This window comes from Convolutriloba macropyga, chromosome 7, assembly GCF_964194025.1.
Source record: "Convolutriloba macropyga chromosome 7, txConMacr16.3, whole genome shotgun sequence".
In the NCBI taxonomy this organism is placed as follows: domain Eukaryota; kingdom Metazoa; phylum Xenacoelomorpha; order Acoela; family Convolutidae; genus Convolutriloba; species Convolutriloba macropyga.
The window spans coordinates 38,745,610-38,817,698 of NC_134474.1; the positions used below are offsets into that span (position 1 = coordinate 38,745,610).

Below are 72,089 nucleotides of genomic sequence, written 5' to 3' on the forward strand. Positions count from 1 at the left end.
AAAGTTTACAGCAACTGACTAACGTGAGATGAATTGCTCTCGAACGACTGGCGGATGAATTGCTCTCGAACGACTGGCGGATGAATTGGGCTCGACCGAAAGGCGGGGTGGGGGGAAAAATTAATTTGTTGCCTCGAAAATTTTTCAATGGGTGCAAACACTCCGACATCATAAGGGTTTTAAAGCGGGCCTCAATGATAGCATTCTGACATTTCTACCACTCAGCTTCAACTTCTTTGCTCAACCGCTTTTATATTAGCAACAAAAAATGAGAGCTATTGAACTCAATCAAAAATGAAGTGAAGAGTGAAAAAGTCATATGAAAAAGTCAGAATGTATAAGCGCAAAAATGGTCAAGCATGATGGTCAAAGAAAAAAATCGCCACATGAAAGACCCCAGGATAAAATAACTGCTACAAACTTTGTTTGAGAGCAATTTATAAGTTTTTTGGTACGAAATGAGCTCAAATTTTTTTCTTAAAGAAGTTGTCGCTTCATTCAACACTTCAACAAACCTTCTGAAAGGGGCAGCAATAATCCCATTTTAAAGCAAAACGAAAAGTGGATCGAACACGCTTACGCTTTGCGCCATGACTATAAAAACAAAATAATCAAAACTAGGGCTTACAAGAATAGGGATAAGCACAGGCTTTACTTAAATCGCCATTTAAACTAAATTATTTGTCCACTCAATTTTCCCGTAGTTGACTGAAAAAGAGGCGAGATCCTAAGAAAAAATTTAGAGTGGCAATTTTTTCAATCTACTTGAGCATGTGACAGTAGATCTTGCATTCTGGGCTCACTTTTGATCAGAGGTTCCCAAAAAAGTTATGACAAACGCAAAATCTCCTTGGATTCAAAACCAGTTTTAGAAATCTGTACGTGTTGTTTTTTTGTACTTTTCTTGCAATTAAATACTGTTGAGAAAACCATCATCTAAAAAATTTATATTTTCCATGCCAAATTTTGAAGTCTAATGTTATTGACAAAGTACCACGGAACAAAGCATCGGGTCCTGGATTCCTACCTTCATGGTCTTTCAAATGCTGTAAAATATCTAGTGGAACACTTACAGTTTGCATTAAACTAATGCATTTTTAACACTGTTTAAACATAAAAACAGATACCCATAAAAAAGCATATGCAACTCTAATTTACCAAAAAGGTTATCCGCTGGAATCAGAGAGCTACAGAACAATTTCACTGACACCGATATTTGAAAAGAATTGAAAGCCTACTACTCCAACAAATGCTAGAACACGTAGAACACGAGATAATAAACAGAAATCGATTAGGTTTTCTGAAAAACAACTCGTTGACTGACTGTCATTTCATTAAGATTTCAATAAACCAAAATTGAAGACAAAATGAAACTGTTATTGGTATTTGTAAGATCTAGAATAAGCTCTCATCTCAATTTCTCATGAAAATTTTTTCAAAACATTTCAAAACATAGCTAAGTACGGTTTCGTATGGAATAGTTTCTTTCTAGGTTCTTTTCTATCTAGTAGAAAACATAAAAATTAAAAACGGATTCATATACTCAGATTGGATGACAATTAACCATGGAGTCCTCAAGGAACAGTCCCCGATTTATATTATGCATCTTAACGATTTCTCGGAGATGTATCATGTCTCACTCTAGAACTTCTAAGGGAAATCGACAGTATTTTTAAATTTTTAATTACCTGAAACAGAATATGCTAACAATGATCAGCGATAAAACCGAAGTTATTGTGTCTTCCCAAAACGATCAGCATTACATCCAAAAAAACCAGAGCAATTTCATTGTTATGGTATCATCATAAAACCGAATGTCAGTTATCTGGTTTAATGAATGACAAAAATTGCAATTTGACGCCGAGCTAAACAAAATGTTGACAAGACTTGCGACTGCTATTAGATCAAATTACTTAGCAAGACACCAAAACCCGTTAACAGTAAGAATTGTACATTTTAAATCAGTAGTCCAGACACAATTTTAATGCAATTCTTCTCGAATCCTTGCGAGCTTCATCACTCCAGAAAAAAAGCAAATAAATTGGGGTATTAAGGATTGTCATATGTTAGAATAATTTGATAGCGCAAGGGATCTGCTGATAAGAGATGAAACTTTACCTGCAGAACTCTTCTTTTAAACTTTTCAATTTTTCGATTTAATAGAGCATTACAAAACAAACAGTCAAGTATCCTGAAAAACGTCGTTAAATATTTTGGGAGAATATGAGAGAAATTTATCGAGAAATTTGAACAACCTACCAATATAAATCCGGAAAAATTGGAAGCAAATTTAAGAAATGATCAAATTACATGAGCGTTTTCCAATAGATAAACAAGTACAAGGTTTTGGTTATTTCTACTAGTAATTTAAGGACCAAACTATTCATATGTTTATATGGTGACTCTTAAAAAGCAAATGTTTAACCGAACTTTGTGTTATAGTTTTAAAAATTCGAAATTATATTTTAGATTTTTTTTTAAAAAGTTATTGCTAATTACATGCATTGTATTGATGATGTGTAAACTTTTGGAATAGAGCAGCACATTGAACAATAAATACATATCCGTTGATCTTTTTCAACATCCAACATCTGTGTTTCAAAAACGAGATATTTTATAGTAACCACACTTAAATCACTAAATGTTTTGCGAAGCGGAAGACTTAAAGTGGTTACAACTTCAATTTTAATGATTTTTATTGTAGAATTTTCAATTTTTGCAATTTAAATATTCATATTTTCAGTTCGAAAATGACAGCTGGTCAACAGCCTGTAGTTCATTTTTGTTGTAGCTGCTTCTTTTTCCAAAAAGAATCGAAGATTTCTCTATCTAAAAAACATTGAAACATGACTTAAAGAGGGACACGCTTATACAATTTATTTTTATATAACCGCTATTCCTTAGAATGAATGACTTCGTAACAAAAACAAAGTGTTCTGAACAACATGAAAGTTTTTGCTGTACAGTATAAAGAGAATTCGTTCATGGCCATATTTCGAAGTTGTTTCTTATAATGAGTAAAAAATTTCATTTCGAAAAGTCGACCAACTTCAATGTAAACGTTTTTGAAAAAGATTGTGCTAGTGGTCGAAAAATTGTGTGCAAACTTAATCAACGAGCCTCCTTGTATAACAAAAAACACTTAGTCGTGTTTTAGAGCTCATCTAGTTTGTTATCACAATTTTCCACTGATGGCTTACAAAACCAATTTTTTGGATAGAAATCATTTTTTCCAGACTGTAAGCAACTGATCTACAAGCGCTTGGATTGCAATTGCTTTTTCTGTCACTAAGTTTTGCCTTTTGTACGGATCAATTCCTTGGGAAATTCTTCACGTTTGGCTGTTTTCCGTTGATAATTTGTTCGTCTGGTCAGAACAGAACATGATATAAATCACTAGGCTCTCTTTTAATACCTGTTCTTAGAGTTGCTAAATAGTGCCGACAGCGTTAAAAGCTTGCAAAATTAGCTATTTAGTAATCAAGTTATCTATGAACAATCAGTTATACAGCTAAACTTAAGTGTTGCATCATGTTCAAATGCGTTTGAAACTAAAACGTGTGGCTGAGCTGCCAAATGTGGTAGACCTTCGCCTATAGTCTAACAGTTTGTATTGTCCAGTTTATCAACTAGTCTCAATTATAATATTATACCTTTTGTATTTAATAAGATCATTACGAGAGAAGTTTGAAGTAACATTAAACGTACCTTCAAACGTTGAATCAATTACAAAAATAATTTACTGCGTACCAAACTTTTTGAGCTAACGAGTAATTAATTAAGTTGAAAATGCAATTGAAGTATGTTTGAGTAGCTGATTAAAAACAAACTAATATTTCATTTACAATTTTCACTCCTCGGAGTTGTGTGAAAATTGATTAGAAACAGCTATTATGAAGTCAAGAAAACATATTCAAGTCAGTTGATGATAATCAAACAGCAATTAAAAGTAAAAATTTCCGAACCAATTAGAAGTCCTTTGTCGCAGTTTTAAAAGTAAACAGTTAGTATGAGCATTTATCTAGCGTGCCCCCCCCCCCCCCCCCCCCCCCACGTCGATTTGCACCCCCACTTATACATATAATAGCACAAACGGCATTTACAAATGATGCAGCGAAGTTTTGAAAATCACGCTTATGTAAGAAATACAATTTTTATATTGTATGCGGCAGTTGAATAATGCGTGTTTTTATCAATTCGATATTTTTCCAAGAACAGCTTTTATCAATCTATTTTTTAAGTGATTGAGAGCAAAAATCCCTTCAATTTAGCTCTGATGAAGATATACTGTTATCAAAGCAAGTATCGATAAGTAAACATTGAATTTCTGGGGGTGCAAACAGATTGGCTATATAAGGCTGGGTGGGGGGGGGGGGCTATAACAGAAAAGAACCATAATTTTTAGATGCTGGTCAAATTTCCATGTCATTTACAAAACAATTTAAATTTAAAAAGCAAATTAAATTTACAATGTTTGAACAGCAGTCCAATCTTAACCAGCTAAAATTTGTTCCAAAATTTCCTCAAAAGGCAGTTTCTTGGATAAACTTAATCGTAAAAACCTATTGTAATAACAGAAATCATAGCTAAAAAAAAGCCGTATCTCATCTACGCACAGTTAATTTTGAGACATCACGCGCTATCTAATTATCTGAAATCCTTCCGAGTTGGGCTTTGTTGAGCATTGTTATCAATGAGCAAAAGATATTGTAGCTCAAAATTACTTCGGGCAAAGATTTGCGCTGAAAATACAGCGTTAATCTCGCCTCCAGCTTTTGGACTGCAACAATTTGTTAGGAAGTAACTATATACTCAATTGGACTTTTTTAGTTCAATCAATTTTGGCCGACCGATATTTTCATCGTAGAGACTGTTATCAAAAACGATTCAAATGCGACCCAATACTAAAAAGGCTAGTTGTACTTTCATTTCCTATAGGAGTCTTCTGGAAATAAATTTATTGCGCTTTTTTTCAAAAATTTATCTCAATAATTTCTACAAAATGCATTTTTTGTTTATTAAAATAAGTTGCTAATTGATCTATTTTGCAAGCACAGGGAATAATTAATTGTTTTTGATGGACGCTGAGACAAATCAGGGCTGGGTTTTGACTCATCTCGGATTCTTACAGTCAATAATAATTCGGATTAAATTGGGGCGCGGTCTTTCTGAAAATATTTTTGCAATTTTTTTGTTTTCATGTAGATTACTGACAAGAATGATTTGAAATTGAGGCACAATTAATGACAGATTCTATTTACAACAAAAAGAGGTTAAATGAAGATATATGTCTTCAGAGAAAAGCTCATAGATTTTATGAATTTGACCATGTGTTTTCCTAAACTTTAATTGATTTCTATTGTCTTGCATTCATATGCCATTCTTTTTTCAGCCACATGATTTCGTCTCATTAATCCATGATCTATCTGACGTCTTTGAGAGATATAGATGAACCTATACAATGCTTTCAGTTGGTTTCGATAAATGGTTTGTGAAATTTCCGTCCCTCTTTGATGTTTTGTGTCTTCTTATGAATCGATCTCACTGAAAACAACCACAAAGGGCTTCCTGAGCAGTTGCAGGCTAATCTTTTTTAAAGATGAAAGTAGATTTTGGGTTTGTTTGAATTTTTAAAAAGTTTTTTAAAAATTAGTGAATTTTTTTAGCTTTGTCAGCTTCATTTGTCAACTTTGTAGCTTGGTCTCTGTAATGACAGAATGCATCCTTTTTCTAATGATCCAAGATCCATTCTTCATAATGGCTTTAATTTGAACTAATGATTTTTTGGCTTTGGTCCTACGCATTTTTATAAGAAAGTGATTTTTCAATATTTGCGCATTTCTGAGTTTTTTATGTTTTTTTGTTTCCTTTCCACATTATCACACTTAAGGGGTGGCCCAAATGGCGTTGAAAAACGTGCAGTTGAAGACACTTAATGTTTTCCATGAATAGCCTATGGTTATGACGGTTGCCACACCGCTTTCTTGTTAAATTTATTTGATTTGTTCCGTTTTGTCCGTTCTTTTTGTAGTCGACTGACATATTATGGATAATGATAGGTCTCAATTGTCTCCTATGAGCAAAACTTAACCGTCTTAAAGAGCGGAGTTGATAGGCATCGGTTTTAATCAATTTGAAATTGTTTTCTTTTCAAAACTAGAAACGTAGTTTCGAACTTTGCCCTTTTTGCTCTTCTTTGTCGACCTGTTACCGAGTCTTATTATTGACAGGTCTCATATATTAACTAAAAAGTACAATTCAACTTGTTTAGTTCAGATTTTATCGGAGTCCACTTTCTTCGTTTATATATAGACATCGTGTTTTAGTCGTATTACTTTATTTTTATGTTTGTCTTGTCCAATACTCTCATAAATGGCGAGTCACATCAGCCGTCTAATCCAGCATTATTTTTTCACTAAGTTGAACAAAATGTGAATTTTTGAAAGTTTTCTATTTCCTCATTTGGTAAACGATCGAATCGAAACGTGGAGCAGGGTTCTAACATTATGTGCGAACTCACATTACCGAGCCGAGCCTTCTTGTTGAATTAACAACTCAAACATTTTTTGCAAAGAAACAGAAGAAGGAATTAGATAAAAAACTATCTGATGAAAATGAGAGGTGACAGTTCTGGCATCTTAAAAAGAAAACTAAAATTTCTTTATTAGCTAGTACTATTGGCGCAACCAATTCAGCTACCAAAATTCAAATTTCACCGCAAATCATCAGGTTCGGCTGCCATAGAATTTTCAGTGTCCGTGCATTTTGAGATTACAAAGGCCAAGAGATCTAAATAGACTTAATGCTCTTGGAGTTTACAAGTTTATCCTTTTATCAGGATGAAAACGTAAATGGCTTTCGGAGCGAAAGAACATTCTAGAACAAATTATCAAAACGGTCAAGCACAAATTTTGCATAAAAAGACACGACTACAATAATTGCTTCACACTTCAGTCGATAGGAATTAAAAACGTTATTCTCTATAACTCAGCCCTTTTCAAGGGGTATAAAAAACACAAATAAAAGATGCACTTACTAATAGAGAAGAGCTAGCATAAAACATTTTTTTAATTGATTCTTCATCCGATAATTTAGAATACCGCAAAACATTAATGTTTTGATCAAATTGAGTTGATTGTCAAGTTCAGAAGTAGAAACATAACCCGCTAACGTCGGCCGAGTTGCTCTCGTGGAATTGTGCTGCGGTAGTAGCCAGCTGGGGTTAAGGGATGCTAAACATTAGGGGGGTACAGGGAGAGCGGAGTAGGAGGGAGGGTACAGGGGGAGCGGAGTGGGGGGTACTGGGGGAGCGGAGTGGGGGGAGGGTTTTGGGGCAAATGATGGGGGTTGGGGGTAAGCGAGAGAGGGGGGGTAGGATTGGATGAGAGGGGTCCAAATCTCCAGGTGAAGGAGGTGGACGCGGGAGTGTTAGGGAGAGGGATGAAGATTGGGGGGGGGGAATGAGGTGAGGAGAGGGGTGGGGGGGGGGGGGGGGTGAGTGGGGGAAAAACTTTTAAGATCAAGAACCGCTTGAGGACAAATGCTTTTTTTGAGGTCAAAAAGTCAAAAGGGTCAGACGAAAAATTGGTTCAGCGAAAAAATAGCATAAAAAAGACCGCAGGACTAATATAATTGCTCCAAACTTCGTTTGAGTGCAATTAAACTTTTAGGCGCATTAACAAACTTCCTGTAAACAATTGCATTAAAAATATGGACAAATTACGACTAACAATATTTTCAAGAGTTGCAATTTTTTATAGTTCCATTGCTGTCACCTTGGCTGCAACCAAATATCAACATTGCTTGACGCCACATCGAAATTTATAGAGCTATCTCACCAGATCTTCATAATGCGACGTATTTTGCATATTTTAACTTGATAAGGGAATTCTAAGCGTGAAAAACCGTGAACAAAAATAATTTTCAGTCTCAATTTTTCCTCGCGCAATCAGAGGACTGAAAGCGTCTCTCCAATAATTGATTCAGTTTTTCTGGAATCTTTTAATCATATCATTTCCGTTTCCGCAAAAAAAACATCGAGCTTATAAAATTAACTTTAAAGCCCTCGGTTGCTCGGATTCTAAGGGACTCCATTTAAAAGTTGTTTTAAATTGAAAGCTTTAAAAACAAGTAAATGAAGTCAGAAGAATTGTCCTGAAAAGACCATATTCAAAACCTACTATTGACGAGCAATTTTTTTTCGAAACAATCAAAGATGCGCCCAGATAATAGCGAACAAAATCAACATGCTGGATTTTCTCATATTCGTCAACAACAATCCTCAATTAGAAAACGGCGCCTTCGTTTAAAAAAGATTTCTAATTCAAAAATGGAAGACGAGAGCTTTTATATGCTCGAATATTTCGAAATTCATAAATGCAAAATATATCTCGACAGAATTCCAATTAAAAATACAAATCTCCACTTTGTTGAACTATAACTTTCAAAAATTAGTCTTCAAAAATATATTGTTTAACTATGAGACACTTTTAATTAACTATTTACATGAAGTTATTTACAAAATCTTTACACTATGCACAACTATTTATCAATTAGATCATTTAACATCGGTTAATTTTATTGAGTTGGGAGAAATTATGAGTGAGGCCGGAGCAGAAGAAAACAGTTAACAAAAGGGCGTTCAAAAGTCTCTGGAAGAGACGAGGAAATGAACTAGGTGCTGGCAAGAGCAGACTTGTCCAGCTCATGACGTCGTTTCAGCTCTTCCAGCCTTTGCATGTCCTGAGACATCGGAGGTGATTCCTGATTACCATCATAATCGTTTTCAAAATTTGGTTGCTTTGGTTTCGGTACGCTTTTTGAGTACTCTAAGCCTACCTTCCGTCTTGACAATTTGTTCTGTTTGGTGTCAATTGGTTTATCAAATTTATTCACAGTTTTGATATGTTGCATATTTTGTTCATGAACTGCTTTCGCGTATGAAGCTTGTTTATCTCTGCCTTTCCGTTTTGCTTCGATTTTGTCTATGTCGGGTCCTAAATGGTTCGGTAGCTTGATGTCTAGATTCAAGTTTTTGTAATCTTCAAGAGTGTATGGTTTATAGAATATTGGTCTGGGTGGTTCCTGTGGCGGTGCTGGCTGCATCTGCTGATTTTTCCTCATTCTATGCGGTGACACATCAACCTGTCGGTTCGGGTTACCAACCACCTGTTGATGTTGTTTCTGCGTCTTGGGATTCGATGGGATAGGGGGAATTTTAGAGTAGGGGTTTGGTTCTTTCTGCTTGAGAGGCCCACGCTTCTCGTCTGTGTAATTATTTATCAATGGCTCGTGACTTGTTAGAGCGCCAATGCGCTTTTTAGGAGCTGACAAACCATTTTCGTGAGATGCTCGATTCGAAAGCTGAGGCTCAGGCATATCATGTACGGATTTCGAATGTTGATTACGTTTCCTTTCAGGCGACTTGTCAGCAGAATGACTAACTGTGACATGTCGACGAGGAGAAATTGAACTCGGATCGATTCCCAGCATGGCAGCCAATTGCTCAGGAGGTATGTTTAAGTTGATATCAACTTTCACATGATGGTTATCACTTGCGGTGGTTCGAGCCTCGATCAAACCAGTTTCTTTGGAGCGCCTCAAATTTTGAACCTGCTTTTTCTCATAAACTTTTGGCGCCTCAGTCGGCATTTCTGGTTCACTTTTCACCTTTTTACTCCTGAGCGCAATGTTTTTATAGCTTCCCTTCTCGGGTTCCTTCTGAACTGCTTTGGTTTTATTCTTTTCCACAAAATCTTTTCCAGGTGGGGGCGCCGCAGGCGCTGTTTTTCTGGAGGCCATGCCGCTTTTTCCGGGTCCTTGATTTCTTCCCTCAATCGGAGGATGGGGAGGGTGGTGTTGGTTCGGATACGGACCCTGTGGCGGTTGCGGTTGTGGCATACCTCCAGGCCCCATTTGAGCTGCATACAGCGTTTGCTCCAAAGGATGCATTTTACCCCAAGGAACCGGTACAAAGGCGACATGCGGATGTCCTCCAGGAGGCATTCCATTCATTGGCGGATAAGGGGCGTAATTTGGCATTGAGTTACCGTAGTAGTACCCATTGTCATAAAGTCCATAATCTTCTTCATAATCCTCGTCAGAAGACAACTCATCATCGTCTTCGTCTTCATTTGTCTCTTCCTCCGAGTACTGAGGATGTTTGACCCATTTCTTCTTTTTGTGGTAGCCACTCAATTTGTGGTCTTGAACTCTTCTGACCTCGGGGTCGAACTCATACAAGCTTTCATCATCTTCAATGTTGCTTTCCAGGGTCTCTTCTGAGTAGTCGCGAACAATTTGTTTACGGGAGTATTTCTGCCTGACATTCTTCTGATGTCCTCCTCTTGGTTTTGGTTCTTTTTCATTGTACTCACGATAACTATCACCTCCCAGAATCTCAGCACGAAGCTCGTCCTTGTTAGGAATATCGCCAGCGTCTGTCCGCCTGGGAGTTTTCTCATTCTTCAGCAACTTATGACGTAGCTTCTGACGTTCACGTTGCTGCTTTACACTTTCGTCTTCAGAATATACTGAAGTAATCTCTGAGAGTTCTCGAGTGTTTGGCGGAATTGGACTTTTGGGGTAACTTCTCGAATCCGGGTTGTCCTGGTAGGGTTCTGAAAAGGAAACATTCGAGTTTTTACTGGGTGTCATCGTCGCCTGTTTATTATTCCCGTTGATTTCACCCGAATTCAGCATGGTCGGCAGCCTCGATACCGGTTCACCTGTCTTTTTCTTTTCCTGTCGCTTGGTCCAATTGCTATGATCAAGATAATCAGTGTACTTGCGAGATCCAACACGCGGAGGTGGTTGACGTGGCTTCTTGTTAGCAAATTGTTCCTTCTTTTCCTGCTGAAGTCTTCTGTTTCGATCCCAGGCAGCTTCCATGTTTTTCTCTTCATTAGATTTTTTCCTTGCTTGATATCCTCTGACACTCGCCTGAACCTGGTCGGTGCTCTCCTTTTCGTCATTTCCACCTCGCCCGTTGGCTTGTTTACGTGCCTGGTAACCTCTAGCATGTCCCTGGATAATCGCTGCTTCATTGCGTTCAGACCGCTTCTTTCTACTCTGATAACCTCTGTACGATGACTGGATAACTGTAGCTTGCTCATTCAAATCTCTTTCGTTCTTCATCTGTTTCCGTCTTTGATATCCACTCACATTGGCTTGGACAACATCAGCTGCTTCGTCGTCGTCACCATCATTCGAGTACTCATCAATAGTTTCTGGCTTTCGCTGATTTTTCATGTCTTTTCTCGTCTTGTAGCCTCGGTAATGAGCTTGAATAACAGAGGCATCTTCCGCAGAAGCTTGTTCTATCATATCTTTTCTATGTTTATAGCCTCTGTAATGTGCCTGAATAACGGATGCATCCTCAGCAGTCGAGGCATGGTCACGTCTCATTTGGTACCCTCGAGTCGCAGCTTGGACTACCTGAGCATGCTGTTCACTCTCCAGCTCCGTTTCATCACGACTCGGAGGCGAGGACCTTTTGAGTGGTTGCATACTCTTCCGGGTTATATAGCCCCTGTAGTTTGATTGAATCACGACCGCCTTTCTGTGCATTTCCAGATCTTCCGCGTGACCTTTCCTTATTCTGTATCCATTGGCCGCAGCTTGGATAACAGCTGCGTCGTTTTCCTCGATTTTGCTATTGTCTCTGGTGGATTTTGAGCTACTTCTCTTATGTTCAACGTGCTCTTTCCTCATCTGATATGCATTTGCTGCAGCTTGTATTGTCTCTGCATCAACTTCATCAATATCCTCTCTTCTTCCATACTTTCCGTTCCGCATGTCTTTTCTAGTCTTGTATCCTCTGTAGTTTGATTGAATAACAGTGGCTTTTTCATTACGTAACCGCTCATCTGCAAACTCTTTTCTACTTTTGTAGCCTTGCGCACTCGCTTGTACAATTGCGTAATCGTCGTCGTCAACTTCAGCCTTCGTCCGTTTCATTTTCTTTCTAGCTCTATAACCTCGGTAATTTGACTGAATCTTCACTGCGGCTTTGTCTTTATCGACGCTCTCCTTATGGTAATGCTTTACAGTACTAGGCTCAATTTTCCTCTCATTAACAAACTTTTTCCGAGTTCTGTAACCACGGTAGCTAGACTGTATTAACTTTGCTTTCTCCGCCTTTTCCCTGCGTAACTTGTACTCCTTGCGAGACCTGTAACCTCTGTAATTGCTCTGAATCACTGTAGCTTTGTGATCGTAATCAACAACATCAATTGAGTTCTGGAGCTCTTCAGGTCTTTCAGTGGGAGGATCGTAAACTTCGTATCTGGAATCTTCTCTTGGATACTGTTTATCTTGTCCGCCATACATCTGCCTTGTGTTATAACCTCTCCAGCTTGACTGAATGTTTATTGCGTGTTGATGTGCGTTTACATCCGGGTTGTAATAGTTCGGTTGCCCCGTCAAAATCAGTGCTCCGGGGTCGTGGCTTCCAAACGATAACGTAGCCTCGTCGATGGTTACTGAGTTATCATGTTGCTGAATTTGTCGATAAGATCCCCCAGCTGAACCATGCATTAAAGCAGCATTAACATCTTCGTACCGACTTGCTTCGTTGTTATTTGCTATTTCTAAACTATCTTGCAGAACTGAACTATGATGCCTGATGTCGTGCTGAGGAGTTCTAGGAGCCAGATTTGAAGTCTGTTTCAAAGGTGGAAAACTTGGACGGAGACCATGATGCTGTGTGTATGGCATGCCTTCATTCTGTTCAATAAAATGATGTGAGCCAGGTTTCTGAGCACCGTAGCCTAAAGCGGACGCATCAACCGAGTCGTAATAAAATGAAGGGTCTTCCGGCTCTGTCGGCAAAGTATCGTCTTGTGCTAAGTACTGCTGATCATTCTGATAGGCACCCGCGTACATGTCTTCATTTGAGTACCCTCCCTCGACAATCACAGCTGGCATTGGGTAAGTTTCCGAAGGATCCAAGTCATGCATCCCCATGTCACCGTTGACGTCCACATAGTGGTAATCGAAAGAATCCGAGACACCAGGATGTCCTCCGTAATTTGGGTCTGCAGCCCTCAATCTGGGGTTATGACTAGGTGGATAAGGATTGGCTGCTACTTGTCGGGGTTCAAACGACGAAGCTTCAATGCTGTCGTATAAAAAATTCTCTTCAGCCATGCGGATCGATCATTGAGAACTGAAACTGCGATAACATTAATTGTTTCGCCTTACGTTCATTTAGTTTTTCACGGTATTCAAATCCGTTCAAAATCAGCATTAACCATCATTGGTTGAACTTCTCAATACATCAAAACATTAAGATATATTAGTTTTTGATTTCTTTATGTAATCGACGAATAACAAATCTCAAAGAGAAAAATGAGAGAAAACAAAAACTGCAGTAGCAACAGAATTGTCGAGCCGACAGTAATTAACCATTGAGCAGCAAATATTGAAGCTAATCAAATTTACGTTTCATACAGCTACGAAAGTAATGAAAGCTGCTACAGCAGTGTGCGCCTACTGAACAGCCACTAATGCTGATCAAATGAACGCCATCGAGTTTACCTCTAAGATCGACCACAACAATAGGTTAGATTCTGTTCTGGTCTTTATACGCGCACATTAGAAAATTAGAACACTTAATCCGTTACCAAGCAATTTAATCGAAGTAGAATAAAAATTCGCAAAACGTGGGGCTCACTTAAAATGCTGATGTGAATAAAAACTCAGTTAATACTAAAAATGGCCTAACAAGAAATTTTGCATCAAAATCTTTTTGAGGCAATGCCTTTTCATACAAAATGGGGACGCGTGTAAATAAATGAAAGGAGGTTTCTAAGAGCTGGTTAAATAATAACTACTCCAGATGTGATGTATATACTTTAGAGCATTTAGAGCAACTGCTTCCTCCTGGGTGACACACTATGGTACCAAAAAGCTACTTAAAGCATAATTTCGTCTTGATCCGTGCTTCATAAGCATGATCCGTGCTTCATAAGCATGATTTACGCCAAGGCGGTAGAAAAGAAAAAGTTCATTCTCAATTTCTCTGCTGAAACAGAAAAGCTGGTTGAACCGCTTGGTTCCTTCAGTGTTTGCTAAGTTCTTACGTACTGAGTTGTCGGATTTTCATGAACAAGTATTCAAGATGCAGTGCACTGTATGCATACAAACGTTACCAAAATAACAGATTCGAGGCCAAAAAACCGATCGGAAGACACCAAATTTGTCAAAAATTCCAAAATAAACTTAGTTAACGAAGTTAGATCTAAAAGACACCAAAACCTCACAGGAGCACATCAAAGTGACTCAGAACACTTTTGTTTACTACGGTACAATTTCAGAGGTACAGTAACATGAATTCTCAAAAAAATGTAGCTATTTCAAAAAACGCTGCAAAAAAGTTCGTTTGAAAAAAAGCAAGCTTTCGTTGGAAATGGTGTATCAATATGCTCAAAAAGCCTTTCTCTTTTAAGTAAGGGTTGTTTTTACTGATGAAAATAGAGTTCGCATCTCCAGCCACCGAATTGTTCGAGTTTTCCAAAGAAATGGAACACGATATCTGAAAAAAACCAAGAAATTGAAAAACAAGAGTTCGACCAAGCAATCACTTATGTTTTGTGGGACAAAATAATCAGATGGACAAAAAAAAGCTTGTTAGGTAACTAAACAACCGAAATGCCATCGGTTAATTGAAAATTTTGAATAATTACAAAAAATGCATCTTCAGGATATTAACAACAAGATAATGAAGCTGTGTATCAATCGACGATTATCGGCCATTTTTCCAAGAAGGTACAAGAATAGCCGGCATATAGTTCAGAAATGAATCCAATTGAAAATTAAGGAGATTACGCCGCGAAAAACGCAGCGAAAAGAGTTTTTTGTGAAAACTAAGAAAGTGTCCGAAATGTGGAAAGAAATCGACGCAGATGTCGTTAGAAACCTGTAGGAAAACTTACACCAACCGTGTGTTAGACATCAAAAAAGATAAACTGTAACGACGCTAGACTGAATTTCAACTCAAAATGTTGTATTTGATGTTCACATGATGGTTAAAAATCTTCGGGTGTTTTGAAAAATCTTTCATACAGCAAACTGAACACTTAAACTTCAGAGGTCGATTTGAAAATTTAAAGTTTAGTTGATCTAAGGCATGCCAAAAACACAATGTAAATACACAATGACCTTCACGAATCTCAATGGAAAGCTTCATTTTTGCTAACAACCAGAAATACATTTCCTAATCTTAACAGATTACTATCTTCATGCTGAACAGCACTCCTGCTATGCATACGAGTACACCCAAAGGAATTTCAACCATGAGTGCAACTCTCCTCTTAGTTTGGAAGAATGGAAAAAACTAACAAAGAGGTCTCAAGTTCTCGAAAATTATAGAGAAATTTAACGAAAAATAAATTACCTCGATTAAATTACGGCTTGATAAAGAGCCACCCCTTAGCCAGAGTGGATCCCAAGCATCACCGACTGTAACAGCTACTTCATCAGATGGGCTTGGTTTGTGCCCAACAACAGTTGGAAAATTCAATCAAATATTTTCTAAAGAAGCCCACCAAAACTTGGTTCTAGGCAGCAAAAATGAGAAGTTGACTGTGGATAAAACTATTCCTATCGATGTTCCTGTGCATGTGTATAGAGGCTCTCTTACAACGGAAAAACTAAATTTTTTACAAAACTATGAGCCCCGGAAAAAAATTTTTATAAGGAAACATTATTTCTAAATCGGATATGAATGCAAAGAAACAAAACACGACTTTTTCAAACTTATAGACCTCTGTGGGGAGAAATTTAACCCAGGTGCCTTTATTGTATGAAAGATTCCGCCCTGTAGAGAAACCGAACAAAACAAACAAAAAATCCAGCTATTGATGATTTCAATTTGAAACTTTGGGAATTACCTGAAAAATAGGGTGCACTGAATTTGCTGAAAATCAACGAAACTATCAAATCCGTTCTTTCACTGAATAAAAAAAGAGCACTGCGAGATTGTCCAAGACAAATTGCACCTGAACTACAGAATGGTCTTGCTGGTTTTGAGTAATATGTTAATGCTCCACCTGTTTCAAACATCCAAGTGGCTGTGTAGATAAAAAGCAATTGGAGAAAAAAATCTCGAAAAGCATTTGAAACAAGTGACCTATCAAAGAGGCCTTCAATCATGCAATGTGTCAAGCAATGCATAGTTCTTGTTTTTCGTATGAGGCTTCGCCGCCTTTCAGCAATTTGATCAACTAGAGACAACTTGATAGATAGTCCCTATTATTATATGCAAAAATTCAATCAACTTCACTTCGATCGAAAAACGTCTCATACAAACCTAGTATGTCTTTTTTTAGTCTCTTAGAGAATTACCTCAAAGTATGACAGAGCATTCACTGAAGAAGATTAGTTCTGATGGTTGAATACAACATTGATTTTCAGACAAAAAAGAATGATAATGTCTTGAGACAATTCTGAACCCGTACGACTTGACCAGCTTGAAAAAGTGTTAACCTAGAGACAATAAAAAAGAGGTGCTCTGACATATTGCATCATAACGTATGATTCAGTGAGGAACATTTACAGTGAAATTTTTGACTCACCCATAAGTGATCATTTTGCACATAGAGCCATCTGAGACTAGAAATTGGAAAAAACTAATAAACTAACGAAGAAAACAATCCATGATAAAAACTCCACAGCATACATAAACAAAATCAATAAATAGCATGAGACATTTTTCTCGTCCATTATTGGAAACAGGGTAATCAACTTCTACCAATTCCCTCCAACGAATCTCATTGATAAATCGACAGATTATAAATCAAGCCGGCTCTTAGCTCGCCCATTTTTTGTGGACGAGAGTCTTCAGTGAAAGAACCGATTCTACAACGCTTTCTGAATTTTCATTCCTAAAAAACGACTTAATGGAACCGTAGGTGCTTTATCAAATTCGATGTAGCACAGGTAGCATAAAAAATTCACAAACCGATAGACACCCCTCGCGTTTCCTGATCTGCATTGAGAGCTTGTAGGGTTTCTGATACCATTTGGATTTATTATAAGATATGGAGGTAAATTAATTGCAAATAGTACTGATTGATGATGGGCCGTGAACAATCCTTTTTAAAATCTTTTTTAGCTTCGAACCGTGCCGACGAAAGGACAGAACATTTGTGTGAAGGTAACTAACAATGACGGTTGAGTTCGTTGCAAAATTTGACTGAACATGATTGGAACACTTCCACATTTTCTGTAAGATCCTCTGGTTATCTGCTTGATTTCATATTCAGCTTAAAGGTAATTTCAGTTATTGTTTTCTCATCATTGAAAATATGACTCAAAATGTTGTTTTGATGTTCACATGATGGTTAAAAATCTTCGGGCCTTTTGAAAAATCTTTCATACAGCAAACTGAACACTTAAACTTCAGAGGTCGATTTGAAAATTTAAAGTTTAGTTGATCTAAGGCATGCCAAAAACACAATGTAAATACACAATGACCTTCACGAATCTCAATGGAAAGCTTCATTTTTGCTAACAACCAGAAATACATTTCCTAATCTTAACAGATGACTATCTTCATGCTGAACAGCACTCCTGCTATGCATACGAGTACACCCAAAGGAATTTCAACCATGAGTGCAACTCTCCTCTTAGTTTGGAAGAATGGAAAAAACTAACAAAGAGGTCTCAAGTTCTCGAAAATTATAGAGAAATTTAACGAAAAATAAATTACCTCGATTAAATTACGGCTTGATAAAGAGCCACCCCTTAGCCAGAGTGGATCCCAAGCATCACCGACTGTAACAGCTACTTCATCAGATGGGCTTGGTTTGTGCCCAACAACAGTTGGAAAATTCAATCAAATATTTTCTAAAGAAGCCCACCAAAACTTGGTTCTAGGCAGCAAAAATGAGAAGTTGACTGTGGATGAAACTATTCCTATCGATGTTCCTGTGCATGTGTGTAGAGGCTCTCTTACAACGGAAAAACTAATTTTTTACAAAACTATGAGCCCCGGAAAAAATTTTTATAAGGAAACATTTCTAAATCGGATATGAATGCAAAGAAACAAAACACGACTTTTTCAAACTTATTGACCTCTGTGGGGAGAAATTTAACCCAGGTGCCTTTATTGTATGCAAGATTCCGCCCTGTAGAGAAACCGAACAAAACAAACAAAAAATCCAGCTATTGATGATTTCAATTTGAAACTTTGGGAATTACCTGAAAAATAGGGTGCACTGAATTTGCTGAAAATCAACGAAACTATCAAATCCGTTCCTTCACTGAATAAAAAAAGAGCACTGCGAGATTGTCCATGACAATTTGCACCTGAACTACAGAATGGTCTTGCTGGTTTTGAGTAATATGTTAATGCTCCACCTGTTTCAAACATCCAAGTGGCTGTGTAGATAAAAAGCAATTAGAGAAAAAAATTTCGAAAAGCATTTGAAACAAGTGACCTATCAAAGAGGCCTTCAATCATGCAATGTGTCAAGCAATGCATAGTTCTTGTTTTTCGTATGAGGCTTCGCCGCCTTTTAGCAATTTGATCAACTAGAGACAACTTGATAGATAGTCCCTATTAGTATATGCAAAAACTCAATCAACTTCACTTCGATCGAAAAACGTCTCATACAATCCTAGTATGTCTTTTTTTAGTCTCTTAGAGAATTACCTCAAAGTATGACAGAGCATTCACTGAAGAAGATTAGTTCTGATGGTTGAATACAACATTGATTTTCAGACAAAAAAGAATGATAATGTCTTGAGACAATTCTGAACCCGTACGACTTGACCAGCTTGAAAAAGTGTTAACCTAGAGACAATAAAAAAGAGGTGCTCTGACATATTGCATCATAACGTATGATTCAGTGAGGATCATTTACAGTGAAATTTTTGACTCACCCATAAGTGATCATTTTGCACATAGAGCCATCTGAGACTAGAAATTGGAAAAAACTAATAAACTAACGAAGAAAACAATCCATGATAAAAACTCCACAGCATACATAAACTAATTCAATAAATAGCATGAGACACTTTTCTCGTCCATTATTGGAAACAGGTTAATCAACTTCTACCAATTCCCTCCAACGAATCTCATTGATAAATCGACAGATTATAAATCAAGCCGGCTCTTAGCTCGCCGATTTTTTGTGGACGAGAATCTTCAGTGAAGAACCGATTCTACAACGCTTTCTGAATTTTCATTCCTTAAAAACGACTTAATGGAACCGTAGGTGCTTTATCAAATTCGATGTAGCACAGGTAGCATAAAAAATTCACAAACCGATAGACACCCCTCGCGTTTCCTGATCTGCATTGAGAGCTTGTAGGGTTTCTGATACCATTTGGATTTATTATAAGATATGGAGGTAAATTAATTGCAAATAGTACTGATTGATGATGGGCCGTGAACAATCCTTTTTAAAATCTTTTTTAGCTTCGAACTGTGCCGACGAAAGGACAGAACATTTGTGTGAAGGTAACTAACAATGACGGTTGAGTTCGTTGCAGAATTTGACTGAATATGATTGGAACACTTCCACATTTTCTGTAAGATCCTCTGGTTATCTGCTTGATTTCATATTCAGCTTAAAGGTAATTTCAGTTATTGTTTTCTCATCATTGAAAATATGACTCAAAATGTTGTTTTGATGTTCACATGATGGTTAAAAATCTTCGGGTGTTTTGAAAAATCTTTCATACAGCAAACTGAACACTTAAACTTCAGAGGTCGATTTGAAAATTTAAAATTTAGTTGATATCAAACAATTTTAATGTCACGTCACAATCACGCTTTCGAACTGTCCCAGTAAGCTTTACTCGATAGTAGTCCGCTTAAACTGAAAAGCTGCAACCAACGTATTACGGAGAACAATTAGTTCAGAACCGATTCTGGTTAACCCTCAAATAAAAAATGAACGCGATTGGCAAAGTCTATACATCTAAGACTAAATTTCCATCAAGCGATGGTAGTGTAAAGGGCTAAGAGAAATAATGAAAAAATATCATTTAAGCACACAAATCTCAGCATAATAGATTTTGTTATCAGAAACAATCTTAATCTAATTCTCGCATCACTTTAATTGAAACAACAAGCATTGCGACTAAGATTGGATGCTGACAAACATCACGAACGAAAGGAGCAGCCGGAAACAAACTGAACCATGAACTAAAAATAACTACAGCAAATTTCTCACGCCATATAAAGGACAAAGCAAAAGACAAAAACAGGCACGATCAGTAGCAGCAGTCAACACAGCTTTGGAGCAGTAGAAATCTCAAACAACAGTTCCGAAAGATGCCGAATAGGACGATTGTTAGCAAATTGCCAAAACTGCAGACGCTGAAAGCATTGAAAGACGCAACGAATATGCAAGATTTCTCTTAGATTAAGTGCATGAGCTTCCTCCGACTAGCAATCAATAAAGTTTGTAGTCAAATCAAATTAAATTGCTTAAGTCCCGAAAATTCAACAGGATACACAAGATATTCACAATAAACATTGCATAGTAGTACAGAATTGCTAGTCCACGAGATTTTCAAAAAATCTCATCTCAAGTCAGGAACCCAACTAAAAATTTGATGAACAAGCTTAATTTTTGCTAATTTCTCACCCAGAAAATTAGAATTAACGATAAGTTATATATAAGCAATTTATATTTAAGCATTCAATTTATATTTAAGGCATGTATATATTTTTAAGAAAAAATATTTGATGAAACCAATTTATCGCTATTTCAATAATCAGCATCAGCAATAAAAAGAACTGCGAATTGAATTCATTACATTCACACCTTTTGTTACGGTTAAGAGAACTTCCGATATCAAAAACCATCTACGAGTTGTATTGAGAAAAAGCATCTACATGATTAACGAGAGCAGCTGCTCGGTACAGCATATTACCAGGAGCGACTATCGCCCGAAAGTAAACACCGTTGATCTTTCTGCGTTTGTGAGATTTGAAATGCATCCGCTACTGACTAACAGCAACAGCAAAAGCTTCAATATGCGTTTCCTTATCGGTTCTAATCAACATTTCAGCACAATACATTTGCGGCGTGTGCATTATTTTGGATCTCCGCCGTTTCAAACGCTAAGCTATTTTAACTCACAAAACAAGCTCTTGAGACTAGAGGCAACTTTCCTAGCAGGCCGTGTTGTGCCAGGATTTTTTGCGGTCTCGCCTTAGAAATCACATTCGCTTCCAGTCTCGCTTTAGATATCACATTAACACGACGTTATTGTTCTTCCTGTTCACCATGTAAATGCCTCCATTGGGACTTCTCTTCCAAGTGTCCCCGCAGACCTTGAAAGTCGGCTTCTCGTTGTTTACTTTGAGCAACACAGGAGGAAGCTTCACTTGCAGAACAAACAAATCGCCAAGTGATTCTCCTTCGTTTTCGACTCGCGAGAAAACAACATCTCCGTACGGTCTAAACATAAATGAATAATGAGAAAGATGCAAAAATTCAATATATCTAATATGAAATCAACATGTAATGTCAACTGTCCGTCAGAACCTCTTTTCATACAATTATCAAACTCCATTATCCCATAAACTTCTCAACTTACAATGCAAGAACACACAATGAGGCTCGCGAGATAAAGCCAATTAAGATCTTACTAACGCTAACGCATTGTGTTCACGAGGCGAACTTCGAGGTTTTCTCTGTAGCAAAATTTATGCGTCTCAAATTTCAGTTAAACTATTATTGCCTGGGCTGTAAAAACTCAAGGAACACTTACATCATATAGCCGGACTCAAAAGTCAAACGAGCAAATGCACGCCTTATTGTGTCTCGAAACTTCCTGTTCATCTCAATTCCTTGGCATCTTCCATCCTTATCAAGACCCAGCCAAATGTTACCCCCGGATAGAGAATTCATAAAGGCACAGATAAGTCTCCCAAAGACGTCAACATCAAAATTTTCCATTGAGTCAATGAAAAACATGTTTTCATTCTGTTCGGGGTTGTTTCGAAATTCCTCCATAACAAGGCCTCGATGTACTCTAGAAAAGCAATTCGTCATTTCAATCTGAAGGAGCGAAAATCTGTGCTAACATTGAGTTAATTGACTTAGGCTATCAATTTTCGTGAAAATCACCGTCAAGTCAAATGCAAGAACACATGGTGATTAAACATGTTACGGAAACACACACAAAAAAAATAGCTAAGATCGGTCTTGGTAAGAAAAATTGCTTTTGACAACAGTGGGGGTCAACGGTTGGGGGGGGGGGGTCCTTAGGCTGCTGGCTGTGCGGGGCCCTTACGGCCCGAAAGATATGCAGGGGTAGGGATTGGGGAGGGGGGGGGGGGGGTTAACTTCTAAGAACCACCCTTCACACCATAAGTATAAGTCTCCAACAAAACAGTTTGTCAATCACATACTTGGAGACTAGTGAGCTGAAAGGCTCTAAGAGAACTGAATGCCCGCTGGGCGCTTCCTGTTTATCCCGTTTTTGAGGTAGGAAAGTCAAATTGGTCAAAACGACCAACAGGACTAATATAATTGCTAAACTTCGTTTGAGCGCAATTAAAAAGAGTTTTGCACATATCATAGGGGTGACATTTGAAGTGCAAAACATAACTCAATAAAGATACAAAAATTCTATCGATAACGTAAGAACTATTTGGCCAGTATATGATTACATCCGATTCTTGATTTGCTAATTGTAATGGTGAAAAACTAAAACTGACTGAGAAACAACGCAATTATCGACTTTCAGCATCGGTAGAAAATATTAATTCCATTCAGCTGATCGCAAAATTGGTCCAAGCCGATAATCACTTTAAAAACAACCGATCTCGGAAGAGATGCACCCAGACTGGCGATGAGATAAGTTCGCTTGTTTCTAAATTAATTTAATGACCTTATCATCAATGGGGAGAATACGCAAAATTTTTGGCCCGTAGGAAGTGAGGAAGGTGGTGTGGGGTAGTCGCCCTCGCTCAATTTCCCAGTTAGCTAAGATTTCCTCGCTCAATTAGCTAAGATCGGTCTTGGTAAGAGAAAAATTGCTTTTGAAAACAGTGGGGGTCAACGGTTGGGGGGGGGGGTCCTTAGGCTGCTGGCTGTGCGGGGCCCTTACGGCCCCGAAGATATGCAGGGGTAGGGATTGGAGGGGGGGTTAACTTCTACGAACCACCCTTCACACCATGAGTATAAGTCTCCAACAAAACAGTTTGTCAATCACATTCTCTGTAAAGTTCGGTTCTTTGTAAAGTTAGTCTGAGTTGAGTCAAAGCACGTGCATTGAGTTAATCTCTTTTACCCAAGGAGAACAAAATTGGCAGAAAATATATCTTGACTACATCTTTTGGACCAGAACATAACCCCCCTTTTTACGATTTATGTTGAGACTGGACAGTAGCAAGAGACTTTGTGATGATGGAGTGTTTCTTTTGGAATCGAGGAATAGAAGTTTCATTGGGCGTACCGACGGAAGAAATAAACTGGTGAGATCAAACCAATTCCTCCCCCTCTCCTTTTTTTTCGGTGGTCGACCGAATTTTTTTTTCTGGCTTTATCAATTTCACAGCAGTTTCATGATCTCAGGCAAAAACGAAATTAACGGAAACAAAATGCGTTTTTGGTAAGAAGCTTCTTCTTATCTTTAACATAACAGAAGAAAAACAGAGAAAAAAGAACCCAATTGCGATTTCTATAAGAATTTTCTCTTATCGGTAACAACATTGAAAAACGAACACATTGGAAAAAATAAACCAGTTAGGAAACACATAAGCATTAAGAAAAAAGCACATGGTTTTTCATAAACATGACAAGAAAGAAAAATACGGTTAAAAGCAACGAAAACTCCCTGATTTCGAATATTGTTGACATGCCTTCAATCTCCGGGAAAAAGAAAGCTACAGAACCTAGACAGGGAAAACAAAATTCAATCATTTTGAATGAGACCAATACTTCGTCAGGTCTGACACAACAAAAGCAAAATTTAACGATTGATGATCTTGATTTGCGTTTTCGAGTTTCGGCACATACAACCTCTTCTACCCTGATAAAAAAGACAACTTATATAAAGTAGTTGTACTCGACCATCGATCAAACAAAACACAAATACGATACGTAGACTGGGGCCCAAACTTTGACGAATGGGTATGCTGTAGATCAATTTGGGCTTACTCTCAATTTAGTATTCAATTGTCAACAAGTAAGAAAATTCCCCATGATATTGCAGCCCGCATTGACGAGCTAGTCTCTGCCACAAACAGCGAAGAAATGGCCGAAAGTAACAACTCCCAAACACAGCAAATTTTGACCTAAGCGCCCTCCCAGACCTTGGAACGATTTGCAAGAAAAAACTACCTAAACTCCGCTTTATTCCTGTAAAGTTCCGGCTACGATGGTCTGAATTGTTAACACCTATCATTGAGGGCTGTGTTTCTCAACCAAATTCCCCAGAAAATTAGAAGAGACTTTGCAATTAGCAAGTGCGTTCAGCGCGCTAGCAACAGAGGGGGGAAGAAACAAAAACAGCAGCAGGAACGGCTCATGTTAACTAGATTTGAGCGTTGGAAGAATGGCGACTATGCTGGGCTATGGTTCGAAGCAGCCTCAATGAGACTAGCCAAGAAAATAAATCATGACTCAATGGAAACGCTTGCAGCACGTGCAAAATCTCTGCCTTCAAGGCCAATTTGGACGTGCAGCAAAAATCTTGTCTTCGGATGGAGTGGCCCCTGATAATAAAGAAACATTAAAAGAGTTAATCAACTTGCATCCAGCAGAAGAAGTGCCACCGAGGGAAACTGATGATTATATTAGTTATGCTTATCAGTTTGACGAAGCGTCTGTGTTTAAACAATTGCAATCTTTCTCAAACTTCACAGCAGCCGGTCCATCCAAAATGTACCCTGAGCACCTTCTACGTGCCGTAACGTGCGCAGTCCCCGATCAGTCCAAAAAATCGATTAAAGCATCACACAATTGGTGCATTTGGCTAGCACAGGGCAGCTCCCCAGTTTTGTTGCACCAAATTTTTGCTCTGCTTCGCTTACAGCGCTGAAAAAAACAAAAGGAGGTGTACGGCCAATCGCTGTGGGAGAAGTTTTTCGACGTCTCATAGCCAAATGTATTGCGCAAGAGGCCAGTTCTGAGGCTGTTGAACTTTTTTCATCCGGACAACTTGGTGTGGCAGTTACATGCGGTGCTGAAAGCATTGTACATGCAACAAAACAAACCTTTCAAAAGTTATTGAACAACGAAAAAGCAGGCCTACTTCAAATTGACTGCAAAAATGCTTTCAATTCCATTACGAGAAGCAGTGTGTTAGATGCAGCTCAAAAATTCATTCCCTCTTTAGCCCCTTTTGCTTCTTTTTGGTATTCTCAGCATAGCAAGCTCTTTTTTAATGCAACTCATATTCAAAGTGAATCAGGAGTCCAACAAGTAGACCCGCTGGGGTCCTTATTATTTTCTTTAGGACTTTGGCCGATTATCAAAGAACTTCACGATAAGTTACCAAATCTTATGCAGAATTCTTGGTACCTTGATGATGGAATTATAGCAGGTACGGAAGAGGAGTTATGTGAATCATTCGAAATTTTAGCAACTCATGGCAACAAGTGTGGCCTTGAACTCAGAACAGACAAGTGTGAGTTGTGGTCCACCTCCTGTTTTAATGCTGCTGATAGCAGGATAAAGAGAGACAGCCAATCAGGAATCGAAATCTTGGGCGCAGCAATCGGAACACCCACCTTTGTTGCGTCTTGTTTAGAAAAACGGGTTAAAAAACTCGAAAAGGTGTTAGACAAAATAGGCTACATAGAGGACCCTCGGTGCGCCCTTGGAATTTTGCGTAGCTGTCTGGGTGCACCTAAATTGGTGTATTCGTTGAGATGCAACACACAGTCCACAGAGTAAAATAATACTTGAAAAATTTGATCATCTCCAACGAAATACTTTTGAAAATATATTGGGTTCTGTCATCAGCGATAATGCATGGGAGCAAGCATGCCTGCCAATAAGCAAAACAGGAGCTGGAGTTCGACGTTCTCTGAACCAATTCAAAGCAGCTTATGTTGGTTCCTTATCCCAGTCAGCAAACATAGTAGAACAAATTACTGGTGTGAACCCAACTCACGAACCCAATTAGTTTCACAGACCTAGTGGAGGAGTTCAGCGCTTTGGGGATTCCTCATTTAACGCAACGGAAAATTCAAGAACAATTTGACAATACGGCTCTAAGCAACCTTCTTGAATGTCAAACCTCCACCAGTGAAAAAGCTAGACTGTTATCTCTTTCCCTACCTCAATCAGGAGCTTGGTTGACGGCAGCACCTATCCCTGCTCTTGGCCTACACCTTCAATCTAACGAGTTCCGAGCTGCTCTGAAATACCGTTTAGGAGTTCTTCTCTATGATTCGGATAGGAGACGTCCATATTGTAAGTCAGCTATTTTGGACATATTAGGAGATCATGCCGTTTCATGTCACGGGCGTGGCGATATAATCTCTCATGACAGAGTACGAGACACAATAACTACAGCTTGTTCGTCGGCTAATTTTTCACCTGCATGTGAGCAAAAACATCTTCTGCAGGAAAATACTTCAAGACCAAGCGACGTGTATTTGCCCAGTTTTATAGCAGGACAACCCGCAGCCTTAGACGTCACCATTACGTCCCCACTGCAAGCCAGTCTTATCTCAGATGCGGCGAGGACATGTGGTTTTGCTATAACCCTAGCAGAAGACAGAAAGATTGGGCATTATTACCAAAGTGCAGCGATATGGGCATCCACTTCATACCTTTGGCGTTAGAAACTTTTGGCGGACTATCCGAAACAACAAGGAAAACATTGAAAAGAATAGCTCATTTATCTGATAACAGAGGTTTCCAGCCTTCAGGCCTATCAGGAGCCTTCAGTCTCCTCGCTCAAACGGTATCATTAAGTGCTATGCGTGGCTCAGCTACAATGCTGATTGCAAGAGATTCGCGATTATGAGCCAGAATTGATGCGGACTGTCGCATCTAATTGTGCCGCTATGCCCAATCAGAGGGTCAAGAAAATCCGGTTCAGGATCTCACTAACCTCAAGTGATATTGGACTCACTTTATGAGAGGGGAGCCCCTCTGTGTTTAAATGTCACCCAACGAGTGGGGACTTCAGATAATTTTACCAGTTTTTGTCCTCATACATCAGAAACTTCGAAATCACCGAAGGAAACGAATTTTCTCAGACACATCTAATTGAAAGTACAACTGAATTCACAATTTGTTAAATCCTTCAATCACGAGTTTTTATTCTTACCTGACCAAAGTGGGGAGAATATAAACGAATATTTCACGCGTGCAAATTTTGAAATGGACAGTTGAATTTAGAATTATTGAACTGCTGATCTGTTGAATTAATTACCATAGTTATGATAACCAAGTTAATTATAATTAAATTTTTTTTTATTTAAATTTCCCAGTTGTCAAGACGAAATGTCACGGAAACTCGAAGACCAACAGGACTAAATTCATTAATGTATAATGTGTTTGAGAGCAATCAAACAAAGGTTTCCTACAATAGACCATTTGAAGCCTTACGCTTTTGTAAAAAAAAATAGACAATTCTTTGAGCTCAATTCACAACAAAAAAGATCCCTTAATCCCTAACAATGGTAATTTATATAACAAATTTGTAGTTCAATGCAATTCTTTCTCACGAAGAAGATCGCGCTGGAAATTACAAAACAGCCGAAGTCAATCCTGATTAGTACAAGAACAAGAAAATAGTCCTAATACTCTTTTCTCTGGGTGCTCAATCTACATTAGAATTATACTCAATCAAAAATTCCTTGTTACCACAGAAAAGTTTTCACAAGCACTGTCATTTCTTATATTCTCACGAGTAATTTTGTTCTCATGACCTACAGAAAATCCGAATTGCAAGACTTGAGTTAGGCTTTGCTGACACATTCACGCTACCACATTATTAAACCTTAATTAAAACAAGGAGGCTCGGTAATGTGCGTACCCACATAAGGTTCCGACCCCCTCATCCACATTCTTGACTTAATTCGCTACCAAATGATGAATTGATAGAAAATTTTCAAAAACACATATCGCTGTATAAACAGCCGATGGAAAACAATAATGCCACCCTAGAGGGCCGATGAGCGTTGTTGATAATATGAATACTAGAAAGGACAATAATAAATATCAAACAACAAACATTATTTACGACCAAAACTCGATTTCTATAATAAATTAAATCATAACAAAATCAAACCCGCATCAGATAACATCTAAACAGAGCAATTTAACCTATACATCATTAGAAAAACCATGGAACCTGTCCTCAATGCGACTGGTTAACAAGGCGACAAAAAAGAGCAAAGAGGTGCGAATTTCAAACACACGTTTCTATTTTTGAAACGAATGAATTTCACTGCTATCCCTAAAATGTTCATTTATAACTCCATAGGAAGCAATTGAGACATGTTATTATCCAATGCTTAATTGCGCAAAGTTTCAAAGCCAATGGGACCTACGATTTTTGATATAAATTGAAAAGAAAACAAAAACCTATAAAATGGGCAAATACAAAAAAACTCAAATATTTTACAAAAGTTCCCAGTAACAAAGCCAAGAAACAAATGCTAGAAGCTACAACCGTTAGAGATCAAATTATAATTCACTGGAAAACAGTGTTGTGGCCTGTGTTTACAGAGAGTGAGCTACAAATCGACTGAAAAATTAGTTAAAATTGACGAAGCTCAAAACCCCAATTATATTTTTGAAAACAAATATTTTCAAAAGTCATAAGAGACTTGAAAACGTGTGATGGTTTCAAAGAAACATCAAGAAACTTGGAAGTTTTCTTTATTAAAGTTTCAAAGAACGAAAGAAGAACTTACCTGACAAACTTTACTGCTGTGTCGATAAGTAATGGCCACAAAATTAAACTCAATTCTAATTTTGTTTTGGCGCTATCATTATCTTATTGACCTATCAATCATATGTCAAGCAAATTCTCCCACCAACAGAAACCTGGTTTTAACATCCACCGACCTCCAACTAATGAACTCGATTGTACCCAAGCCATATATGATTCTCATGAAATGTTGATGAAAATAGAAAATCACCTCCGGGATTCGGAGTTAAGATCTATTCACATACCAATCATGTAAAATTTTTTTTAGCTAATCTAAATTTTCTCTGAATATTTTCGCATAGATAACTACTATAAATACAAGCTAATTTTTGTATATTTTCAGTTCAAAATTTAATATAAAATTCAACTTATTGAATTCTTTGACCCGTGTTATCGACCACGACAATGGTGTCGAGACCAGCTACAGACAAACAAATTTTGGATCTACCGAAGGCAGAATCAGCTACTGCGTGGATTATGTCTTTTGTGGCGAAATGTCGCGCAGAAAAGAAAGAGGACAAGGTCAACAACGATGGTACTGTACAGGACCTACAGGTAACCAATCTCTTCCTTAGTATTTGCGGGCAAGATGCAATTATTAAACTTAGGAGCCTAATGAGTCCTAGGAATTTGATAAACACTCCGTATAAAGACATCAGATTGGCGATTCAAAATTAAATTTCTCCTAAAGAGAGAGTAGTAACGGCAGAAAGGGCTAAATTTCTGTCCGTAACACAAGGTGTAGGGGAGTCAGACTACGACCTCCTAGCACGTCTTAGAGAAGAAGCACGCTATTGTGACTTCGAAAAACTGAAAACAGCGGCCAACCCCGAAGAGGAGTTGGTAAAAAAAAGTTCATCTCAGATTTGAGGGACCCTGAAGCAAAAGTTAGACTACTAGACGGTATTAAAGCAAAACCAGCAATGTCGGTTACTGAAATGACCGAGAGCTTACAGTTCAGAAGTCAAGCAATGGCTTTTGCAAGTTCTTCAGCAGGTAATAAGCCCTTTAATGTGAAAGAGGAAATTGGGTTTCGAAAACCAAACGAAAAAATTACGGCTAATAAAAACAACATGTCCACTAGGTGTGGAGGTAAGCCACACTCTAGTAGACCCTGTCCAGCGCTAAGTAAAAAATGCAACACCTGTGAAAAGGTGGGACACTTCTCAAAAATGTGTACAAGCAAGCCCCAACCAAATTCAGGTAAGTACAATAAACAGAATAACTTTTGCGAAGAAGAAAATGTTTCTTCAGAGCAAGCATCTCCAGCATCGGAGATGGGAATCTTTTATACTAAAGAATAAATCTTTAGCATGTCTGTGACATGGGAATATATCTCAATAAATAACTGCAAAGTAAAAATGCAGGTAGACACAGGTGCAGATAGCACAGTGATATCATCAAAAATATGGACTGAGCTTGGTAAACCTCAGTTGACGGTAAGATAAGACATCTTGAAGCTTATGATGGTCATCAATTAACGCTTCTGGGATCACTTACTTGTGACGTTAAGTGGAACGGAAGCAGGCTCACGCAAAAACAACTTACTTGCAGTTGTGCAGTCTGATAAAGAATTTGGACTACTTGGTAGAGACCTTCTACCCAAGCACGGTGTGAACAACATCACAGCCGAGCACCTACCTGCTGTGAAGGGTTACAAAGCTCATATGAAGCTGATACCAGGAACACAGCCAATGTTCTGCAAAGCCAGAAAAAAACCTCTACCTCTTCAAGACAAGGTCACAGAGAAGCTGGAACAAATGGTCAGACAAGGCATCCTTGAACCGGTACAGCCAGGAGGAGTCACTAATGCATCTCCAGTGGTGTGGCAGAGAAAGAAGAGTGGAGAACTGAGACTTTGCATGCACTTGAAAGTGCACATCAATGGTAAGGTCATGGATGAGGACTACCCAATACCAGACATGGAGACTATCTTCCACAAACTACATGGGGCCTCATACTTTGGCAAAATTGACCTCTCAGATGCCTACTATCAAATTGAACTTGACCAAGAAGCTAAAGATATATGCACAATCAACATATCTCAGGGACTGTTCAATATGAGCCGACTACCTCAGGGATTGAAAAACTCTTCTTCAATCTTCCAGAATTGCATAGAATCAACACTCAAAGGAATTAAAGGTGTTGTGATATTTCAAGACGATGTATTGGTGTATGGAACTACCAAGGAGCAGTTCGACAGGAGAATGATTGCAGTCAAAAGTCGACTACGTGAGAAAAACTTTACTATTAATGAGAAAAAATCTAACTCAAAACCAGTCGATAGCGTTAGCTTTCTGGGATACTCCATTTCAAAGGAGGGAATAGCACCAGATCCCAAACATGTTGAAAAAATAAAAAATGCAAAAGCACCAATTAACAATAAACAACTCGAATAGTTTGTTGGGCTAGCTAATTTTTACAGAAGAATGATTCCTGATTTTGCAACAAAATTGCTACCCTTAAATAACATGAGAAATAGCGATTTCTCATGGGGCAAAATGCAACAAAAAGCCTTTGAAGACATAAAAAACGAATTATGTGCTAACCCACAAGTACAGCCATATAGTCTACAAAAAGAAGCAACCGTTACTACTGACGCCTCTGAAAAAGCCATTGGCGGGGTTCTTTCGCAAGAATGACATCCAGTCATATATGTATCGAGAAAATTGACTACAGCGGAGCAAAACTACTCGAACATAGAGCGGGAAGCACTTGCAATTGTGTTTGTGGTCACAAGACTAAAACAATTCCTTCTTGGAAGACGATTTACCCTACAGACTGACCACAAACCACTCAAATATCTCTTTGCACCGGACGAGGAGATCCCGAAGACAGCATCAGCGAGGATCACAAGATGGGCAATCGCTCTAATGCGTTTTGACTGAGTTGAAGTACACGCCAGGAGAGCAGATACCCATGCAGATGCTTTGAGCAGAATGGATTTTGACGAAGACGAATCGGACAACGATCGAGTGTGCTTCGCAATCAATAGCATCTACTTCGTCCACAGTGATTTGGTGACCCAAGCAGAAATCAAAACTGAACTTGGAACAAACAGACTCTTCCAGGACATAATGAAACGAATCAAAGGCGGCAATTGGAAACAATGTTCAGAAGCGGAAAAAGGATTCGAACAACAGAAAGATGCACTTACTTTACATAATGGAATCGTCTTTGGGTGGAATTCTTTCATTCCACCCAAACTACGACACTTGGTTTTGGTAAAAGCGCATGAGACACATCCCGGGAAGAATGCAACTGAGGCATCAGTCAGAATGATAGCATGGTGGCCTGGCATTACCCGAGACGTTCAACATTTTGTTAGTAAATGTAAGAATTGTCAATTGAACAGGCCTAGCCTGGGAAAAACATCTCTACGTGGCCAGAATCCGATGTTTGGGAACGGCTCCACATGGACTGGGGCTAAGGACCAAGGCAATATTTTAGTAATTGTTGACGCGGGTTCTGGTTGGATAGAAGAGTTCCCCGCGGGAAATAGAACATCAGAAACAGTTAAAATATATCTTAGTCAAATCTTTGCAAGATTCAGAATACCAAAAACTTTAGTATCTGATAATGGTCCTGAATTTGTAAGTGGTGACCTTAAACAGTGGTGTGAATCACTGGGAATTAAGAAAATGGAATCACCCGTCTATCATCCAAGAGCTAATGGACTAGCTGAAAGAGCAGTTCAGACAGTGAAGCGGGCACTTCAAGCGTGGAGTCCAAACCTTAATGTGCCATTTGGAGCATTCCTGCAACGGGCATTGATGACACATCGCAACACTTCAAAGACGAGGAGCAAAACTCCAGTTGAACTCTTGTTGGGACGCAGAGTGAGACTACCAGCAATAGCAGATTTCGACTTAAGCGAACCCATTCTATTCAAGGCCAACGAAAACACAAAGACAGTTCCTGCTACCTTCATCATCAGGAAGGGCTTGAACAAATCTTTCATACAGCCCGAAAACTCAGCACGGACTATTCTAGTGAGCGACAACCAAATTGCAAGACTAGACGAGGACAATGTGAAAACTGAACCAGCAGTGGAGGAGACCATATCTCAATCAGAACAACAACTTCAGAGCACAGATGTGGGACCTTCACTTCAAGATGAAGCTTCTGCAGCCACATCATCTGCAGAGCACCAACAACCCGAAAACTAAGAGCCTTCACGAACATCAACATAAAACAGAAAACAACCCGACAGATTTGGAGAACCTATACCCACAAACTTGCTTTAAAAAGGAGGAAGGATGTGATGGTTTCAAAGAAACATCAAAAAACTTAGAAGTTTTCTTTATTAAAGTTTCAAAGAACGAAAGAAGAACTTACCTGACGAACGTTATTGCTGTGTCGATAAGTAATGGCCACAAAACTAAACTCAATTCTAATTTTGTTTTGGCACTATCATTATCTCATTGACCTATCAATCATATGTCAGAAGCAAATTCTCCCACCAACAGAAACCTGATTTTAACATCCAGCGACCTCCAACTAATGAACTCGATTGTACCCAAGCCATATATGATTCTCATGAAATGTTGATGAAAATAGAAAATCACCTCCGGGATTCGGAGTTAAGATCTATTCACATACCAATCATGTAAAATTTTTTTTAGCTAATCTAAATTTTCTCTGAATATTTTCGCATAGATAACTACTATAAATACAAGCTAATTTTTGTATAATTTCAGTTCAAAATTTAATTTAAAATTCAACTTATTGAATTCTTTGACCCGCGTTATCGACCGCGACAAAACGATTTCATAAAACAGCGGTGGATTAAATTGCAATACCTCAGAAAGCCAATTGGCCTTGTTAATAATGAGACTAAGTCACGACCCCTCAAAATAATAACAAATATATAAAGAAGACAAAACATCAAATAGTTTCACGAGATCACTCTGTTCAAGGCACTATAATTATCAAACGTTACCTGCAGGAACTGCATATCGTCTTTTCTCCTCATTTTAACATCAAATAGTCTTCCTTCTAAAAGCATTACGCAAACATGGCAACAAAATGATAACCAGAAATTGAACACTAAAATCTCGAAAATTTTTTATGCAATTAATGGTCGGAGCAATCAGTTACAACGCATAACCAAGCGCGATACGTATAACAAAATGCTTGACTCAACAAAAATATTTAAAATTTCTACTTGGTGAGATTGAGTAACATGGTTACGAAAACGAAAGGAAAAATGATAACTTAAAATTTTTTTTTAATTTCAATTTGAAAGTCATTAAAACAAACAGCTGTCAATTGAAATCTTAAACTAGGTTCAGTTATACGTCCTGGGTAAAGCATTGAGAGCTATCTTTATTAGGCGTATTGTGTATAACAACAACAAGAAAGACAAAAATAAGCAAAAACAAAAAAAAATCCAAAAAAATTTGCGAGATCAACTGTGTCTCGGCCCAAAAAGCATGAACAGTATAACAAAAACAAGTAAATAATCAGATACGCGTTTTCTCATCGCTGCTGATTTTTCCTACTATGCTTTCCTTCAATTTCACTTGTCAATTGTGCGATAATACGACAAGAAAACAAACTGAACTCATAGAGTATGCAGTTATGCTCAAAAAATTGATAAGACGTAGTATCAAAACAAAGAGATCATTAGTCGAAAAAAAACCGGTAAGGACATTAATGAAAACCCACCACACAAAACTGACTTCTGCCTGTCTTGACTGAGACTGCGCCCGAAGTTGAGAGATATAAGATAAAATAGTGGCAAAGTTCAAAAATTAACCGATGTTTTCTTAGAACAAATATATTCAAAGTAATAACAGACATTAGATAACAACTGAAAGAAGTGTCCAGGTTCATTTATCCTGAAAAACGACTGGATTTTTGACTGGGGACAGCAAGTTATTGGGCTTAAAAATTGAGCAAAAAAGATAGCAAATGAAAGCAAAATTCAAGAAGTACGTAAAAAATTTTGTACAAAAACAATTGGTCAGAGCCATAGAAACCACGCATTTATTCTGAAACCGTGACCGTATAATCTCGTCGGGCCTCGTTTCTTGTAAATAGTATCTGTAATCAATTGAGTCCTGATTTGCAATTCTTGTAAAAAGTATGCAAAAAATTATTTACACAGCCGAAATATTTTGAACACAAAGACAGTTCCTGCTACCTTCATCATCAGGAAGGGCTTGAACAAATCTTTCATACAGCCCGAAAACTCAGCACGGACTATTCTAGTGAGCGACAACCAAATTGCAAGACTAGACGAGGACAATGTGAAAACTGAACCAGCAGTGGAGGAGACCATATCTCAATCAGAACAACAACTTCAGAGCACAGATGTGGGACCTTCACTTCAAGATGAAGCTTCTGCAGCCACATCATCTGCAGAGCACCAACAACCCGAAAACTAAGAGCCTTCACGAACATCAACATAAAACAGAAAACAACCCGACAGATTTGGAGAACCTATACCCACAAACTTGCTTTAAAAAGGAGGAAGGATGTGATGGTTTCAAAGAAACATAAAAAAACTTAGAAGTTTTCTTTATTAAAGTTTCAAAGAACGAAAGAAGAACTTACCTGACGAACGTTATTGCTGTGTCGATAAGTAATGGCCACAAAACTAAACTCAATTCTAATTTTGTTTTGGCACTATCATTATCTCATTGACCTATCAATCATATGTCAGAAGCAAATTCTCCCACCAACAGAAACCTGATTTTAACATCCAGCGACCTCCAACTAATGAACTCGATTGTACCCAAGCCATATATGATTCTCATGAAATGTTGATGAAAATAGAAAATCACCTCCGGGATTCGGAGTTAAGATCTATTCACATGCCAATCATGTAAAATATTATTAGCTAATCTAAATTTTTTCTGTATATTTTCGCATAGATAACTACTATAAATACAAGCTAATTTTTGTATATTTTCAGTTCAAAATTTAATTTAAAATTCAACTTATTGAATTCTTTGACCCGCGTTATCGACCGCGACAAAACGATTTCAAAAAACAGCGGTGGATTAAATTGCAATACCTCAGAAAGCCAATTGGCCTTGTTAATAATGAGACTAAGTCACGACCCCTCAAAATAATAACAAATATATAAAGAAGACAAAACATCAAATAGTTTCACGAGATCACTCTGTTCAAGGCACTATAATTATCAAACGTTACCTGCAGGAACTGCATATCGTCTTTTCTCCTCATTTTAACATCAAATAGTCTTCCTTCTAAAAGCATTACGCAAACATGGCAACAAAATGATAACCAGAAATTGAACACTAAAATCTCGAAAATTTTTTATGCAATTAATGGTCGGAGCAATCAGTCACAACGCATAACCAAGCGCGATACGTATAACAAAATGCTTGACTCAACAAAAATATTTAAAATTTCTACTTGGTGAGATTGAGTAACATGGTTACGAAAACGAAAGGAAAAATGATAACTTAAAATTTTTTTTTAATTTCAATTTGAAAGTCATTAAAACAAACAGCTGTCAATTGAAATCTTAAACTAGGTTCAGTTATACGTCCTGGGTAAAGCATTGAGAGCTATCTTTATTAGGCGTATTGTGTATAACAACAACAAGAAAGACAAAAATAAGCAAAAACAAAAAAAAATCCAAAAAAATTTGCGAGATCAACTGTGTCTCGGCCCAAAAAGCATGAACTGTATAACAAAAACAAGTAAATAATCAGATACGCGTTTTCTCATCGCTGCTGATTTTTCCTACTATGCTTTCCTTCAATTTCACTTGTCAATTGTGCGATAATACGACAAGAAAACAAACTGAACTCATAGAGTATGCAGTTATGCTCAAAAAATTGATAAGACGTAGTATCAAAACAAAGAGATCATTAGTCGAAAAAAAACCGGTAAGGACATTAATGAAAACCCACCACACAAAACTGACTTCTGCCTGTCTTGACTGAGACTGCGCCCGAAGTTGAGAGATATAAGATAAAATAGTGGCAAAGTTCAAAAATTAACCGATGTTTTCTTAGAACAAATATATTCAAAGTAATAACAGACATTAGATAACAACTGAAAGAAGTGTCCAGGTTCATTTATCCTGAAAAACGACTGGATTTTTGACTGGGGACAGCAAGTTATTGGGCTTAAAAATTGAGCAAAAAAGATAGCAAATGAAAGCAAAATTCAAGAAGTACGTAAAAAATTTTGTACAAAAACAATTGGTCAGAGCCATAGAAACCACGCATTTATTCTGAAACCGTGACCGTATAATCTCGTCGGGCCTCGTTTCTTGTAAATAGTATCTGTAATCAATTGAGTCCTGATTTGCAATTCTTGTAAAAAAAGTATGCAAAAAATTATTTACACAGCCGAAATATTTTAAAAAGTCGCGCCCCAGTAAAATCCGAAAAAAATTTTACCGTATCGATGGCGAGATCATGATCAGTTCAGATGTTGTTGCCCGTATAACAAAATACTCGTTTGTTCAAATGGTTGGAAAATAGATCAATTTTTAAAAATCTTTGTTTGTCTAAATTAAAAATGCATTTTGTATATTTAATGAGTTAAAATTCGCAAAAAACTGGAAAAAATATAATTCCAGAAGACTCTCTAGTGTACAACTACTTCGATTGTCAGCTTAAAAAGAAAATGGCCGCAGTTTTAAGGTATTTACTTCCACCAAATTAAAAGCAAGTCCGCTGAAAAAGCAAATTTGGTCCCAATTTTGGTCCAAAAAGTAAATTTTTGAAAAGTTTAGCACATATTCTAGCTAACAAACTCGGACAGAACAATTCAGCAACCCTCCTCTATCTTTAGAGATAAATTTATTAAAACTACAGTTAACAATTTGAACAAGTTTTAGCAAAATTGATGAAAATTAGGTCAAAAATACCGAAAAACTGAATAAAAACGGCTAAAATACGTCTAATATTCACGAAACTTTAAACCTCGAAAACTCCCTATAAAATGTAAAAATTGAGAAAAATCTTTTTAATTCCATATTCTACGCTGGACTGGCTTTTTAATGATACCACTCACAACTCTCTACGATGATTATATCGATCGGCCAAAATTGTCTGAACAAAAAAAAAACCCATTTGATTATATAGTTCCTCCCCCACTAAAGTGGGTCGGAACAATTTTTCTCAAAAAACTATATATCTTAACTATTGCAAAAATGGATTGTTGTTCTTGCGTAGATTATTGCGTTTTTGTGACCAAAGATTATAGCCATACTAAATCCTCAAAATGCTTCTCAACTTGAAAAAGTTTTGATTGGATTTGATTCTGAAAGAACTTCAGAATTGTTCGACAAAAAATTTCAAACTTGAGGAAATTTAGATTACCAGAGACGTTCGCTAGTTCAAGCCAGACATTAAAATTAGAAACAATTCGAAAAATTCAGGTCATTAATGTTCGCTGAAAATAAAAAGTCAAGCAAGAAGAAATCGCTCGAAAAGCGAAATCAAAAGAATGTTCAAGAAAACAGTCAAGCAAAAATTTTGCATAATAAACACACACATTTACAATATTTGCCTCAAACTTCGTTCGAGAGCAACTTAAGACCAAGTCCTAACATTTCTGACCAAAGTCGATTCCTATACATCTTTCCAACTCTGCTCGAGGTTAAATGAAACTTTCCATTAGCCTTCGAAAGAAATGACTTAAACAGAGAAATAAAATTATTAAATTATCTAAGAAATGTATAATTCACTAGTGCATTCATATAGCTCTTCTACAAAATGGAGAATATTAGCGGCATACAGCCGATAGTCAGAACCGATCCATGTGTCACAAATGCCGGTCCTTCCCATCCAACTGTCTCATGTCTAGTCGAGACACAACTGCAATCATCACTAAACGTTCGCGTTGTTTCCACTGACGATGTGCTATTAATTCTGGAAAGATACCTTGATTGATCTGCCTTCACTAAACATCGTTGCATAAAGGATCGTATTGAGTCTATTGTTGATAGAGGACCATGGTCAGACACAACATTACTGGTAGGATTTGACTTATAAGTTGACCGAATGACGTCACAGCCCAGATGTATGCCGTCAATAGTTAAACCATGTTGACTAAAAAATAAATATTCAACGTCAAGAGAACATCTGAATTTCAACACCAACATAGCTTAAAAGTTTTTAAAAATTCAAATTATATTACGATGTTACGTCATAATAGCATTACTAGTTTGATTACTTACTGCCTATTGAAACCTGAGCAGCAAATGATTTCTCCAGAAAAAATCTCGTGTTTAAAATAGCATAAAATTGCAGGTCGCGTCGTGTCAGGTCTACTTAAAGCCAGCTTAACTTCTGTGATGACGATGCGTTTGTACCAGGAGAGGCACGTGCTAAAAACTGTAAACTGTGCGGTGTTCCGCCTTCAGTTAATTTTGAATGTGTAGTGTTGGCGGTGTTGTGGCCGGACGTCAGAGAAGCAAACTGTGCGGTGTTCCGCCTTCAGTTAATTTTGAATGTGTAGTGTTGGCGGTGTTGTGGCCGGACGTCAGAGAAGCAAACTAATCAGCTTGCTTCACTGACGCCAGTGTTGGTGGTGTTTCAAAAAAGACCCTTGAGTTATAGTTACTTTGGCACGATATGCCTGGGCTACCCTTTGCCCACTGTTGTTCCTTGTCAACAGTTAAAACTTTCGTGAGATTTGCTTCACAAATCTTCTTTTGCTACCGTGAAAAAGTCATCCATTTCCTAACCATTGAATTACATCTATAAAATCAACATTGTGACTTGGTGTTCAAAGTTACAGTTTTTAGCACGTGCCTCTCCTGGTACAGCGTTAGAGGTACGATGGACCCAGACAAAAGACAATTAATTTACCTGTAGTTTAGGACCTCAAATTGGTCACATTTGACATCGTAAAACAATACTGCGTGTTTCGGAGACACTTTTCTGCACGCCTCCGGTAGCACAACATCACATATTTCTTCATCTGATCCTAAGCAAATCCATGGCTTCTTCATTATCGAAAGAGTTTTATTTTGCATGTTGAACAGAACCGCATAAGATGAAGACAAATCTGCTAAATCAATCTCAGATAGCGACCTCACAGCGGCATCCAACTCAGATTCAAAACGCTTTGAAATTTCTTCGTTTGATTCACATCTAAGATCTTGTGGAGCTAGGAGCCTATCATGCATTGAACTGCTTGTGCTGGTGCTTGCAGTTAGTTCTAGCAACCCCTTTGCAATAATCTTATTCGTATCATCGTTTAATAGCTTCTCGAAATCATCAACTTGAATCTTCTTTTTGTCAAATCGGCCATCATTTACATTTCCGTTGTCTTTTGCACGCGGAACATTTCTGTACATATCTTTGATTGATAACGGAACATCAACCGGTGGCTTCTGTTTCGTTTCTCCGCTGCAAACCCAGGGTGGATAACTCTTGTGAAGATTTGCGTAAAACTGCCTTTTTTCAATTTCGATATCAATGGGCTGATCAAACTGCTCGTGAAAGTTCACCCTGGTAGACCAACTGGTGCTTCTAGCCAGATTAGGGTTACTATGGTTAGGGTGAAGAGGACACATCCAACGACCTTGTGGCCAGGCAGTTAAAGGCGGATCAGTGCACTCTAGATGGAAAGCTGAAACAAGTTGAATTGTAACTTACCAATTCTTCAAGACCAACGAATTGAGTCAAACGGCATCTCATTGATTAATCAGTGCATAACTACCAATTAATATGAGGCCACTGATTCTATTTATATAATAACATCAACAAAAATACATAAAACAATCAACAGGAGGGTAACAATCAAAGCGAAATAGGTCACCTAGTCTTCAACTTAATGGTCAAATATTTGATCAAACCTGCTGGACAATAGTCACATGTGATAAGCGGCCATTCCATGCAGCTTTTTCCACATTCGTAACACAGTCTCAAGGGATTGGTAGGCACACAACTCTCAAGATCTACACAGACTGGCTGTTTCGTCTCCGATCGAGGCAATTTGAAAAAGTCAATCTGAAATATTTCGTAATGGGCAGCAATAACATTATGCAAATACAGTTGACAAAATGTCTTGTTTCAACTAACCTCTCGCTTGCGCTGGTTGTAGGAACTGGACCCAACAATTGGCTCCTGGGTTGAGAACGATTCCGGCAAGACAAATTCGGTCGGATTTGAGCGCAAGCATTGAACTTTCAACATCTTAAGAGCACACATCATTTCTTCACTGATAAACTTTGGTATAGTGGCCGGTTGTTTAATCTCCATCTTCGGTTTCTTCGACTGGGGTAAAGGCAGTGATAGCGGCGGACTATACGCTGGCCGCTTCCGCCTAAAATATCATAATCGACTAAACAACTTGAGAAAAACATTAAAATTTTGGAAAAAAAATACTGTTTTGAAATCATCGCGTTCAAAGGAAACAGCATAAAAGTGCAATTTTAGAGAGACTTGAATAAGACCGTGAATCAACACCATTTCCAGTTTTTGCTCTGAACTACTGTATTCATTTTTCTCTAATACCATCCGATATTCTTTGCTTTGACTGATCAGAGTGAAAAAGAGGGCGATACACGAAACTTCGGGGGCAAAACTTGACGAAAAATTGCAAATAAAACTTGACAAACCTGTTTCGCCCAAACTTTACAGCATCGTACATTGAGAAAACAGGCGATACACCTGGAGACACTTCGGAACCAGGAGACTCTAATTCGTCTCTATGCGTTTGAATCTCTTCTTCTATGGAAGGAGGAGTATCTAATGACTCTTCGACAGTCTTTGTGGTCACTTCATATGGGAAGTCAATATGGACAGTTTCAACAGTAATGTCAGCAGAACTGCACTCTCTGCATTGCCACACCTGTTACACACACCAATTATGATAACGACCCGAACTAACGAATATAGAGTTAAAGTTAAAGCTCTTTGGTAAACTGTCTTGAGAACCGCTGTCTTTAAAAAAATCGTTATTTTCTATTATTAGCCTCACAAGACGTGTCATTTTGCAAAAGAAACCGACTATTTTCAATGTGTGAAAAGTATAAGGATTAGAAAAACATGCATATAAATAGCCGAAATAGCGGCCAAATAGACTTCCGTTCAGTAGAATACAGATGGCTAAATGTATTGGTATGAATTGAGGGAGTAATTGATCCAATCCATAAAAACTGTTAAAAAACTCGTTTTTTTTTTTCATATTACGACCCCACATTAGTGGTAGGGGGGACAATATGCTCAACTGGGTTTTCACTTGTTCAGTCAATCCTGACTGATCGATATACTTATTTTCAGAGAGTTGGGAGTGGTATCTAGAAAGCCCTTCAGGCGTAGAATTTTAAATTAAAATTGTTTTTTCTCAATCCATTGTCTTTCGAGGAGTCATCGAGGTTTAAAATTGTTGACGTTTGAAAATTGAAGGAACTTTGTTCACTTTCGATTCACTTCAAAAACTTTTGGAACAAATTGTTTCAGAGGATGTATTACGCTAAGATTTAGAACGATTATTTGTTTTTAATAGACTCACATTAATCGATAGGCTAGTTTTGGTCCCATCATGGATTTTTACAATCTCACTACTGCCAGGTCCCATCTTCTTTCCGCCGACTCGTAAACTAACCTGTTGAGTTCTCCGTTTAAATTAATGGTTTTATTACTACGAAACTACGAGTTTTGATTGAAAAAAAAAAAAACAAGAAATTATTGCAAATTTGTTTATTTATCTTGCTCGTTTCAAAATTCGTTTCGTAAATTCGTTGTTCTTGTTACATAATCAAAAACATACCCGGCAGATTGCCGGAAAATAGCCGCCGTTGATTCCAATAAGCATGATGGGGATTGAAATAATAGAAGATATTGAAAAAAAAAGATTTTTGTACAAAAACATTTTTTAAGTCCGATTTATTTTGATGGCATTTCGTAGTTGAACATACTTCTGTTTCTTAGAGAGAGGCTACAGGATTAATATCAATACCAATAAGCATTAGAGATGGTAATTAAGACTTATAGGAACGACGTTCAAATAACGGGCATCTAAAGTTGGGCTTTATGGGTTTATCCCGTTTATATTTCTGACTTCCATTTTTGTACTAACTCTGTTCATTTTGATTTGCTTTGCTGAGCAACTGATGTTCAAAATCACTTTTAGCAGAATGAGAGAAGAGAGAAAATAGCCTAGAGAAGTCAAAAAGATTTCACGCAAAATGTTGAAAAGGAGGCAAAATGAGGTAAAGCGAAACATTTTTTTATTCGACGAAGTAAAAAAAAATAGGAGCGCTATAATAGCCGGCTGAGAAGATGAGGGCGGCTATTAACTAATACTTATAGGAACGACGTTCAAATAGCTGGCATCTAAAATTGGGCTTTATGGGTTTATCCCGTTTCTATTTCTGACTTCAATTTTTATACTGACTCTGTTCATTTTGAATTGCTTTGCTGAACAACTGATGTTCAAAATCACTTTTAGCAGAATGAGAGAAGAGAGAAACTAGCCTAGAGAAGTCAAAAAGATTTCACGCAAAATGTTGAAAAAGCGGCAAAATTAGGTAAAGCGAAACATTTTTTTGTTCGACGAATTAAAAAAAAACATAGCCGCAAGAATTCCGGAAACGACTCAAAGGAGAAAATTGCCCATCCTTATGACTAAACAGCTGTACAACTATTGTGAACCTTGAACCTCTACAAATGCCATAAAAAAAGGAAAAATAGAAACGGCATTCAAAAACAAATTGAACAAAAAAAAACTATAAAAACTTAAGTTTTTTTTGACTTGAGTTTTTTTTATAGTACAAGGAATTATAAAGCCGAATACAGTTCCTTTGCAATTAGAGCAATGAAAAGCTCGCAAAACAATGGTCAAGTCATAATAGGCTAAGAAACTTTTCTAAGATTAAAAAAAGAAAAACTTCAAAAAAAAATGGTTTTAAAATTTCTCAATTTTTCTGTCAATTTTCCTAAGAAAAAAAAAGATTTATACCAAGAAAACTTTGGTCAATTGGTAACTGATTGTTCCTTAATTGAAATCTTCTATTCAAATCCCACTAAAAGCATTAAAACAAAAAAAAAACAGGCACAAAATCATTAAATTTCTTCTAAAAATCAGCAAAAATGATCAAAAATCTCCAAATTAGCATTTAACTCAAATTTACAACTTGAAACCTTCAATTCCTACCAGAACAAGCCTATAACTAATACGATATCATAATCAAACCTCATAACCACCAAAAGTTTCAAAAAACTGCTTTTAAAAGCCGCACGTGAACAAAAAAATTCGCTCGCTTAGAGAAAATTTTTTCACGCATCAATTTTTCGCTCTCTCAAAAACAGCGGTATGAACAAAAACCATTCTCTTTTCGCTCTGCTCTTCATATTTGTTCACCACCAAAATCACTCCAATTTTTTTCACGCGTTTCATTTCCCGCTTCAAAAATCACTCCAATAAAATTGATTAAAAAAAGGACTTCTCCAATACTCCTCTCCGAGTCGTAAAAAATAGGAGCGCTATAATAGCCGGCTGAGAAGATGAGGGCGGCTATAACGAGAGGTCACTTTGGGGTTGTAAAGAGTCACACCAACATATAAGAAGATTAGTGTTAGTGCAGAGCTTACGGTTTTGACAGCTTCAAAATTTTTCTGAGACACTTTTTCATCGAAAATATCGTTAATTCTAGTATTTGTTGCTCTTTGCAGTCGCAGGACTGATCAATGGGTTTCCAGTTGAGGTATTGGTGGACGTATATAATGCAATCAATAGAATTCTCTTGGTATTAATGTCTTTCAAACTAAAATTATCATAAAAATTTTGTCATTTTTGCTACTTTTTTAATTTCTGGTTCTCCGTTGAAGTCCTCTCACCTTGATTAAGGAATTTTTTAATTAATGACGTTAGTCTTTCTGCTACAACGTTCCCTCTTCTAACTCTAAAATTCATAATCCTTACTTCATTCGTATTCAGCTCCCAGGTCCCATTCACTTTCTTGTAAAACAATACATTAACCTCTATATGAGTTACATGTTTTAACTGATGTTAAATAACATCGACACTGTTATTTTCACTACTTTATTTATTTTGATGGTCAATATTGGTGTTTATTTCTCTTTTGATAGCATTTCCCATTGACGTTCAAACGAGACCCATAAGAACATAGATAAACTTTTCAGTTAATAGCTAATGATTTAACTGGCTTCAATACTGTTATTGTAAACCTTTAAATTCTGAGCTTTGACTGTTTAATCTTATTTAGTCTGACCAATGCCAGGTCCCATTGATCTTCTAAGCTATATGTTAATTTTTCTAGTATTTTTATTTGAAGCTAGTGATTGTAATGACATTTGAAACTGATAGGCAACAGATTTTTGAACTTGCCCCCTTTTTATCAAATTATTACACAGTCCCATTAAGAAGAAGTCTAATCTGCATACTAAAAACAAAATCGAATTATTGTACTTTAAGTTGTGTCTGATAGTATTTTGTCTGATAGTATTTTGTCTGATAATAGTTGTGTCTGATAGTATCCGTTCAAAGATACAAAACTAGGAAATTATTGATTGAAAATCGAAATATTAAAAACATTTGATAATTCTGGACCGATTCAAAATAACTGCAATATCTATTGCATAAGATTACAAATTACGGTAGTCTTGTTTAGAAGATGATTTATCAAACCGAACCCAAAAAGATTAGCCAAGAAGACAGGAAACTATATGCAGTCAGAAAATTATTTCTAATTAGAGAAGTCATTTACACATTGAGAATGGGCACAAAAATTCCTCAACAAACAAGAGCAATTAAGAATTATATTATGGTTAAAAACCATACCTGGCGATTGCCGGAAAACAGGATTATTGATTCCCAAAACCCGATTGGGATTGAAAGAAAGAAGAAAATAGGTTCTTGAACAAAAATATTTTTGAAGTGCAACTAATTTGAGGTCACTCCAAAATTAGACATACCCCAGTTTCTCAATGAGGATATACAGTGGCTAGTATCAAAACCAATAACAATTAGAGATGGTAACAGACCTATTAGAACAAAGTTCAAGTAGAGGCCATCTAAAATTGGGCTTTATCCCGTCTATTCTTGATTTCGTTTCTATGACTTCATTCATTTTAGATTGCTTTGCGAGCGGAAGCTGATTAAAAGCACTTGAAGCAAAATGTGATAAGAAGTAGCCTAGAGAATTCAAAAAGGTCACGAAAAATCTCGAACAAGCTGCGACTTGCAGTAAAGCGAAACGAATTTTTATTCGACGAAAAAAACAGCAGGACAGTTCCTGACATATAATTCAAAATTGACGTACAACACCAGATCCAGAATGGAATATGAACGGATTGAGAAAACCACTAAGAAAAAAATCTGATCAAAAATGAAAACAGTAAAAATCAATATCAAAATGCCGCATGTAAAAAGAAAAATTACTATAGAGAGCAAATTTTTGTTCATAGACCGTTTTTGTAACTCTACTTTAAAATTCGAGTGAAAAAAAGTCACTCAAAAAATCAATTGCTTTTTTTGCTCCACTTGCTGTTGCGAGGTGACCAAAATCATTACTTCAATTTGACTTTAAAAATCAAGAAATGTAAGAAAAGATAATTTAAAAACAGCCGGCAGATTTACGGAAACAACTCAAAGAACACACAAAAGACGCCCTCAAATAACTAGAACCGAGTTAAACTATTCAGGAGATTAAAACAGAAAATTAAAGTCAATTCATAAAAAATAAGCTGAACTAAAAAACTAGAAGTAACTAGTTTTGTTAAAATATTACAAGGCAAATACAGCCAAAGGCAAATTCGATTATGCAAACAAGAGTATTAAAATACTAGCAAATATTATGCAAGTCACTTAGGCTCCAATAAAATTGATTAAAGAACAAACCCTACAGATTGCCAGAACATAACCGATGGTTCCAATAACACCGAACTTGAATAACAAAAATTGATAGTTGTATAAAAACATTTTTAAAGTTCGAACTCTTTTGATTGGATTTTGTTGTCATGTATACTCATGTTCCTTAACGAGAGGATGCAGGGGCTAGTATCGAAGCCCAAATGCATTACAGATGTTAGCTAAGACATACAACAGGCGGGCATCTAAATTTGGGCTTTATGGTTTTATTCTATTTCTAATTTAATTTCGTTTTTCGATACATATTCTGCTCATTTTTAAAAAGCCCTTTTAGGAGAATGAGCGAAGAATGAAACCAGCCTGGAAAAGTCAAAAAGATTTCATGCCAAAAGTTGAACAAGCCGTGAACAAAGGTAAAGCTAAAATCATAGCAGGACCAGTCCTGAATTACAATTCGAAGAATTGAAGCAACTCAAGTTAACAACAAAAACTTCTTAAGAGGCTCCGACGAAAAAAACCAAGACTAAGACTTCTTCTAAACACCACTACAAATAAAAAACAAATTTATTTCATTTCTTTTAAAAGTGTTATCAAATTTAATATTTTCAAAAACGTCAACCTCAGTAGACGATTACACAGTGAATATTAGTCAGGAAACACGAACATTGCAGAAAACCTCTGCACACAAACCAAAAAGGACAATCAATTATTATTTGTCGAAAAAAAGTAAAATGTCATTGACAATAAATGGCATCAAAGTCACTGAAACACGCATTTCAAATTTGAATTCCTCGATATCTATTGTACTATCCAGCCAGAGGAAGAATATATCAACTTTTATTAAAAGCCGATTGCGACCACGCATCAAAAGTAGCAACAAATGAAGGCAACAATCAAAAGTCCAAAAATAGTATGAACAAATGGTGTCGAAAAAAAATCGCTAATATTTTTCAAAAACAGTTGGTTTCAATGCCGTTAAATCTATTAAATTCAGCTGGAGCAATAAATTAGAAGAAACATGCCTCAATACAGCCATTGAGACCTAATATCGATGAGACTAGATAACAAAAAAAACAGAAAGAACGACAAAAATGGGCAAAACCCTAACAACTCACATATTTAATGAAAACAAATAGTGTCAAAGTCTCTGGAAACCATTGGTTGCCTTTTGAGGGGTTTAACCAAGTGAAATAAAGCATTATTATAACATACATATTGCCTTTTAAAAGTATTCGCACAGAAAATGGAAAGAAAAACACCAAAAACAAGTCAAATAGCCGCACTCGAAAATGTTGCTCTTCAAAACCGAACATCTGTTTAAACACTATTCTCTCACTTCACTTTGAAAAGCAATTTGAAAAAAGTCGCGCGTTTTAACTACTCGATTTTTGCTCCTCTTACTACTCCAGCGTGACTGAAATCACTACTCCGATTTGAATTATGACAAGAAAAGGTCAAAAAAGTGTTATCAGATCGTTGAAAAAAAGACAGCAAACCAATAGAATCCAAATTCTTTGAATTTTAAAAAAATAGGAGCGCTATAATAGGCCGCTGATAAGAAGAGGGCCGCTATTAAAAGCACTTCTTCAATACTCCTCTTCCTGTTTCAAACTCTTTGAATTGTAAGCAAAACAGGGATGCTATAATATCCAGATGAGGGCGGCTACTGAGCAAGCAGAATACCACTACTCCTTCAAGAGTCAATAAAAAATCAAAGATGAATTGAATAATAGCTCGCCAAGCCATCGTTTTCAGCAAGTATTTTAATGGATTCTGAAAAATATAGTTGAGTTAAATTGTTGCAGAAAATTGGAGTTCTAAATATCGAATTTATTTTTCTGAGGGAAAATTTTTGTTTAACATAGCTGGCAGATTGCCAGAAAATAGCCAAAATAGCCTCGCAGACCTGCAGTCTCAAAAAAAACTAAAAAGACGGACCAAAAATTTTGTCTTTTCATTGAAGGCTGATATGTTATATTTTGATTAAAAATCTGTTTAATTTTTCGCTGCCTATATTAGCTGCTCTCGAAAAACCTTCATTTAGAGTGACACACGCCCATTTGACCTTATCTCTTTTAATCAAAATAAATAAAAGTCAATTTAAAAGTGAGGAAATCAATTTTTGAGAGTGAAGTAAGTCAATTGTGACCAAAAATTTAATCACGCGAATGAACTAAAAAAACTCTCCACTAAGAGCGAAAAATGACGACACGCACTCACTTCAGTTAAAATTGCATGAACGAATGAACAAAAAGCAGATTTGACGCACAATTCAAAGAGTTTTCATTTTCATTGACTAAACAAAAACTAGAACTAGAACGGACAATAACTGAATTGGGAACACCATTTCCAAAAAAAAGATCAAAAAAATTTTCAAAAAAAACTGAAAATCAATGTCAAGATGCCGCATGTGAACAAAACCGACCAGCGAGAAAAAGAAATTTGGTTCAAACAAAAACATAAACCGACAAATATCGGAGGAATTGCTCTTGAACGACAGTCGAGGGAATTTAAATCATTCATGGTCTTAAGTATAGATTAATTTTTCTTTATGGGTGCAAAAAACCTCGACCCCACTGGGGGTCGACCCCACCGGGGGTCGATGAACGAAAGCGTGAAAAAGTCACTTGAGAAGTCAAAGAATGTTCTAGAAGAAAAGCGCAAAATTGTCAAGCGAAAAATTTGCATAAAAAAGACACACACGTTTACAATAATTGCTATGAACTGCGTTCAAGAGCAATTAATAACTAGGCCTAGAAGGAACTATGAGTGGATTGGGAAAACCATTTGGAAAAAAATCCGATCCAAAAAATCGAAAAAAACCAGTAAAAATCAAAGTGAAATTTTTGTCAAACACCGTTTTGTCACTCTACTTTAAAATTAGAGTAAAAAAAATCACGCCGTAAAACCACTCGCTTTTTTGCTCTACTTTTTGTTTCAGCGTGACCAAAATCACGACTCCAATTTGACTTCAAAAGTCATGAAAACGTGTGAACAGATCTTAAAAAAAAGACAGCGCCTCAATAGAATTCAAATTCTTTGAATTGTAAAGACCAATAATAGCCCCAGCTATGGCTGTGCGGCTATTAAAAATGTTTTGCAGATAAATTCTAGTCAACAGCTTTAAATTTCCCCCTTTTCTTGCGCTGAAACTTCTGAGGGTGAGAACAAACCGCAAAGTGAGAATGACTTAATACTACTCAGCATAAATCAAAACTACAAGGAGTGTCAATTTAAGGACACTACCTGTCCCAAGCTGTCTTCTACAATAGGAGGGTCGAAGCACTTCATGTGGAAAGAAGCAGGACAGTTGTCACAGCAGATGATGCTCCCGATGCCAAGACATGCATCACATCTGTCCCGATTGTGCTCCTGCCCTGGCTGTTGGAAATAGCGGTGCTTCTTCTCCAGGTTTGACAGAGCAGATCCCTTCACTGAAACAATATCGAGTTGCGACCATTCTATTGTCATTTAAACTTCACTTTCTACTAACAGATTTAGAGGTCGATCCTTCTACTCCAAGACCAACTTCAAGAAAGCAACCGAGCAGAAGTTCGCTAAGTCACAATATTATTCACTCTTTATAGACCACTAGCTAGAGTAATGCATTGATAACTCAACTATAAGTTATCTCGGAATAGTACACAGAGAGGGGGGCTAATTGTTTCAGCATTTTTTCAAAGAGGGTACTAAATAATATTTATGAAAACGATATTAAATTATGTTAAAAATTTAATTTGATTTTACAAATATACACAAGTAAAAACAAAAATTTCAAAAGTTAATTTTAAAAAAAAACAATATTGAGAGAAAAAAAATTGAAAAAGAAAAACAACTTTTTAAGAAAAATTTTCACTCCCTCTTAGTTTTTTCGCTCCCCCTCAGTTCCTATTTAACAGTTTTAGTTTTTGTAGTTCATTGGAGGTTTCCGAAAAAGCAGAAACATTTTTTTCAAAAAACGTCGGAATTTAAAACAATAGAATATGTGATTAATCCAAAAGAGCAGTTTCAATCTTTTTCAATTCAACCGTTTGTTGTTAGAGTTAAGACAAAAAGCGGTCATTCATTCACAGCTTTAAGAGAAGTAGAGGCGCGACCAGACAATACCTGTCAGCGCTATGTACAGTTAACTAATGGTGACAGAAGTGTTATAACATGTTGCTAGAAAGATTACAGCACAAGAGTGAAATGACTAACTGAACTGAGCCCGAATGGTTTGGACAGACTATATGAATGATTGGTCCGTATGGGCCAATAGTGTAATAGTACATGTAGTTTAACAGTGTTTAAATTAATAGTAGAGTCCTGGTTTCCTCTTGGGGGTACTTTTGTACCACACTTCCCTCTCTCTGATATTTTCGATAACTAGTTGTCGAAAATAGTATTTAGTTGTTCGATGTCGTCAGGGTCCAGTGATGAGATGGGGCTTTGTTCCTGGGTTAGGCGCTGCGAGATCTCCCATGGGGCCGTGCTGTAGTTAGACCTTGGGCTGTTTGGGTGTGATTCCTGTTCTTGGTATTGCTTCATCGTCCGAGAGGGTATGTTCGACCGAGATATTCGGCGCGTTGTCGTCGATTCTCGTTGACTCTTTTATCAATGGGTCCGGTTGGGGGAGTTCGCCTTCTATGATGGGATCCTCTGGCAATTGTTGGTGATCCTCGTCGGATTCGATTGTGACTGTTGTTATTGAAGGGCTGTCGGGGATAGTGATAGTGGTTGAATCGCATGGTTTGTGGGTGGGTTCAGGCGTGGCTCTTGTTGGTGGTTCTTAGTTGATGTGTAATTTCTGGACTACTTTGTCTACCAATCTCCGGCCTTGGCTTTCCTGTTGCATGAAGTCCTTGGGGGAGCTGGAGGAAACGATTGTGATACGGCTTTGCTGGGGTGAGTCTGAGACTAAGTTGATGACTTCAACAGTGTCCGAATTGTTCCATTGGTCTAGGTCAGTGCTTATGGAAGATGAGCTTCTGCGTTGACGCCTCTTTGCTTGTTCCAGTTTGGACTGGTCTAGGGCTGCTTGTTTTGACTTTGTGTCGAATTGGGATGGTGCTTTGTTTGTGTTGGTGCGCTTTGTTGGGGTTGGACAGACTATATGAATGAATGGTCCGTATGGGCCAATAGTGTAATAGTATATGTAGTTTAACAGTGTTTATAATAATAGTTGAGTCTTGGTTTCCTCTTGGGCGTACTTCCGTACCACAGAACAGATGCAAACATTTTCTGAAAAGTAAAATCTTTGTTTTTCTTTGAAATCTTACGTAAACTTTTAAAACATAACAGCAACTTGTAGTTATTTTCTCTGGAACTCTAAAAAACTTCTAAAGCAAAATAGTATTTTTCGCTCATTTTTCGGGCCTCTTGAAATTTATTTTTGTCCACGTGCGAGCCCTTTTATTATATACTATTTGATTCAACGCAAATGTATACGAACATGGTCACTAAGTGTTTGAAAAACAGAAGGGAAAGCTCAACGTTTTTTTCGAAAAAAATTATTGTTCAATTTTCTGTGTAAAGCGTCCTTAACAGTATTACCCACGTAACATAATTCATTTGAAAATTCATTTGATTGAGAATTCCAAAACTTGAGCGAATATGGAATACTTATGGAGCGATCATGGACAAGAACAAAAGCATACAACTTCTTTCAAAACATAAGAACATAGCTGGCAGATTGCCAGAAAATAGCCGCAATAGATTCGTTGATCGGAAAACTAAAAAAAAAACAGTTAAAAAGACAGACCAAAAAAATTCGTCTTTTCATTGAGGGCTGATCTGTTATATTTTGATTAAAAAATTGTATAAGTTATTGCTGCCTTTATTAGCTGACCTCTAATAACCTTCATTTAGAGTGACACACACCCATTTGACCTTATCTCTTTGAATTAAAGTAAATAAGAGTCAATTTCAAAGTGAGGAAGTCATTTTTGAGAGTGAGGTAAGTCAAGTGTGACCAAAAATTTAATCACGCGCATGAACAAAAAAACTCGCTCCACTAAGAGCGAAAAATGACGTCGCACATGCAATTCAGTTAAAATTGCATGAACGAATGAACAAAAAGTGGCTGTGACGTCATATGGTCGTAACACAAATCATGACGACGAAATAAAAAAAAACCAAGAGAAGGCCAATAATAGCCCCAGCTATCGCTGTGCGGCTATTAAAAATCATTTTTTTCCTCGTAGATTTCCGAGAAAATTTACCCTTTTATGTTTTAAATCTGCCTCCTAGTTGTTATGGATTTAATTTCATAGCAAACTTATGTGGTTCTTTAGGTGACAGTCGAAAACAACTTTTTTAACCAACCTTAACCTTAGTGACCTCAAATGACTTTGCTCGTCCTGTTAGTATCATATTGCTTAGCACTCTGAGTTGGCGCAAATTCTATAGAGAACCGGTTCTGTTTTCTCTTAGAAAACAAAAAATAGAGAGGAGCTTCAGTGAAGCAGAATTTTAATGTTTAACAATACACAGAAAACTAGCCAAAGCCATGTCCTGCCGTTTAACTAGGGTTTAAGGCAGTTTACGGTTTAGATGAACTAATGATAGCTTAAATAATCACATTTGGGTAAATTTTAGCAAGTAGAGCAGAAAAAAACAACCTGATAAAAACGAGGAAAAATTATATTTTTCTTGAAAATGTCCCGTTCTACATTAGAACATACCTGCTCTAATTAATGCAAAGTTCGTTGAATCATCAAAGACAGGAGACACTAGAACAACTTTATTATTATATGAAACATATATACTTTATTATATACAACTTAATTATTATACAATATTTGTTTATACTATGCATGTTTTTACATCTGTAAAATTATAGCAAAATGAATTTTCTGTATTTTTCAGTTTCCATTCTAAAATAGGTCGCACTCAAAGTTGCTCCAGAAAAACTGTCTTACATTCCCAAAGTGGTAATCAAAGGAACATTTCCTCTCAAAAGAAAGAGAAGTTTTTGACAATGTTCAGACCTATGTTGGAACATTGTGCGCTGTGCACAGTCCTGAATAGTATCCAAATTGTCATGTTTCATACACATGCGTAGAGAACCCTACATAAATGGAACAAACACAAGGAACAGTTCATCGCAGCTTTACAAGCCAATTCAGAGACGGCTACATTCATTCAAACAAGAAAAAGCGTTTTGAAGTTTAAATTCTGCCTAAAGTAAACAACTGTTGATAACTTAATAAATCATTACTAACCCTTTGCCGATTTAAGTGGCGAGGTTGTTGCTATCGAGGTTCCCTTTGGATTGCGCATGGGAAGCCTCACGTGGTCTGCCAAGAATTTAGTGAGACCCACTTCTGGATCATAATCTTTGATTAGCTGGTCAACGTCAAACTTAGAGGCTAGTGTCGAGGCTCCACTTCCACTTCCTGATCCACCACCTCCTCCGCCACCAGCACTGGCTACGACGCTTGATGACGAAGTTGCACTTGATGAACTGCCAGATACATTACAAGATGTTAACATGCTATCAGTCCTGAAACATATGATATCTTCTGATTTCTATTTCAGAACCTGTCGGTATTTATTCTATAAAATAGAACTCAATCAGCAGCTGAATGGATTTTTTTTTCTCACAATATAAAATTCCACCACAGAACACCATGTATCAAGTCATTTCATTCAATCAGCCTCCTGTTAATTTTCAGTTCATAGGTCTATAATTTCATTGGTTGATCTGTATTTAATGTACTCATTCTACGCTATAGAGGTATTCCGAACAAAAACATGCCCTGTGACGTCTGACTCAAGCTGAATTCGGATACTCCTTTTTACTTCGTATCTACATTGATGTCGCCAAACTATCAATCTCAATCCAACAGATACAGACATACTGGTCCACTAACACGAACAAACCAATTTCACTAACACGAACAAACCAATCACCAATTTTAGCAGATTTGATATTTAATCAGTCTTATCTCCCACAGACATGGCAAGACACAAACGCAGCTGACTACGCGTCTAGTTCAGAAACTAACCAAATTAAGAAATTTTTGAAAAAGTTCGGTAACAATTTATGTGAAACTTAAGAGAAACACTGACTGGAATCGACACAATAAGTTTCGCTTCCGAAGAGTAGTGCTAGAATCAAGATAAAACCTCCCTAATTCTCAACAGCTGAACCTATTATGACGGGTTCTAAGCAAGGAATTTAAAAGATTTTTGGCATTGGATAATTGAACAAACACAGCTCATTACGTACCAGTTTACCAAAGATTACTTTTTCGAAAATGCGCTCGACTGTTGTGATGCAAATGGAATTAATCCTGTTTACTCGCAAAGTTATCAAAAATGGATATCAAATGCGTAGTTATAAAACTGACAATCCTAAAACCTGGCCTCAGTCTCTTAATGTAGAATGTTACTTCCGAAACGAAGAGGCTAATTATTAGTTGAAATCTCAGAAGTCCTGGATCAAATTAACAAAATAAGCTCGGATCGAAAAAAGTTTCTTCGATTGTCAATCACAATATCGCAAAGTAATCGAAGTTAGTGATTTATTCTACCCCTCTGAATCACGATTTTCTTGTAGGTAAAAAAAAATATGCCTGGAAACTGACAATGATGATTTCTTCTTGAATCAGTTCTGCAACTCAATGCCTGAGAAAAATTTAAGCTTCAATCAAGCAAATGTAACTGCAAGCTGAGGAGCAATCTTGTTTAACTGCTTTAAAAAAATTCAACTGCCACCTTCTGCGACTAATCAGTAGAGAAACCGCAAAAGAGCAAATTGGCCACCCTAATCGCCAGCAAGCAAAGGAGATCGACATTAGGTTTTTTCCGCACAATAAAGTTCAGACATCAAAAGCATATATCTTTTTCAAATGCAATAATGAACTCTTTCTTTTAGTACCAAGAAAACCATGCAAAGCATCCTTGTGATATGTTCTCGATACTCCAAGTTATTGTTCTTTTCCGATGGTTTGCGGCTGACTGCACATGTCTCCGTACAATTTGACCAAGGTAGAACCAATATTGAATTTGAATGTTTTTCTTTCCACTAAAGGAACGCATTCCCAATCGCAACTCTGAAATCGATTGTTATTCGTTTTGTAGCTGTTTCCAGAAGTGAACAGAGTAGTTTTCGATAGCTTCTTTTTATCAGGAAGAAGAGCATATGATAGGCAAGGTTTCGCCTGATAAAAGATGAGCTTACATGAATTTCTCAGCACTGCCATTTGTAAGATCCCTGGAGTTAGATAAGGGCTTCAGACGATAGGGGCGCTCTCACTTGCGGATGACTTCGTTGCCACGATTTCCTTACTGTCCTTTAGTTTGAATTTTAGGCTGGAATGTTTGCCGCTAACTCTCCATTAATGTCCTTTCGAGCAGCAAATATTGTTTGGCGTGATGTCTTCGCTCATTGCTGCTCTGTCTTTCAACCCAACCCTAGGGGAATTGTCTCCTCCAAATAACTACCGGATTTGGTAAATAGCTATGAGCAGTAATATTGTCGATTTGTTGATTGCGTATTCCGACTGTGCAATCGCATTTAATAAAATAAACAATACAAAGATGCACCATCTGTTATTTTGAGGTGCCGAACATAGCCATAGAGCGAATGAGCCATATAACCAAAAATGAGCAATTCGGTTTTATTCATTTGGAGTCTATAGTAAAGGCTTGCGTCGACATTGTGACTTCAAACACCGTGAGGCACTCTTTTATATGTTTGTCAATGAGAGCAAAACCTGTCATTGTCTTCAACAACAAGTTTTGCATCCAAAATTTAAAACTTTGAAAAATTGATGTGTAATACTTAGTTGTGATATTAAATTTTTAATTAATGCGTTTGAGTCTAATTTGTTTGGGACTGTTTTGTCCTCTTGAAGGCTCTTTTGTCTGGGAATATTTTGCAATTAAGTACATCTTTCTGCGATTGTTTTGTCCGGACACGCAGCGGATGGACAAAACAGTCTAGCCCTTATGAGAAAAAGCTTTTCTCTCATTGTCAAGGAGAGCAGAAACTTTCCTTGTCTTAAACAACAAGTTCTGCATCCAATCTTAAAACTTTGATAAATTGATTTTGATTACTTAGTTGTGAAATTAACTATTTAAAATTATTGCGTTGAGTCGCTACCTTTAATGTATTTGGGACTAATTTGTTTTTTGAAGACTCTTTTGTCTGAGAATATTTCGCAATTGAGGACATTTTTCTGGGACTGTTTTATCCGGACACGCAGCGGCTGGACTTTATCTGTCGCTTGATGGAGTAAGACAAAATTGCCTAACATTTAACAAAGTCTTTATATTACCTTAGTTTTGAAAATCTTTATATGAAATTCACATTTCATTTCTCAGCAACTCGATTCATTATCCCATTGTTCATTGCTTTTTGCGTTAGAGCTCATATAAGAGTGGAGCATACTTAGAGCTTCGGTTCGGATTTTGCGGTATTTTGAAACTGCTTTGCAATGTGTTCATGTAAAAGTCAGTATGTAATGAATTCTTAAATGAGCATATGTGATGCATGATGCTAGCTAGGAGTGAGTGAGTTCAAAAAGAATAGTCCAACAAGGAAGCTCGGCAATGTGCGTTTGAACATAAAGTTCCGACCCCGCTCATCCACATTTTTGGCATAGATGTCTACCAAATGAGGAACAGGTAGAAAACCCACAAAAATTAAAGTATTTTTCAAAATAAATGTGTATGAACAGAAAGATCGCCTCCAAGGCAAAAAAAACCTCAAGGGAGTTAACAATGCAGTAATAGATTGATGAGATCAGCCATTATTAAGAAAGCAAGTCAAAGACAAGCAACAAAACAAAACAACAATAACAACAAACACTAATTACAACCAAAACTTTATGTCAATTTAAAAAAAATTTACTAACAAGGTCAAAAAAGCGTCAGATCAAACTGAAACTAAACAAAATTACCTGTATTTCACTCGAAAAGATATGAGTACATTCAATAATAAGGCTCGGTAACAATTAGACAAACAAGGACAAACACCAAAGATAAAAAAAATTGGCTTATTTTTAAAACAACTATTTTCAAAGTAATGACAACAATTAGATAGCAAATGCAAATATCCAACACGTTTATGATCACAAACGCCTCTACAGGAGGGCATTAAAACCTGTCGTTATTAAATTTTTTATGCGGTTACCAAAAGAACAACAAAGATTAAAATTTCAATTAAAACTTGCGGATATGCTGTCGAAGCCGTATAGTCATATTTTTACCCTCAAAATAAGCTCAATTGAGCATTCCTCGAACGCCAATAATGCGGTATTCGACCTCTCATTAATGAGAATAGGTAACAAGTAGACAAAAATGAGAATGTATTTTTCCAGATTTTGTATTGTTCCAAAAAAATGAGCTACAAAAATAAATAATTCAAAGGTTCGTTTATTCGTCCAAACGAAGAGTTTGATACCTGTAATTAATCAGAATACATCTAACGTCTACAGACAGAACGTCAAAAATAAACAAGTCAAAATTTAGTTTAATTTTTTGCGAGAAAACCATGTCGAAGCCAGTAAATTCATAACGACTTCCTTAAAAACATCAGATGCTGTACACTTGCAACTTCCCTCGACGACAAAAGTACCATATGTGACATGCTATTAACAAGACTAGGTAACAAATAGACAAGAAAGGACAAAAAAGTGTTTTTCAATTTTTGGAAACAATTGTTTTCAAAGTCGTGAAAGCCATCTGCTATCTACTCGAATCAGAATATAGGCTCATTTATTCCTCCTGAAAAACGATTCAGACCTGTCATTATCCAGGAAAATTCGTACGACCAAAAAGACAGTGAAAACGACAGTTAACGACAAATGCAAAAATTTCAATTCAATTTTTAGAGAAAGGGTCGTCGAAGCCGTGAAAACCATATTTTATTCATTTAAAGACTTTTATACCTTCAATTGTGCCTTATTTTGAAGGCCACTAATGTAATGTGTGAACTGTCAATAATGTGATAATGTGACAAAACAAGAAAAAAACGTGCAAATTGGGCCAATGCCTAAAAATCAAAAAAGTTTGTGAAAACTAGTAGTATCAAAGCCAGAAAACCATTACTTAACGCGTAAAAGCGTAAAAAAGATTAAATTTTGATTCAGTAGGAAGAATAGGAAGAAGAATTTTTTCTTTGCTGACACTAAGCTACAATTTGGGAACTTAAGGAGAAAAATAGTGCGAAGTTCAATAAGCCATTGTTTATTTAAAAGTCAAACATTCTTAAAAGTCAAAACGACCTGAATCTTTCGAGTAAAGAAGTTAGATACAATAAATTGAAACTGCCTAGAAAGCCGATTGGACCTATCAACAGTGAGCTTTGATTTGAATTGTTGTTCTTTAAATACCAAAAAAAAAGTAAAAAAGACCGACTGATTACAATCCAAATTATTTTTGGAATGTAACAGACCAAGATTGGTCCAAAACCAGCCTTGCCATTGCTGTTCGTCCATTAAGAATACTCAATTGTTTCGAATATTATAGATCTATATAATTTTTTAATTAAAAGATCAAAAATATGCTGCGTTTTTGATAATCATAACGTTAGCAAGAAACGGCGAAATTTTAATTCCAGACTACTCTCATTGGAAGTAGGAATCGATCCTTTTGTAGTTTACAAAGATTGTGTTACTTGTTTTTGGGTCTGCAACTCCGGCAAATTTAATCAAAAAGGACTAAAGAAGCTTATTTCGGGCAATTTTTGTGCAAAAGGCTGAATTTAGTCACAATTTTAGCCAAAAAATTAAATAAAAATATTCAGCAATACTTTTTTGTCTTTAAAAATAAAATCAACAATACTAACAATGTTTACATATTTTTAGCAAAATTGACGAAATTTTTGGCAAAAATTGGCGAAACCACAATAACTCGCTCTAGAAAACGAAATTCAAAAAAATCTCTTTAATTCCATATTCTACGCTGGACGGGCTTTCTAATGATACCACTCACAACTCTCTACGATGAATATATAGATCGGCCAAAATTGACTAAACAAAAAAACCATTTAAGCATATAGTTCCTCCCTTAACAAGAGGGGTCGGAACAAGAAACTCCATTGCTGATGAGATGACTTTTCGGTTCTACCACAGATTTGCAAAATTTATAATCATACTGAGAATGACTCACAATTTCACCTTCAAAGAAAGGCTAGATATGGCTTGAGAAAAAAACTCTTGGGGTTAACGGGGATAGAGATAAAGCCCTAAGGAACAAAAAAGGCCAAGATATCGGGGCAGTAAAAGTAACGCCCGCAAAGAGCTTGTGATCAGTTGGTGCAAAGGGTCAGTAAATAGGGCCTACAGATTAAAACGCACTTTAACAAATCGAGCACAGGACCTTTTTTAGCGCAGGTGCACTTTCTCGGGTATACAAGAAGGACCCTATATTGTTCAGGCATAACGTTCAACAATCTACTGTAGATAAGATCGTGCTATTCTGTGTAAAAAGATGAAGGAAAATGTAGTTCTGTTCTCAGAAACAAAATTATTTATCAATAGTAAAATATCAACAGTGGCAATGACGAGAAAATCAAGAAATAAACCGGCACGTTAATTTGCAAATTGACTTCAAAAACCTGAAAACATGAAAATTAATATCAAGTGTTTCAGCGCATTATAGAACGTCTTCCCCTGCTCATCTTTACCAAGAACAAATTAAGCTGAAAATGTCAGTGGAGCAATGATTACAATATGCAGAATCAATTCATACAAACAATCACAGCTGTTGAAAATAAAGGGCTTGAAAAAGTATTAATACCAATGATTGCCTCATGCTATTTGCAAAATTTCCAGTACATAACATCACTAAAGCTTCCTCTTTAGACGTACAGCTCTTGGTTTAGCACTTAAAATTATTTTTGACTTTAGGGATGGGGTTTGTTTTTTGGAATGGGGATTGATTTGACGTTTTCAACTTGATGCATGTGTATATAGATATCAATACAAGAGTAAATCAAACAAACATGAAATCTCAACAATTTAAGAAATATTTCATACGCGAGTCGTACATTTCACATAAGCGAGTTGGTATATGACAACATTTTATCCATCAAATCATCCCAGCTTTTGGTTGCCGTCGAACCAACGTTGCCAGTTTCTGCACTTGACGTCCCGGAGCTTCCCGAAGTTTTACTTGGTTCCTTTACAGGCGACGCAGTTTTAGACTTTGAGCTTTGGGAATCGCTATTGTCTTCAATTCTTGCTTTCTTTTGACGAGGAGTCTCATCCTCCGCAATGGTTTCTTCAGCACTTGGCGCAGTTAATGCGCTATCTCCTTTACTTGGTGACCTGGGTCCTTTGGATAAGCATTTCTTTTCGTGATCTCTCATATCTTTTGCGGAAGAAAACATTTGAGCATCGCAGCCTTTCTTCAAACAGACGTAATGCTCGGGACATACACGGTGCTTTGATTTGCGATGCGCTACAAAGTCATTCAAATTGAAATAATCGTCACAGCCCCCAGTATTGCAATGGAAGCGAGTCATGTAAACGTTGCCGTAATTGGTACGATGCTCTTTGTAGACGTGGTACATCATTTCTACATCACCTGCGATGTTTAGTTGACACCATGCACAGCTATGAACCTCAGATTTGTCACACGTTTTCAGGCAATCCGGGCAAAATATAGGAGCCGAAGATTCGTTTTGGTCCAAGGTTGCTTTCAGCTTTGCACTTTCGTGAGACTTTAACAGTAAACGTGCTCCAAAAAGTTTGCCACATGAGTTGTCCAAGCAGATATAATGTATCATGCAACGACTGTGGTTTCGATGTTTTTCATTTCGGTGCTCTATAAACTGCTCAAGGGTATCAAACTCAACTTTTGAGCTTGACGAGTTGCAATCTCCCACCACACAGACCAGTTTCTGCTGGTCCTCCAACATACACAAACTCTCATGATCAATTGCCATGTGGATTGCTACATCGTTTTCGCTGAGAAAATTGGAGCTACAATACTTGCAAGTTTTCAGTGACTTCTCTTCAAAAATTTCCAGGAATCCACAGACACTACATTCATAGGAGGTCTCGTCAGGAATAACTTCAGGAGGCGTCGGGTCTTCCGCTAGGACAACGCTTGAGTTTTGTTCAGGCTGTACCAAGTTATTCACAGCAGGTACGTCATTGGATTGCCCAGTAAACTCATCATTTTTCGCCATCGACTTAATTGCGTTCTCTTGAATGCTTCTAAGTTTTTCCGATATGAAAGCCTCCATTTTGAAGGAGCACGTTTTCTGGTGATCGTTCATTTCGTCTGCTTGCGCGAACACTTTTCGACATCCATTTTTGCAACACATGAAATGCACAGGGCATTTCGTGCTGAAAGGCGGCAGCTTTGAGTACTTTTTAAACTTGGCCACAACTCCAGTGTGCTTTTCTTGGATGTGATACAAGGCTTCCCGTTCGTCGGCAATTTTAGCTTGACAAAAGTTACACTTCGTATATCCATAGGGAGAACACATATGATTGCATTTCTGACACTGAAGCAACTCAGCCAGAGAGTTGTCCAGATTCTCTGCACATTTCATTCCTTTTACACCGTGATGTCCTGCTAAACTCCCGTGCGAGCCAAATAACTGGTAGCAATGCTCGCATACGTAGTGGAATCTGCAGTTATCTGGTTTGTACGGGTGTAACATTCGCATATGGTCCATGTAGCTGTGTATAGGCATGCTTCTGTAAGCCATATTACAGCCCTTTTCAACACAGAAGGCCGTCGTGTTCGTCAACCTAGCAGGAATTGGACCCATTTCTTTATGGTAATCAAGCATGTGAACAACAACGCCGTACATAGAGGCAAATTTTTTATTACACTGAGGACAATTTGAAACGACGTCTTTTAGGACCGAATATGGTACCGAAAAGTCACACAGGTAACAAACCCGATTCGACTTGATCCCTTCAAAATCTTTGACCAGATCGCCGCTAGGCACAGCACTCGGTGCCGGTTTTTGTGTAGAAGCCAGTGAAGATTGGCTCAATTCAGGCTTAAGTGGGTTCTTAATGTTGGCTGTCAGATTAGGGTGAGTTGGGTTTGTGTTAGTTGGTGCAAAGGGAGTGTACTTAGCAGCGGTTGCGACATGTTGTGCCGCTTGTGGAACTGAGTAAGCGTTGTAAACAGAGCCATATTGGTATTGAGAATTGGCGTTCTGCTGTTGAAAGTGCGCTAATGGGTTCGAGTACATCCTAGATTGGTGGGTATAATAGTTCATGTAGTTGTAATTTTGCGTGGCTGCTGCAGCTGCCGCGGCACTCATGCTTGGAGGATTTCCTTGAGGCGGTAGGTAGTTGCTGTTCAAGTTGACAGACACAAAGGGGGCAGTATGCATGATAAAGTTGGTGTTGTTGTTGTTAGCGCTCGATCCAGTTGAATTCGTATTAACCCCACTAGAATTGTATTCGCCAGCTATGCTTTGCCCTGCAGAAGAACCTTTCCCATGCTTACTGCGAATATGCTCATCTAAATCATCCTGACTTTCGAATAGGGTTAGACAGTTGCCCGTTGATTTTGGACAAGGTAAATGCTCGCTAAAGCAGGAATGTTTCTCAATCAAAATATGCTCCAACAGATCATCCGTATTGGAGAAGCTAGCATCACACAATTCGCAAATAATAATCCTGGGAATTTGAACTTTATGCACGTCACGCATATGAACGTACAATTGGGCCTCGTAGGTAAAGGAAACATCTTTGGGGCACTTTTCACAAGTGAAGCCCTTCGAAGGAACACATAGACCGCATAAGGCGCACTTGGGCCACAGGAAGCGCTCTTGTTTACACTTGAACTTGAAAGTGTTACTTTGAGGAAAACTCATTGCAACCATCTGAAGTCATCATTGATCAATTTTCATCATTTGTTTTTTCAATTAATATCTTACCAAAGAGGGCGGAACATTCCATGTCCTGTTACGTGAACGCCTAAAACTACATTGTTCCAAAAAAATTACCTCAACTATCAAATTTCTTGCACTGTATTTATATAGCAGACAAGAGCAAGTTGCACCATCGAAGTCTCGGGGTATATATAAAACTAACTGCGAACTCTAGCCGGCAGAATGTGGGTTAAAAGCCAAAACCTTGACCTCATAAACCTTTAACATTAAGCACGCACCGTGAAAAGGTACAAAGGGCCGCGTGCATCTGTGCTTTCGCACAACTCACTCCTCGCTTCCACTTAATGGGACAACCGAAGTGTAGATTTCGCCTTCACCAAATTGCAATCGAATAGAAAAAATGCATCTTTAGAAAGAGCATACAACTTTTAAGTTTAAGAGATGACAAACCAAACAAAGATCAAAAACTGTGTTCGTAACTAAGATTTTACAAATAATAAGGAGGCTCGGTAATGTGCGTACGCACATAATGTTCCCACTTCGCTCGTCCACATTCTTGACTTAATTGGCTACCAAATGATGGAGATAGAAAACTTTATGGAACATAAATTTCGTTCAATAAACCACAACGGAACACAATAATGCCACGCTAGAGGGCCGATGAAATTTGTTGTTAATAGGACTACAAGAAACGACAAGAAAAAAAAATCAAATAACAAACATAAACTACGACCAAAACTCGATGTCTATTAAAAAAATAACGAAATCAAACTCGCATCAGATAAAACCTAAACAAAACAAAATAACATAAATAGAAATGACATGGAACATGTCCTCAATGCGACTGGGTAACAGGTCGCATTGAGCAAAAAGAGCAGAAAGATGCGAAGCTCAAAATAACGCTCCTATTTTTGAAAACAATTAATTTCGAAGTGATTAATGTCATAAGAGATCATAACTGAAACCACTAAAATGTTCATTTATCTCCATGGGAAGCAATTGAGAACGGTTATTATCCAGTTTTCAGATACGCAAAATTTCAAATCCAATGGGACCAACAATTAATGTCATAATTTGAAAAGAAAACAGAAATCCTTTAAAATGTACAAATATATAAAAGTCTCAAACATTTTATGAAATCTCGTAGCAACAGTAGTAACAAAGCCGAGAAACAAATGGTTGAAAACAAAACCGTTAAAAAGATTATAACACATGGGAAACGGGTTGTGACCAGTCTTTACAGAGACTGAGCCACAAATCGACGGAAAAGCCATTTTAAAAAATGCCGAAGCTCAAAAATCCAAATGTTTTTGGAGACAAATATTTTCAAAAGTCATAAGAGACATAAGATTTCAACTAAAAGAGACGGATTAAGTTGCACCACCTCAGGAAGCCAATGGGACAAATGAAGCCAGTTATTGATGAGACTAAGACAGCGGACCACAAAACCACAGCTACAGGCAGAAGCTAAAAACTTCAATTTTACGACACCACAGTGTTCAAGGCATTATCATTATAAGATTTTACCCGCAAGAACAGTAAATGATCACTTAATTCTTTTCTGAATATCAACGGGTCTTACTTATAAAAGGAATACGTAGACAAAAAAGAAATCAAAAAATTTAACAGTAGAAGCCAAGAAAATTTTTAATAAAACTAAATGGTCGGAACCAACAGTCAAAACATTTAGCCAACCGAGAAAGAAAGTTTGAATCAAAAAAAGTATTTGAGACTTCTAAATAGTGGGTTTGAGTCACATGGTTACAAGAATGCTAAAAGAAGACAGTTGAAAAAATCTTTTTCTTTTCAATTTGAAGGTCATTAAAACAAATATCTATAAACCGATATCTTTAAATTGGTTCAGTTTTACGTCCTGGACAGAAAAATTGAGGCCAATCATTATCAAGAATATGTCAGAAAACAACAAAAAGAAACAAACTTAGGCAAAAAACAAAAACACTAAATTTTTCGAGAAAAATGAGTGGCCGCAAATGCAAAAACTATTCAACAAAAAACAATCAACAAATTCAGATAGAACTTTTCCAACGCAATTCATTCCCCTAATATACTTTCCTTCAATTGGGCCTGTAAATATTGTGATAATTCGACAAGGAAACAAAATGAACTTTTTCAATTATGCTCAAAAACAAAAAATAATTGAAAACCCGTAGTATCAAAACCAAGAAACGATTAGTTAAATACAAAACCGTTACAGACACTGATATATAACTCACAGAAAATCTGTCTCCGCCTGTTTCAACTGAGAGTGCGCCAGAAGTTGAGAGAAAAAAGAAAGTAGTACAAAGTTCAAAAATTCATCGGCATTCTCCTAAAACAAATATATTCAAGGTCATAAGAGACATTAGATAAAAACTGAATAGTATTATGACGAATATGACCGCAGTTTTAATGTTTCTACTTCCAGCAAATTTATATAAAATGGGCTAAAAAGCATATTTTCTCCCATTTTTGGAAGTCCGAACATAAATTCGAGCAAAAAAACTCAGATCGACTATTCAGCAACCCTCCTCTATCTTTGAAGATAAAATCAATGGCGCTGCCGTTAACAATTTTAGCGTATTTCAGCAAAATTGACGAAAATTTGGTCAAAAAGACGGAAACTATGATTAAAAACAACGGAATATCATCTACTATTCACAAAACTTTTAACCACGATAACTCCCTATAAAAAGCGAAAATCGAAAAAAAATATTTAATTCCATATTCAACGCAGAAATCTGAATTTTGAAAAATTTAACAAAATTGTTAGCCAAAGAAATTCCAATCCTCGATAACTCGCTGTAAAAAGCGAAATTAGAAAAAACCTTTTCAATTCCAAATTCTAGGATGTACGCGCTTGTCTTTTTATCGCCTTTCGTCTATTAGGAAAACAAAAGTGGTTCAGTTTGTGGCGTTAAATGTGATTTCCATTTTCCAATTACTATTTTTATAGAAATCTTAATTTGAACAAAAGTTCCCATAAAAGTGAACAAAATCATGCCAAATATCACGTGTTCACACAAAATTTAAACATCGATATCTACGCTGGACGAGCTTTTTAATGATACCACTCACAACTCTCTACGATGATTATATCGATCGGCCAAATATGACTGAACAAAAAACCCATTTGAGTATATAGTTCCTCCCCCTCTAAAGTGCGTCGGAACAAAAATATTAATGTTGTTCAAGCCTATAAAATCATAGACGCACTTCTGCAGTTTAAAGCAACGAAAACTACACATCATTAGAAAACTCATGCAGCTGTTTATGGAAAAAGTAAATTAACAGAAAAAATGCGGACAGGACTCTCAAAACTCAACTTTTCGTGTGGTTCAAGTCATAAATATCACAAACTGCTTTAAGGAACTCAAGTATCCTGAGTCCAAACAATCTTTTAAAAACAGCATGAACTGAGAAATTAAAATGGTTGATTTTCAGAAACTCCCATCAAACTGAAAATATGTGTTGTTGATGTTAGCAATACTAAAAGCCGCTCAACAAAAATTCCTACAGAAATAAATCAAAGAATGAACCATTAAGCATCAATTGCAATCTTGGAACAATTGAATCAACAGAAAAGTTTAGAAAACGGTAGACCAGCAGGCTAAAATCAGAAAACTAACAAATATTTTCACAAATCGGTGTTGTAAAAGGCATGAAATCAAAAAGTTACGTTATTGTTCTTTCAAGCAAAGCAAGTTACGCTTGATTAGTGAACACATCTTATTAACGAAGCGTGAAATTCAACTTCAAAAGTAAAAAGTGCACGCTTAAACAGTCGACAATTTAGATTAATCAAAATATTAGTTCTCACTTAGGGTTATTTATAACACAACGATGATAAAATAGAAGAAACTCGGTTCATACTCAAACAGTTTTGCCATTATTGTTCCGACCCCTCTTGAGGGGGGAGAAACTATATACTCAAATGGGTTTTTTTTGTTCAGTCAATTTTCGCCGATCGATATATTCATCGTAGATAGTTGAGACTGGTATCATTAGAAAGCTCGAGCTCGTCCAGCGTAGAATATGGAATTAAAAAGATTTTTTAATTTTCGTTTTCTACAGGGAGTTATCGAGGTTTAAACTTCTGAAAAAAATGAGTGAATTCACGTTGTTTTATTCACATTTTCCGAAATTTTTGCCTAATTTTTCGTCAATTTTGCTAAAATTTGTTGAAATTTTTAAGAATAGTGTCGTTGATTTTATTTTTAAGGACAAACAAGCCTTGTTGATTATTCTGATTCAATTTTTTTGGACGAAAACTCTGGATAAAAATTTCAAAATTCAGCCTTTTTCATCAAAAACAGCACGAAATAAGCTACTTTAGTCCACTTTGATAAAATTTGCCGGCAAAACACCCCCAAACAACACTAATACAACCTTTGTAGACTCAGAAGGGGGCTATTCCTACTTCAACTTCCGCTGAGAGTGCTCTGTAATTAAAAATTTGTCGTTTTTTGCTAGCTTTAATCGTTTTAAACGCAGAATTTTTTTGGGTTTTTCAACTAACAAATTATCTATATGTACAATATTCGACAAATCAATAGTTCCTAACGGACGATAAGCATTAACAGGGCTAGTTTTGGGCCAATCGTGGACTCTTACAATCCAAAAAGAATTCGGATTGCAATCAACCGAAAGATCTTTTTTAATAATAAAGAACAGAACATATCAAATGAGAGCTCATGAGTGATAGGTCCAATTGGCTTCCTAAGCAGCCCCAAGCTAATGCATTTAGTTTTTTATTTGAAAGTTTATGATCGTTTCGACTTTTAAAAATAATTGATTTTTATTTAAATAAAGGCTTAATGAAATTTTCCATTTTTTTTAATTTGGTCAACTTGCAGCTTAGTGTCAGCAAAGAAAGAATGCTTCTTCATTCTACTGATTGAAATTTAGTCTCGATTGCGTTTTTAAGCCTGAAGTTTTCTAGCTTTGATACTACTATATTTCATTTTTTTGTAGAAATTTGCCAGTTTTTCACGTTTTCTAGTCACATTATCACATTACTGACAGTTCTCATATCACTTTATTAGCGTTCAAAATGAAACACAAATGAACATATTAAAATCCTTAAAGATATATATTATCGTTTCAACGGCCTCGACACTTCTTTCTTCAAGAAATTGATTGAATATTTTAATTTTGTCTTTAACTCATTTTTACATTGTCATTTCAGTCGTATGAAATTTCCTGTGTAGTGATAGGTTTCACTGGCTTTTTATAGAAGAATAGACGAGCCAGTATTCTGATATTAGTAGATAGCTGATGGCTTTCATGACTTTGAAAACAAATGACTTTTCGTTTTCCAAAACTGAAAATAAAAAGCTTTTTAACTTCGCAAGTTTGTTCTTTTTATTTTTCTTTTTGGTACCTAATCTCGTTGGTTACAGGTCAAATATGACATCATGGGTGTCAAGGGAAGTTATCAAAAGGGATTGATGTCCCAAAATCTAATTTTTTAAAGAATGCGTTATGACCTTACTGACTTCGACACACGGTTTTCACAAAAATAGTAAACTAATTTGATTTTTGTCATGCTTGACGTTCTTTTTGTAGACGCAAGAATAGTTCTGGATAATTGCAGGTCTCAAAGAATTCTTTTGAATGAATAAACGATCCTATTTGAATATTTCACTATGTAATTAATGTTTTTCATGACATTGGATATAATTTTGTTTCGAAAAAAATCAAAACTATTACATACTTTTGCCCTTTTCTCATTTTTGACTACTTGTTTCATAGTCTCACTAATAAATGACCAATTACTACATTATCAGTGTTTAAAGAAGGCGCAAACGAATATAATTTGAGGGCCGAAATAAGGCTTGACGGTTTTGACAGCGTTTTCTGGCAAGTTTCAATTGAATTTTTGTTTGTTGATTTTGTTGTTCTTTTTAGCCGCTTAAAGAAAGAATACGGACAGGTCCTAATGCCCTTCCATAAAAACATCGGTAATCGTAAAACTTTGGGATATTTTACTTGATTTCTAATGGTTTTAGTTACTTTGAAGTTAATTGTTTAAAAAAAAAATAAGCGAATTCTTTAACTTTACTATTTTTGTTCTTTTTTGTCTAATTGTTACCAGACATTTTTTATGGACTGGTCCATATCTTTTCTGGTGATTTGTAAGTTATTTTGTTTAGTTTTAGGTTCATCTGACGGTATGTTGACTTTGTTATTAAATTTTGTTATTAAAAACGGACAAAAAGTTTTTGATGTAATTAATGTTTGTTGTTGTTATTGTTGTTGTTTGATTTTGCTGTTCGTCTTGACTCGCTTTCTCAATATTGGCGAATCACAGCAATTTAAAGCTTCAATTTTTACTCCACTGAGTTATTTGCTTTGGAGGCTATCTTATCGTTCATACACAATTTTTTTGAAAAATACTTGGGCTTTTTGGTATTCGCAAAAAATAATTTTTGGGTTTTTCTATCTGTTCCTCATTTGGTAGACAATTATGCCAAAATTGTGGATGGGGGGGTCTGAACCTTATGTTCCATCGCACATTGCTGAGCCGCCTTGTTATTATTATTATCAACAAACAAAAATTAAAAAATAGCATGAGTTTAAAAAATCTAAACAATAACTAGAAAGAAACGCTAAAAAAAAAATTAGGGAACTCGCCACAGCTTTTCGCAAATAGCAGTCACAAGGTCGTCCGTCATATTCAATAGCTTGAGTTAACATAAAATTTTCATTTATGATTTGCTAATAAGCGCATACTGCTCGATCGATTAAATATTTAACAGATAAAAATTGAGAACAGTAAAACAAATGGGCAAAAAGATGTATATGAATGATATAAATTTTCACATAAAAATTGTTATTGAACCACAGGAAAAAAAGCTATTTTCCTGAATACTTAAACCCCAAAAAATCGTGGAGCGTTGACTATTTTTAGGTTAGGCAAACGCAAGTATCTGCAATTCAACTCAAAATTCAAGTGTTTATCTCTCACCTTGTGAAAAAACAGCGCCTACTATCTAACTACTGGATTGCTAAAAAAGGGAGTAATAATAGATATCATCCTGAAACCATTTATAAGTCATGGAAATTTTCCCTACACTTTTAGGGAAGACCTAAATTTTTCAAATACCTGATTTCAGCAAAAACGAAATTCGAAAACCTCCTTGTGTAAGTATTCCCATTAATATTTACGAGGTCAAATATGCGAACAAAAAAATCTAGAGTAGAATAAAGTTCATGCCTTAATTACATGAGTTCGGGAGAAAAGATTGATAAGCGATTGATAACAAAAATGATCACTGCCTTCATCTCTTATTTAAATATCTACTCAAAGAATTCTTCCATTACATTTAGCTCTATTGAACCTTAGAGCACTGTTGGGTATGATCCGTTGGCCGCCAAAGTTCTAATTGACAGAAAACTTTTGATTCGACCTCCGTGCACACTGACTGCTCGCCTCAATTCTGTCTTTAAATAACCAAGGATATTTTTACTCAAAAGCCAACAAGGAAAACCAATATCATTAAGCAAAAGGAATCAAGTTAAAAACATAACCCACTAACGTCTGGCGAATTGCTCTGGTGCGGTTGACTTGCGTAGTGACCAACTTAGGCTTTCGGAGGCTAGCAGCAGGGGGTACATTAGGAGGGGATTGAAGTAGGGAAGACAGGATGGTTGGGTTTAGAGAGCGGGCCACAAACCGTCAAAAACTCTCTTTGCAGTACGATTCAATGTCTTCTCAACAGTTTCAGTGATATGTACACTTAGAGACTAGTAGAGCTCTAAGAGAGCTACTCAATGACTGAATGACCTCCGAGCTTTACCTGTTTATCCGATTTTCTGAAAAATATCAGTCGAAAGACCAGTCCAGTGAAAAATTGCATCAAGACCGCAAGACTAATAACATAGATGGCAGATTGCCAGGTAATAGCCGCAATAGCTTTGTAGATCTGCAGTCTTAAAAAGATAGTAACAGAAAGAGACCAAAGAAAAATTCTTTTTGTTAAATTCTACGATATTAATACTCTGATTAAGAATCCGTATAAGCTATTGCTGCGTCTATTAGCTGCTCTCCAATAACCTTTATTTAGACTTCGCACTGACTTGACCTTATCTCTTTGAATCAAAGTAAAGAAAAGTCAGTTTCAGAGTAAGGAAATCATTTTTGAGAGCGAAGTAAGGCACGACCGCCCAAAAACTCACTCACGCAAATGAACACAAGAACGTCACTCACGAGTGAAAAAATATGTCACTCATGCAATTCAGAAATTGCATGAACAAATGAACAAAAAGCAGATATGAAGTGATTCCGACGTCGTATGGTCGTAACCAAAATCTTGACTACGAAATAAAAAACATAGCAGGACAAGTCCTTGACGTAAAATTTAATGAATATTCATTGAGTGAAAAGACTAGACCAAGAACGGACTTTGCGTGAATTAGGAAAACGATTTCCAAAAAAATCAGATAAAAAAATTTAAAAAAAAACAAAATTAAAGTCAAAATCCCGCATGTGAACAAAAAAACACTAGCGAGATAGAGAAATTTAGTTCAAACAAAAAACTAGTCCTAGAATGAACTATGAATGGATTGGGAAAACCATTCAGAAAAAAACGATCCAAAAAATTGAAAAAACAGTAAAAAATAAAGTGAAATTGACGCA

General features: G+C 36.8%; 3 protein-coding genes across 3 annotated transcripts; all 3 read right to left on the bottom strand.

The window, feature by feature from the left end:
• Positions 1 to 8,450: 8,450 nt before the first annotated feature.
• Positions 8,451 to 13,331, bottom strand: LOC142342847 (uncharacterized). The gene has a single exon (XM_075394470.1). The coding sequence runs from the start codon at positions 13,147 to 13,149 to the stop codon at positions 8,674 to 8,676; it is 4,476 nt and encodes a 1,491-aa protein (XP_075250585.1). The 5' UTR covers positions 13,150 to 13,331; the 3' UTR covers positions 8,451 to 8,673.
• Positions 13,332 to 20,642: 7,311 nt separating this feature from the next.
• On the bottom strand, positions 20,643 to 22,132 carry LOC142342267 (uncharacterized). The gene is made up of 2 exons (XM_075393546.1): positions 21,736 to 22,132; positions 20,643 to 21,422 (listed from the first exon to the last, which is right to left on the bottom strand). The coding sequence occupies exons 1-2, from the start codon at positions 22,017 to 22,019 to the stop codon at positions 21,212 to 21,214; spliced, it is 495 nt and encodes a 164-aa protein (XP_075249661.1). The 5' UTR covers positions 22,020 to 22,132; the 3' UTR covers positions 20,643 to 21,211.
• A 16,369-nt stretch (positions 22,133 to 38,501) lies between these two features.
• On the bottom strand, positions 38,502 to 54,129 carry LOC142342268 (uncharacterized). Its single transcript, XM_075393547.1, has 7 exons — positions 53,853 to 54,129; positions 49,897 to 50,084; positions 41,435 to 41,667; positions 40,896 to 41,139; positions 40,670 to 40,823; positions 39,678 to 40,443; positions 38,502 to 38,915 (listed from the first exon to the last, which is right to left on the bottom strand). The coding sequence occupies exons 1-7, from the start codon at positions 54,121 to 54,123 to the stop codon at positions 38,573 to 38,575; spliced, it is 2,199 nt and encodes a 732-aa protein (XP_075249662.1). The 5' UTR covers positions 54,124 to 54,129; the 3' UTR covers positions 38,502 to 38,572.
• Positions 54,130 to 72,089: the final 17,960 nt, after the last annotated feature.

Coding starts and splice junctions, on each gene's coding strand:
- LOC142342847 (XM_075394470.1), bottom strand. CDS start 13,149: ATGGCTGAAGAGAATTTTTTATACGACAGCATTGAAGCTTCGTCGTTT.
- LOC142342267 (XM_075393546.1), bottom strand. CDS start 22,019: ATGACGAATTGCTTTTCTAGAGTACATCGAGGCCTTGTTATGGAGGAA. Junction 21,423..21,735: donor TTTGAGTCCGGCTATATGAT/GTAAGTGTTCCT, acceptor ATTTATGTTTAG/ACCGTACGGAGATGTTGTTT.
- LOC142342268 (XM_075393547.1), bottom strand. CDS start 54,123: ATGTTAACATCTTGTAATGTATCTGGCAGTTCATCAAGTGCAACTTCG. Junction 50,085..53,852: donor GCCACTTAAATCGGCAAAGG/GTTAGTAATGAT, acceptor ATATTGTTTCAG/TGAAGGGATCTGCTCTGTCA. Junction 41,668..49,896: donor TAGAAGACAGCTTGGGACAG/GTAGTGTCCTTA, acceptor TGTGTGTAACAG/GTGTGGCAATGCAGAGAGTG.